The sequence below is a fragment of the Amborella trichopoda genome, chromosome 6, assembly GCF_054954075.1.
Source record: "Amborella trichopoda isolate Santa Cruz 75 chromosome 6, AtrichopodaSantaCruz75HAP2 v2.0, whole genome shotgun sequence".
Lineage (NCBI taxonomy): Eukaryota > Viridiplantae > Streptophyta > Magnoliopsida > Amborellales > Amborellaceae > Amborella > Amborella trichopoda.
Window position 1 is genome coordinate 8755665 of NC_142341.1, and position 72089 is coordinate 8827753.

The 72089-nt window shown below is 34.9% G+C and overlaps 4 protein-coding genes and 1 pseudogene across 37 annotated transcripts in view; 1 reads left to right on the forward strand and 4 right to left on the reverse strand.

Annotated features, from left to right (window-relative positions):
- Nucleotides 1–556: 556 nt before the first annotated feature.
- MEI1 (transcription coactivator) lies at nucleotides 557–23112 on the forward strand. Of its 33 annotated transcripts, none has more exons than XR_016057650.1 (19): nucleotides 559–736; nucleotides 2033–2757; nucleotides 2884–2926; nucleotides 3417–3538; nucleotides 5740–5847; nucleotides 7809–7953; nucleotides 8292–8383; nucleotides 9014–9107; nucleotides 9212–9653; nucleotides 9883–10025; nucleotides 10276–10628; nucleotides 11136–11303; nucleotides 20649–20939; nucleotides 21049–21247; nucleotides 21577–21818; nucleotides 21884–21957; nucleotides 22047–22135; nucleotides 22367–22463; nucleotides 22548–23112. XR_016057650.1 is itself a non-coding variant. In XM_088869606.1 (19 exons), exons 2-19 carry the CDS (start codon nucleotides 2590–2592, stop codon nucleotides 22701–22703), a joined length of 2997 nt encoding a protein of 998 aa, XP_088725732.1. In that variant the 5' UTR covers nucleotides 559–736; nucleotides 2033–2589; the 3' UTR covers nucleotides 22704–23112. The 33 variants fall into 33 exon arrangements, 19 of the variants coding, with proteins under 19 accessions (XP_088725746.1, XP_088725748.1, XP_088725747.1 ...); XR_016057649.1 differs by having other exon boundaries at nucleotides 22053–22135; XR_016057652.1 differs by having other exon boundaries at nucleotides 21049–21241.
- Nucleotides 23113–30671: 7559 nt separating this feature from the next.
- LOC18438030 (protein NUCLEAR FUSION DEFECTIVE 4) lies at nucleotides 30672–34518 on the reverse strand. The gene is made up of 3 exons (XM_006848199.4): nucleotides 33990–34518; nucleotides 31992–32920; nucleotides 30672–31514 (listed from the first exon to the last, which is right to left on the reverse strand). Exons 1-3 carry the CDS (start codon nucleotides 34323–34325, stop codon nucleotides 30998–31000), a joined length of 1782 nt encoding a protein of 593 aa, XP_006848262.1. The 5' UTR covers nucleotides 34326–34518; the 3' UTR covers nucleotides 30672–30997.
- A 17439-nt stretch (nucleotides 34519–51957) lies between these two features.
- Nucleotides 51958–56955, reverse strand: LOC105420963 (uncharacterized). Its single transcript, XM_088870200.1, has 3 exons — nucleotides 56877–56955; nucleotides 53175–53435; nucleotides 51958–52841 (listed from the first exon to the last, which is right to left on the reverse strand). The coding sequence occupies exons 1-3, from the start codon at nucleotides 56953–56955 to the stop codon at nucleotides 52303–52305; spliced, it is 879 nt and encodes a 292-aa protein (XP_088726326.1). The 3' UTR covers nucleotides 51958–52302.
- Nucleotides 56956–58471: 1516 nt separating this feature from the next.
- LOC18438033 (protein NUCLEAR FUSION DEFECTIVE 4-like) lies at nucleotides 58472–63631 on the reverse strand. Its single transcript, XM_020669707.2, has 4 exons — nucleotides 63107–63631; nucleotides 60035–60960; nucleotides 58993–59470; nucleotides 58472–58754 (listed from the first exon to the last, which is right to left on the reverse strand). The coding sequence occupies exons 1-4, from the start codon at nucleotides 63440–63442 to the stop codon at nucleotides 58683–58685; spliced, it is 1812 nt and encodes a 603-aa protein (XP_020525366.2). The 5' UTR covers nucleotides 63443–63631; the 3' UTR covers nucleotides 58472–58682.
- Nucleotides 63632–71278: 7647 nt separating this feature from the next.
- The window catches only part of LOC105420964 (protein NUCLEAR FUSION DEFECTIVE 4-like), a 2211-nt pseudogene continuing 1400 nt past the window's right edge, over nucleotides 71279–72089 (reverse strand). Inside the window, exon 2 of the transcript XR_016057661.1 lies at nucleotides 71279–71987. The product of XR_016057661.1 is annotated as a protein NUCLEAR FUSION DEFECTIVE 4-like (transcript). The remainder of the gene's footprint in view (nucleotides 71988–72089) is intronic.

Here is a 72089-nt window from a genome sequence, read left to right on the forward strand (position 1 = left end):
TTTAAATAAAATTATTTAATTTTTTGTTTTTGTTTTTTTATGTCTATCCTAACATTTACATTTAAAATGAATCGAAAATTTCTTTTATCTTATGGAATATGTTTGTCATTCTTTCTCTTTCCTTGCTTAAGGAAAATATCTCAATTCAACAGCACAGCGTATGGTAGGAGAATCGTTTGGTGTGTCCAAGCTCGCGTGAGAGCGTATGGTAGGAGAATCGTTTGGTGTGTCCAAGCTCGCGTGAGAGCATATGGTAGGAGAATCGTTTGGTGCGTCCAAGCTCGCACATGTTATCATGCGGATTGAACATCTACACCATTTATCAAAACGAATACAAAAAAGTAAAATAAAAATTTCAAATATTTCCTAAAAAAATAATGTCATTTCTAACTTTTAAAACTTATTTATTTTTACATATTTATAATCTATATTTTAAAGATTATATATTTTTTAAAAATTAGGATAAAAGTCCATTTAAAAAATAAATTATTTAGGAGCCCGCATTTCTACATGTGCGTCCGTGGACTCATAGAAATCATGTCCTAAAGAGAAACAAGAGAGTTTGGGTTGGGTTGGGTTGGGTTGGGTTGGTTTGGGTTCAGCACAAGAGTTCCACTCTCTAGCTCTAGGTCTCTCTCTCAACCTTGCTCTCAACCAGTATCGCTGAGCTCACTGTAATTGCCGCTCGCTCAACCGCCCTATCACTCTAACGCTACTGCATCTCCAACAAAAACCAGTGAGTTTCTTAAGTTGTTTTACTGTTATTGAGGTTTTATTTCTCCCTGTGATGAAGGTATTTTCGTAAACCCCAAATCTATGGAAACCCTAGCTTCACCATCTTTTGAGAAACCTTAGTTTCTTTGCTGTTTGTCCTCATTAAAACTGTCAATGTAATGCCGTTTGTTATTTGCCGGGCATCAATTCCAGACTAGTTAATCCCTTGTTGTTTCATTTGATGTTTGTAATGCATATTCCTTGTATACCATTTCAACTAATTCTAGTCTAGCAGTGCCTTGTGTCTCTGTCTGTTATGCATATGTTTTCCCCGACTTTGTTTAAGAACTTCGAAAAACCAATCAATCAGAATATCACATTGGTTCAAAGTTGTGGGAGCAAAATTATAGTAACAAATATTGGAAAACAATTATGAGAAAAGAATAATTGGCTGGAAAATAAGGGGCAGTCTCACTTGGTGTGATGGTAAAAGTCTTGGATAGCCAGCGCAGGAGCGCGGGTTTGAGTCCTGAGAGCGGCCACTTTATGCATAAAAAGCCAAATTAGGACCGTTTCCATCTCATCCTCTCCCGGGACCCTGCGCAAACGAGCACCGGGTTACAGCCCTAATAATTGGCAGGAAAATGAAAATAAAAAGAGATAGTATATGGTGCATATTAGTTATTACAGATCATCTTTATAAAATTTGATATCTTTAGGTTCATTGAAACATAACTTGGAACATTCTGGTTGGTTATTTATAAAATGCAAAATAAATGTGATCTGTACAAAACTTTAACCAAAAAGAATTTGAGAAGTGAAGGATACTGAGATATATTGGTTAGCAACCCATGCTGAGGATACTTTTATGGAGGACATAAAATATCCAAACAAGATGTTGAGTTACTTGTCATTTGAAAGTTGAAACTATAACTCTCTGAGTAAAATTGTCAAGAAAATCTCCAGCCAACATTATGAGGACATGTCTATGATTTTCTTTGCATCAAATAATTAACTTTTGGAGAGGTTGATCTTACTATGTGAAATTCACCATGTAATTTATGGCTATGACCTTGTTTGTGTATGCAGTCTTTATTTTACTCATTTCTCACAAGTAACCAAAAAAGTATTCCTTGAATCTATTGACATTTTTTGGGGTCATATTAGATGGATGGAAGGATACTTATTTAGTAAGAAATGCATTGGATGGGTTGTAGTAAGAGAATATTATTCAAGATATATATTTCGTACATCAGATCAATGAACTACATAATGAACAGTTTACCAGGCAATCTCTAGCTTTCCTAATGCCAAACAGGTGAAAATACCAGCACCACAGTTTATCGAATAGGATTTCCAGCTTTCAGGTCGAAATCCTGGAAAGTCAGCAGCATGGATTTTTGCAAGGAAATTGTAGTGGAAGTTATCAAAAGCCACCTTAAGGGCTTCAACCTCCCTTAGCAGGGTTTTTATTTGACCATCATCCACCAGCGGTGACAATCAGCTTCAATGGGACAAGTCGCTTCCTAATTCATATACTGGTTTGTTGTTGGGACTTCCAAACTAGATATAACGTGAAATTAGGGATGTCCGCAAAGCGGAGAGAGCAAAATACTACACCCGCTCTTCCTGTTAAAAAGGATCTCGGATGATTTCTTGCTCCCGCTGGAGTAGACTATCCATTTGTATACTTCCTTCATCTCTCTATTATGAAAAGAGAGCGAGAGGCATGACTGGAATTGGGCGCTTTGCGTTTTGATTTTGATTTTTGAAAGAGAGGCTCTGCAACACAAAATGGAGATTGCTCTGTTTCGCGTCTCTCTCCTTGTTCATTGAGAGAGAGAGAGAGAGAGAGAGAGAGAGAGAGAGAGAGAGATGGCGTTCAAAGGGAAGACAGTGTTCCTTTCCCGAAGTCTGGTGGCTCCGGAGATTTTTGACACCATCCACGATGCCCTGAAACTCAACTCCGCTCAAATCTGCCTCTGCTGTGACCCTTCCAGATCCGCTCCCAACGAGTACCATGTCATCTCCTCTCCTGATCATGTATCTACCTATCTATTTCCTTTTTTCTTCTTTTGCCTTTCCCCCCTTACTTTCTCTCTCCGTGCTGCTTCAGATACCTAATGCTCTCTTTCTCTCTCCCTCTCTCTATTTTTCTGTGTTCTCCAGGAGAAATTCGAGCTTCTCAGGGCCAATGGTTGCAATTTACTTGGTATGCCCTAATTCTGTTTCGTGAGTCCCTTTCCTTGGTTTTGAATGGTGCTTTCATTTCCAATAGTTAGGATTGAGATTCCTTTAACTGTGATTTCTGGTAAATGTTTTGATCACAACTATTTCATTTTTTTTTTAAATGATAGTGATTAGTTAACTAAACACTGTCACTTTGAAAAAAAAAAAAAAAACCAAAAAATGTATGAACTGGCTATGCTAGTTGTACTGTGGCTTTGTAAAATCACATTGTACTTTAGATAAACAATTATAAAAGAAAGAACAATGAGTAAATTCTTATTATGCATTTAAATGTGCTGCTCTCTTTAAGTGTTTCTTTCTATGTTACTTGAATATGAGTTTGTTATTTTTAGGCTTTCCTAATTCATGTTCTTCAATTCTTCCTTTAATTAGTTGTACAATTTGTGGGAGTTGCTTGTTTATGGACCTTTCTATAAAGAATGGTGGGTTGTTTGATACAAATGATTTGGCAGGCCCCGAATGCATTATTTCCTGTGCAAAGGATCAAAGAAGTTTGCCCAAACAGGGCTATACCTGTTGCCTTGCGATGGATGGTGTGAAAGTGCTCGCATCTGGATTTGATATGGAAGAGAAGGTATGGCACCTTTGTTTTTTTTTGAGGTCGTAAGCGCACCAAACATGTCTTAGTACTCTGTCGTTGTCCTATATTGTATTTGATACAGTGTTTGGAAAATCGAACCAGAACGGTTTACCGGACATGGGGCTGGGAGCGGTTTGAACCGGAACCGGACTAACCGGGGCGGTTAACCGGACTAACCGGTCAAGTAGATTTTCTTTTTAAAAAAATGGATCAAAAACTCCCAAAAAAAAAAAAAAAAAAAAAAAAAAAAGAAAAAAAAGAAAAGAAATACTTAGATTAAGTGTTTAATATTAGATTAAGTGTTTAATATCTTATTACATATATTTATCTTACAAAAAAAAAATTGAAACAGCTTTTTATAAATTAATATTTGAATACTATGGTCCTGTACATGAAAATAACTTAGGATATTTTTTGAACATATTTTGTCATGTAACATCTTCTTCCAAGAATTAACATATTGATTCCAAAACTTACATTGTAAAACTTTCTAGTTTCTTTTGAACAAAAATCGCTCACATTAGGAATGAAAGTTTATGTATTTTTTTGATTATAAAAAAAGTAGCTTGATGCTATTAAATCAAATAAAAGCACTAACTAATTAAGACAAGAAATAGAAAGGACCTCCTGCATATAGTTAGATAGAGCATAATTCGTACAATACTTTTTCGATGAAGGTAAATAAGGCATACTTCACAAAAAGTACATCTCATGACATGCCACAAAACGAAAAATCAATGCACAACTGTTTTTATTTGTTCTTATATGTATCTACCATATCCATATCAGTGTGTTGTGCATTGATTTTATCAAAAAATAAGAACAGTAGAACTAATAATTTGATCAAAAAATAATTTTATTAAGCAAAATAGAAAAACATTTCCCTTATTTATCATAAAACATAATTTTATTAAACAATCATAATTTTATCAAAAAAATAATTTTACCAAGCAAAATGGAAAACCACTTCCCATATTCATCATAAAACATAATTTTGTTAAAAACCAAAATTTTATCAAAAATAATAATTTTGTTAACCAAAATAGAAAAATAGTTCCCATATTCATCAAAAAATATAATTTTTTATTAAAAAACATAATTTTATTTAACAAATAATTTTATTAAGCAATATAGAAAAAAAACCTTCCCATATTGATAACAAAACATAATTTTACTAAGAAAAATGATTTTTTTTACAAAAAATCAATTTTTCAAAATGTGAGGGATGATTTGAAATTAAGATCACATTTGTAAAACTCTCTCTCTCTCTCTCTGTGAAATCGGGCTAGATTGAGATTAGCCAGTGACCGATCTCGAGTTAGTCGGCCGATTTTTTAAAAATCAGCTGATCTTTAAAGACCATTTCTATAACATTCCAAAGACATTGATAGAAATGGGGAAAAAAGAAAAAAAAAAAAAGGACAAAGAGAAGAACCAAGCACATACAAGACGATGGTGTAGTGTTTCATTGAACATAAGGCAATCAAAATTTTTACATGCACTTAAAAAAACAAAATGTCTCATTTCCATCATTACAAATATAACTATATCATGCACTTAAAACAATATAACTAAAAAAAATTGAGCGACATCATCATGCACTTATCAAAAAGAAGAATCAATTTCATCAAAAAATAATTTTATCAAAAAGAATAATTTTATTAAGCAAAATAGAAAAACACTTCCCATATTCATCAAAAAACGTAATTTTATTAAAAAACCATAATTCTATTAAAAATAATTTTATTCAGCAAAATAAAAAAACACTTCCCATTTTCATCAAAAAACATAACTTTATCAAACAAAATAATTTTTTTTAGAAAAATCGATTTTCCATAAACCCCAAAAATCAAGCAAAATTTCGAGCAAAAAACGACTCTCAATGTTTAAAAAATCGAACAAATAAACATACATGCAATGTAAAGGCTTCGATCATCTTTCAAACGCACCAAATTTCATCAAAAAACATTTGGTATTTTTAATTTAATTGAAAAAAAGCCTGAATATCAGATCTTAGAAATTTTCGTGACCCGCCGGTAGCGATCTTACCTGCTGGTTTGGAAACACTGATTTGATATTTCAAGATTGCTATTTGATTTGTTAACTGTATTCAGAATCTATTCAGGTGGCATTAATTTAGTTTTATTTTATTAAAATGTTTATTTAGTTAATTATTTTGCTTCATTGCTTTACAGGTTAAATTTGAGAAGCTGGTGATTGCAATGGGTGGAGTATTTCATACCAAGACCTCCCTTGATATTAGCTTCACGATTGTGAAGAATGTATTGGCTGCAAAATATAAGGTTTATCCTTTACCTTTTGGTGATTAATTAAGCTTCATGGTTTTCCATATTTATTTCTGGTTACTGAGGTCTTATCTTTAAATTAGGTCTATCATAACATTTTCTTGTAGCCACTATATAAATTATCATATAAGTTCTGAATAAAGCAATGGACATTTTGCATTCAGTTTTCTAAGGTTTAATAGATTCAGTGGGATGCTGGGAAATTTTCGGCAGGAATTTCGTGGTATCTTCTTAATCTCTTTTTCTTTTTTTGTGTGTGGGGGGATGGGTATGTTAGTGGTAAGATGGAACCTTGGATGCAGCTGCAAACATCAACTGCTGACCAATTAAGCCCAGACCCTAACCAATATATTTTCTATTGTTGATGTCCATAATTTTGAGAACCATTCCTCATGGAAAGAGATGAGATGCCGTTGAGTTGGGGAAAATATTGAAGTTGGGGTTTTGAGAAATATCCATGTGGGAGAATTTCTTGGGTATTTTGGTTTTATATTTGGATAAAGAGAGAAAATGGTTAGTTTGAGGGTTTCTAGGAGATAAATGTTATTAGGATGAATAATATAGAGTTAGTGGCGCTTGGGATAGTTAGATTATAGGGTCTTTGATGTGGCTTCTAATCCAACCCGAATTCTAAGTCCCAATCAATCCAAATCCCATAAGAAATCCCATTGGAAATAGATCGTTTGGTGCAATCAGGAGTACTAAAACTTTCTCGCATGGTTGGAATTTTTTTTTGGTTGATAAGACTTGGCTACGACACGTCAACTGACTTGGGTAAGTTAGCATGATTGGAAATTTGGGGGTAAGCTTTGGGTTGTTTAGGTTTGAAGGAGTTTGAAGATCTTAATTGGAGGGTTATAATTCTGTACTGCAGCCTCTGTTACTATTTGGGGTTTTCACAAGTGGGATACATATTTCTTTCCTATTTCAAATGTAGAGGCATTATCGTGTTTGTGTGCAGATGTGTGTTGAGAGACTACTTTCTTACCTGTATGCTCTTAGTTCATGAGTCATGAGCATAACTTTTGTAAGTTATTTATAGAGTTGGAAACTTGATATTAAATTATGTCATCAGTCTTGGATCTTTTCTAAAGTTAATGATAATAAGGAATTTGGATTGAACGATATCATATTACCAGTATAAATGGACTGAGACATATATATATATATATATATATATATATATATATATATATATATATATATATATATATATATATGTATAGATATTTGAATATTTTGAGTTTTTGACAGATACTTTATATATTTATATTAATCTTAATATATTATCCATATTAGATTTTCGATATTTCATTTTTCACTCTCATCATTTATTTGAATAGAAACTCAGGTGCCTGGTGGGTTTCTCCAGGTCTTGTTGATGCCTAACTGCTTCGGCCCATTGGCTCTTTAGACTAAATTTTTTACCATATTGTATTAAGTTGGTGATGTTATATTTATGTTTAGCACACTTGAACTTGTATTCAGACTCTTAATTGTCTGTTTCTTAATGTGTTTCTTGAAGTCCTTTGGGTGTTCTAGATCATGCAGCTTCTATTTGTTTGATGTCTTATTTCGGTTGTGCTGGATTAAAGGTCCTTTGTAACCAAGGAAGTAATGGCCAAGGAAGGAGCACAAAGGGGTGACATAGGGTTTTTTGTGATAGATAAATGATGCTGGTTTCCACAAATCCTGCAAATTTCATGTATTTTGTTTTTTATTCTCTTATGAATTTTATATTATTTTTTCTCTTGTCCCCCCTCTCTGTACATGTCTGAGTTTGTTTGCATTTTTTGTACAACATGATGTATAATATTACTTCAGCAATAAATGAGAGTTAACTGCCATAAAAAGAAAGCAACTATGTTTCCTAATTTATGTGTCTATTCTAGCTTGTCTTGGACTAGTTGATCAAACATCCTCTATTTTAAGTTGAAGTTTTATTTTGCTGGTTGTAGTGGGCTTTGAGCACATTGAAGAAACCCATTGTAACCATAAACTGGCTATATCAATGCTGGAAGGAGCATCGCATTGTCCCGCATGAAACATATAGAATTCCGCCTTTTACTGGTTTGATCGTTTGTGCAACCAAAATCTCAGCAGGTTGGGCGAATTATATCATCAGTCATTCTTTCTTTCTATATTTCCGATTATACCATTGGCCATTGGTCATTCTTCTAGTATTTTTCTTTTTTTTCATTTAGCTTTATTAGCGTGATGCTCGAACCAACTGAGCTAATAAGCCAGCTTTAAAAAATTCCACTATTGGGCGGTCCCACTGCAATTGCTCAATAGTGAATTTTTTTACAATTGATTTTATTATCTCCGTTAGGGCTTTGTGATAGTAAAACAGCAAAAAATAGTCCTCTTCACCTGCTTTCTGGTAAAATTAGAGCACCGAAGAGGGATAAAGCTCTCTCTCTCTCTCTCTCTTCCCCCAGATGAACGTAAGGAGATGGAAAAGCTTATTGCTCAGAATGGTGGACAGTATTCTCCTGACCTGACCAAGAAGTGTACGCATTTAATATCTAATATATCCTTTTGGGCGATCTTTCTATGAACTTTTTAATTCGGTTTGCCTTTTTGGTATGTTTGTAACTGTCCAAAGATTAAAAAACAGTCGATGTGGATATAACAAGCATTATATATCTAATGAGCCGACCTGTTATGATATATAAGGGAAGAGTAAGGGGGATTAAAATGCTAAAATGGCCCCTTTTTTTTTTGTTGTATGGATTTTATAAAATGGTCTCCAACCTGCGATATGAGGTCTTTGATTTTTCATAAAATAATAATGGAAAATGGAAATTAACAGTAATAATATTTGTTATTTAAAAAAATTGCAAGTAATGGCCATTATTTTTGAAAAGTTCTTGCTCTAAAAAAGTTCTGTTTTTTAAAATTTTTCTCCATGTTTTCTCTATTTTCTCATTATTTTCAATTTGTTTGTTAGTCTCCTTTCTATTTGTATTTACAGTTTTTACCCCCTTTTTTCTGTATTTTTTGGTTGAGTGCCATTTGCCTGATATAACAGTCAATACCATTATAAAATGAAAACATATGATTCTTGCTTCTTTGGTTCCTTTTGCTATGTTTCCTGAGTACCCTTTTGCGATGTGCTTTTATTCCTTAGTAGAAGTGGTTACCTTGACTGGCCGTATACATACCAGAAGGTGATAAATATCGGGTTGCCAAAACTTGGGGCCATATACGAATTGTTAATAAAAAATGGCTCCAGCAATCTATTGCTGCAAGAGGTGGTCTCTATCATTTTTTTGCATGTGCATTATTACCTTGACTTTCTGATGGAATTTTGTCAATATAAAGTTTTACTCACCAATATTCAGTTCGCTATGCGTAGCCTGCCTAGATGAAGACTTTTATCCTGTACAAGGAGCGAGAGTTTCTTCTAGTAATACTTCAAAAGGTGGTCAAAAACAAAAAGATAGCACAGAGAAGGTTACTTCTCTATCCCTACCTTCAACAGTGCCTCTTAGTCTACAGAGTAACCTGTCCCAGAGCATATCCAATGCAGTTTCAGATTCTTATGTTAGTGTGACAGAAGAAATAGAGAAACCAACCTTACAAGCTGCAGACGAATCCAAGTCTCACAATGTTGTTGCTGAGGACAGTCAAGCTGAGGATGATGACCTCTATTTAGCAGAATGCAGAATTTTACTTGTAGGTTTTCAGTTTGCTGAAATGCGGAATCTAGTAAATATGGTGCATAAAGGTGGAGGTTCTCGGTACATGTCATTCAATGAAAAGCTGACACACATAATAGTAGGAATGCCTTCTGATGTGTAAGATCCTTTCATTTGGACTTGGTTCCTTTCATTTGGACTTTGTTTACAGTTGGCTTGGAATTTCATATGTAAGTCATATTATTATAAAAAAAATTAAAATTCATATGTAAGTCAGATTGATAAGGTTTTCCTTATTTGTCTATTCTTTCAACTTGTTTGATAAGGACAACATGAGGTCAATCTGTCAGTTCTTGCAGCTATCCTAAATCGACTGTTCTTTCACCAGTGAAAGGAAGGAGATTCGACGGCTTGCATCATGGGGTGTAATCAATGTTGTAAGCTCCATCTGGTTGGAGGATTGCACTCGTGAAAAGAAAGAAGTCGACGTGACCTTGAGACATAAAGTAACTGATTCATCTCTTTCGCAGGGTCAGTGGGATTCCTATCTTATGCAATCTTATTAACTACTTGTAGCATAAAGAATGGGTACTAGCGTAGTAATTTCTGCTCTTGCTCCCTCATACTAAGTGTTTTTTTTTTTCACATGTTCATGGTTGAATTACGTTTCTCATGGTTAAACAATTACATCTTGTCTTATTTGTTTCTGCAAGTCAATATCTTCTCATGTTATCATGATTGTTCCCTTATAGAAGTGATACAAAATATTTTGTATTATTAGATGAATTGAACATGTCAAGAGTTGCTGATATAAAGCATAAACAAAGCTGCCGAACTGCAATGGGCCTTGAATTCGAAAAGGCACCTAGTGAGCAAGGAGATTCATTGCAGGGCAATGCTAATATGTCCAGAGAAGAAGGGGGACTGTTAAAGACAAGCTTGAAGCCCAGCAAAACAACAAATGAAAATGCCAGAACTAAGCAGAATAATGGGTTGAATGCTGTAAATAATGATCCTGTAAGTAGGCACAAATCAAAACGTGAATTGGAACCAGTGTTTGACAAGGATAGAAAGCCATCAAACATTTTTGGAGGCCGAAAGTTCTGTTTTTCTGAATCTTTTCCCCAAGACCGGGTGAGTGGGATATACATTCTCCTTTTTGTGTTCTATATTCCTTTCCTATTACTGTATTTATTTCTATTCTAACTGGTTCTAGCTCATGTTTGAAAAATTGTTTCTGGATAATATCTTATACAACTCACAGCACTTCAGATTACTTGCTTGCTGACATATGAGTTGGATTGTGCTATCTCAATGTGATCAGAATGCGCTGAATCATGATAAGGGTGTTCCTGGTCATGTTTTAAAAATGTTAAAAGAAAAAGGAACTGTTTGTCGAAATTGATCAATGATATGATCTGGCTGTTCCTGTTAGGTTCTTCATTATAATAAATTTGTAAATATAAAACTCTGTAACCTCATGGCTGGCACTGGTCCCTTCCAGCCGAACTGATTGGAAAGCAAACCATGTGGGGCCTTCATAGGAAGTTTACAGTACTGATCTCCAGATCATTGATATCTTTTTGTCTATATGTGTTCCTTTCTTATGTTAAAGGTAAGTGTTCTTTCTCCTGTTTTCAGAGAGCAGAAATTGTTGGCTGGGTCATCCATGGAGGAGGATTGATAGTGGATGATCAAGGATCGGAAAATGTTGACTTTGTCATAGAATGTCATGGTGTGGTCGACGGCCAGTCTGATCGTTGCCATTCTATTCTTGTTTCCAGTCATTGGATTCGATCTTGCTTAGAGGTATATCTGACTATGAGGCGTGCACTATCTTGTGGTTCATTAATATCCCCCATGTGCAAGCAATATTCTTATGGATACCATCTATGCTTTTCTTTAATAATCACAATTATCAACTATGTCCTTTTATCTGAAGTTTCTTATGTCGTAGATGTTAACATAGAAGTCTCTTAAGCACATCTTTTTTCAAATTGATTTGTCCATTTAATGCTTTATTTTGTTCTAAATCTCATCCATTCCGTGCTCTCAGATAGAAAGAAAAGATGGAAAACCTACATGATTTGAATTTAAGTCGAAACATGGATTTCTATTCGTTCTACCAACTATTGTTTGTGCATATAAATTGCAACACTGTTTCCATTTACTGTGAATTTAACTAGTCTTATGGAATGCTATCAAAGTACAATGAATGCTTAGCTAAATGATATCATAGTATGGTAAATCTACTTTGTTAATGGGTTTGGCATGCTTTCACATAGTAACTTTACATGAATTGCATTCATGATTTGATACACAAAGCATATGAAAAACAAATTAAATAATTAATACATGAAGTTCAAACTCATCACCAGGACACCAATCTTTTTTTTTCTCCTTTTTTTTTTTTTTGGGGTGAAGATCGCATCACCATGACAACAATCAATACATCAAGTTCAAGCTTCATCTATCCACTAGACAAGAACCTCTCCTTATTTGACTGCTGCTGCACTATTAATATGCTCTGGAATGCATGCAGTCAAAAAGGAAATACTGTAATACATGTGTCTAATATAAGAAAAAACTTTACATAGCCTTTCAATTTATATCCATGATTCCTTAACGTCAAAATCTGTCATGTAGTCTCTGTTTAGAGGCGGAATGGCAGGATTTTGCTGCAACTGTGATGCCTAGGAACTGGACTTTGGTTCCTCGGGATTCACCACGGCTGAGGACAGCCATTTCTCTTGGGTTTAGGCCATTGTTGTCATTTATCTCAGTGGGGATAAAGGGTTTGGTTGCACCATGGGGAGGCGGAGAAGGGAAGGGTACCATAAGATTTGTAACAGTAAGTTATGTATCATCCCTATATGCATGTAGCTTAGGTTATGGATGTACGAATTAGATACATTTGGGGAGAATTTTTCTCTAAATGTATTGAGGAATAATAAATGGGCAAGTTCTATTAGGGCTCAGCATATGACAACTGCTAGGGAGATTATGTGATAAACCTTACTGACTGTTTCTTTCATTAAAAGGAATTAAAGGTTATCCTTCATGTGATTGATGGCCCAAAAATGAAGAAACAAAGCGGTATTAAATGTACAAATAGGACTTACCAGACCTGCAAGTTCCAAACATTACAAGTTTTGAGCCTGTAATCAGCCTGACAGCTGCTTTATCAATCTGTCTAGCAATGGGAATTGGTACTTTACACTACCTCCTTGGATGTAGATGTCTCGATTATGACAGTTGCTCATATATATCCTTAACCCGTTCCAATTCCTAGCAATAATGATGTCTTTCATCTGTTCTGATGGATTAAATAAATTTTACTCGATTGTCATTGCCTTTCCGCCTTGCAAACTAAAAAACTAGTTCATCGCGACATTGCACAAAGATGCCCCATGTGGCATGGGTGATGACAAGAGTATTATTGCTTCATCAAACAGTTGATCGCATACTCAATGAAATTCGGTGGCAGAAGCATGGTTTATGAGACTTCTAGCTATCAGCACTTGCTTATCCTGTACTTGAGGCTTTGAAGCATGGTTTCTTACTACAGTTTCAACTATCTACACTTGCTTATCCTCTACTTGAGACATTAACTCGTTAACGGGCATATTGCCTTTATTAACAGCATGTAGTCTATTTCCTGCCTTTCATAACTCCGCAGTTGGTTGAGGCATTGAAGCATGGTTTCTTACTACAGTTTCAACTATCTACACTTGCTTATTCTCTACTTGAGACATTAACTCGTTAACGGGCATATTGCCTTTATTAACAGCATGTAGTCTATTTCCTGCCTTTCATACCTCCGCAGTTGGTGCATTGTTCATACATTCTTTCTAAATGCAACTGAGTCTCTTGTTGTTAAGCACTTCATCAAGTTGCAAACAATTTTAGCTCTTGGTAGTGTTCAAAATCCTCGACATAATCACGGGGTGATTTATATTTCACGCACCCATCTCTTGAGGTTCATCTAAAGTTTGGTATGTATTGCATTAAAAAAATTGCTAAATATTCTTTCCTACCAAGTAATGCTTTACCTAACATTCTTGCTATGAATAATTGTTTACATCAGCGTGCTGAGACTTGCCTTGGCCAGGGAATTCGCCCCTTGGCTGAGGCGATTTTCTCTGCCGAGACTTGGGACTCAGCTGAGTCCTACACAGGGCTGAAAATCCCTCAATAAATTTGAAAAAAAACGAAGAAAAATTTTAAAAAGAAAAATTGTATTAAAAGCAAAATGAAACAAAAAACAACCTTAAGGAGTCCACGTAAGCTTAAAAAGTGTTGAAAAAATGGATTTAGAAAAAAATAGATTTATAGCTGGGGGCATTTTAAAAAATTCAAAGAAAGGAAAAATTATAAAAATAGGGATTATGGCAAAAATACTCACCAATCTTTGCCAAAAACATATAAATCATAGTTGCGGGAACCTTGGGGGTAAGGACTGTCCCACCTTAGGAACTCGATCCCCGAGGTTCCTCTAAGGGATCTTAGAGGGAGTTGGTTTTGGGAAATAGGAATCTCGTGCACTATAAAACGGGATATCGGTCTACACGCTTGTAGGATCCCTCCAAGGAGAGGAGCTACACTATTAATTGAACTACTACTCCTCTCCTTAGTATTATAGATTTATTTATTTGAAATATGTTAAATAATGGTGCATATCACATCGTGGTATACTATAATTATGGTACTGAAAAACTATAGTTCAATATCATAGTAAGCCAATTTATGATATTATTAAATTGTATTATTGTAGCGAATTGAAGTACTATAACTATGGCATTGTTGAAACTAAAGTTGTATGATAATGGATCAAGCGGGTATGGTCTTGATCCTTATTTTATCATATATTATGAATTGATCTTGTTTATGTATAGTTGAACTTAGATCCCTCCAAGTCAAAACCTTGATTCCAATGTCCTGGGATCTCACACCCAAGTATCTTAGGATCTAGCTTCTTAACTTGTTAACTTTACGGAAGTCAATCCTAACCCAAGAGAGCTTGCACCCTAGGGTGGTTCGGTATTCCCCGAACAGACCCCACCCCCACCTCCAGCAACTATGATGAAATCATGCAATCATCCCACATTTTTTACAGTTTTTTTGAATTTATTATTATTATTGTTATTTTAATATCCTCGACTTGTACACGCAACTCAGGGAAATTTGAGTGAGTCCGATTGGACTTGGCCGACGCACTGGTTTACATTTAATTGTGAAGTCATTTACACTACCTGTTGGCATCGTAAGAATTCGGAAGAAACATTTTTGTCATTGTTGAATCTTCAAGTATTGAAATTTTATCTTAACCTTGGGGCGTGAGACACTGGTCAGGCTGTACTTTGGTGTATAGATTCATAAATTTTAACAATTCTTCTAAGGACCCGGTTTCTATGTGGCCAAGCTCGCATATTTTTGAGATGGATTTTAAGACTTAATTTTTAAGGACATGTAATCTCTAACTTGGAGATCATGAATATGAATAAATAAATAAATTTTAAAAACTAAAAATAATAATTCTAGTGAGAAAACATGTGGACCGTTAGTCTCCATTGTTTTTAGATGGAGCACCTACTTGCATCCATCTTAAAGATGGATGCTTTACACTTTCTGGACTGCATATGTAGAAATGCAGTCCAGCCCGCATGAAACAATTTTCCTTCTTCCAAATGCGTTTCAAGAGAATAGTGTTTTGGCTTTCGACTGATGACAAAATATGTTTCTTTCATTGGTCATTTCAAGTAAAAAGATACAAGACCTCCGTGAAACGATAATAACATTTTTCCAAGGAAAATGTTTATATGACCATCCAACTAAGTTGGGCGGTGGTAGCTCATGGGGGCATGTGGGAATGCCCACATAGTACTCGCGTCCTTTTTTCCCAACATTATCACTATATCCTCCTTCTATTAGCTATACGTTGAGACTGGTAGGGACCTTTTCTCTTTATGAATCTCGCATGCATTCTTAACAAATTAGATTGTCAATTTAAAGATTGATGAGCACTCTTGCTCTATGGCTTTGTTATGCATGTTCTTTCAACAACTTTATTATTCCGTTTTCAGCACTTACAGACTACCGTTGACTGACGAGAACTCTTTGGCAAATTCTGCACCTTGGTAGATCTGATGAACACTTGAAACCCTAGGGGCCTTATCTGGTTCATCTTAAAACCTGGGTCCTGTCCCAAAATGTATAGAGTTTCAAATTGTACTTGTTGCATCACTGTCCTTTATGCAAGCACAATTGTTAATGGGTCGTTCGGGAGCCTAGGATATACAATTTATTCTCTTACATATCCAGGTTTCAATGGCCTAAGGTTGTTTAGGCATATTTTTGGAGATCATATACCAAATATTCACATCCTCAAAACTGTTCATATCCAGCATTTGCTCATTCAAAAAAAAAAACTTGGAATGAGCAAATGCAAGCTTTTGCATTAGGGCGTATGCCTCTTCCACTGTTTCTTTCTCACTCCTCGTAATAATGATATCATTCTATAGTTATAATAGTTATAATATACATATTCAATGTTTATTATTATTTTAAATATTTATTATGATATATCATCAACATAATTAATGTTAGTTTTATTATATTATAATATGCTGTTGGGTGGTCAAGAAACAACACACCCATAAAATGAATGTAGCTGAGATGAGGATGTTGAGATGAATGAATGGCAAGACAAGAAGGGATAGAATTCGAAATGAATACATTCGGAAGAATTTAGGTGAGGCACTAATAGGTGATAAGATGAGAGAAAATATACTTAGATGGGCTGACCATGTGTGGCACAGACCCAATACAACACCTATTAGGAGATACGAGTTAGTTGAAGTGGAAGGGTTCAAAAAAGGCAAGGGGTAGGCCCAAAAAGATATGGTGGAAGTAGTGAGAAAATATATGGGACTTATGGCACTAGGATTCGTGTAGCTGACTCCAATTAGTTGGGAAAATGCTTTTGTTGATGATGATGATGATGATGATGATTGTGATATTAAAATATGCTATTATAATATAATAATGTTATAATATAATAGTAATATATAATATAAATGTATTTTTTTAAGGTAATAATAGAAATGTATTATAATAATAATCTTATTATCTTAATATATTAATAATATTATATTAATTTTATATTATTTTGCATTTTTGTTATAATATTTATTAATATTATAACAAAAATTCAAAATAATATAGTATTAATATGTGTTATTGTTATTTTCATTATTATTTGAAATATTTATATTGGAATAGTGATCATTTAAATATTTGAATAAACAAATGTATATTATAAATGATAATATTATGAGTGGAATATATTGTGTTGGTCATGTTACTCATAATTATTTATTATTATTTAAGAATTACATGTTTTGTATATGATTTGTTCGAATAAGCAATATGTTCTTCAACCTTCTAGTGCATGCACGAGAGAGAGAGAGATAGAGAGAAGGGATGTAAATCAAAATTTGATGTAAAATGTTGTACAAAATAAGATATAAACCGGCTAACTTGTTTCTCATATTATAAATAGCTTATTTCCAGGAAATCATTATAATTGGAGAAATACTAATATGTAATCATCAAATTATGAAATGAATGGTTAAATTGGTTTAATAACAAATTACCAAAACCTGGTTTTACATTTAGATGAGCCGAATTGTGGATTTATTATATATTGGGTTCATATATGAAAGTTGGACTATGTGATCAAGCACAGTGTATATGAATTAAAGTTTTTTTTATTCTTACACCGGCAAGACCATTTACAATGTCCAATTACAAATAAATAACTCTTGAAACAAATAAATAAAACAAAAGAAACATGGTTCTCACTTGCTATCACTATTGCATAGAATTCCTTAATCAAAACCTTGATTCATTGCTTTATGGGAATATAAGAGCTCAACAAAAATAAAATTTAAAGAAGTAAAATTGCCGGAGTTACCTTAACCGGGCTTGGTACACCTCACGTCGAGTCTCTTCCTTCCAATGGTGCTTGAGATCATTAATCGATCCCTTGATTCTCCTACTTGTGGCAAAACCCTCTCAAAGGCGTATGGATCTTGATCTAGAACCAACTAACTAAGGCGTCAATGCCCTAGTCTTACTCAAGCCTCTGTCTGCTCTTTAGAGAGATGAGAGATAAAAATCAAAGAGAGGGGGAGAGATCTACTAGCTAGGGGATGCTCCCCTTTGCTCCCCACAAACAGACGACAAACCCTAGCTTTTGCGTGCCCCTTAGAAAAAACAAGAGAGCGATGAGATAGCTTGGGCGTACCCCCTTTTGAAGACTTAAGGAGAGAGAGAAACCCTAAGTTGGGGTGTGTGCCTCTCTTGAGAGATCTTGAGAGAGATAATTCTTAGAGAGAGAAGAGAGAAGAGGTGTAGAGATTTGGTAAGGGGGAAGAATCCTTGTTTATAGATTTTTTATGCCTTAGGGTTTGCAATCTTTAGTGAGATCAAATCTTGACCGTCAATCTAAAGAGACTTGTGGGTGAGAGATTTGAGCTATCCATTCATTTGATTCACCGTCAAGATTCAAATGAAGGTGCTAGAACCTTATCCTCCACTTCTTAAACCTGTTCCCATCACATATTTAGATAAGGAAAATATTTATCATACTTTCTTATTTAATAGATATCCATTCCTTATGTCTTGAATCAAGCAATCTTGGTACACAAGACTTTCTAAAATTTCAAAATTTGATTTCATTGTGCAAGTTGGATTCATCTAAAATTAGAAAGCCAACTAACTTGAGATAACTATCACCTTATTTGGTGATATAGTAATCCCCGATGGGTGGGGAATGCCACCCTTTGGTGGCCTCTTATGGGCCCCACCCTATAAGCCACATGTGTTAAATGGGCCCCCATATTTTATGGAGGGTCCTACATAATTTTAGAAAATATAAAACTTGATTTTTAGAATTTAAATCTCCTAGTTTATTTAAAACATTGGAAAATGGCTTTCTTTTAATTTATAAATTCAAATGAAAAAATTAAAATATCAAAAAATTCATAAAAATTCAAATAAATATTTTAAAAGTCTTATAATATATAATTAATTAAAACTAATTAATTTTGATGGGAATCGGATCCGGCTAGGTCTAGGAATTTATCAATGCACTGAAGCACTCCACCTTCAACTGCGGACCATAATCCACCTAACTTTCTCAAACTGACCTAGCAGTTCTCTTGACCCACAATCCATTGCAGTGGCTCATGATTGGACTTCCAAAGTTAGCCAATAGGCTAGGGGACGCAATCCCAGTATGTGGATTTCAGGTTCTCCCCGAGAGACAAAACCATGGTCCTCCAGACCATGATGCAACCACAACTCTATGTTGCATAGGGGTAATCTTTTATACATCTACATGCTTCACCCTCAATGGTGAATCACTATCTCAATACGGCTACTTATGTACATGCCGTGTGATGATACAGTGATGAGGTTTTAGCCTTGTCTCTAAAGGCTATTCATCACACACAAGGGTCACACAGTCCTTTGGCTTTCATCCGGGCATACTGCGACCTCATCAAGGGCAAACCCACTAAACCCTTCTCGGTTTCATCTCTATGCTCAGGTAACTTGGGTACTCGACTCGTCTAGCACATCGAGCCTAGTCCGAGTATCGGCAAATCACATTTGCTTAGTATGGTCCACACGAGGACCACACTCCCACTGAGTTTTTGTTTCACTATATAAAATGCTTATACAAGCTCTCATAAGGCCTTTAAAGGCCACATAAACCCAACATTCTAGAAGCTCTACCCAAATGGCATTCTTCCTAAACCATGTTTTACTAATACCAAAATTTGTAAACCTCGGATTTGATGCGTAACCAAGTTTTGCAACTATTAGGTCCCAAACGACTCTTAGCGACTAAAATTCCCATGAGTTGTTTTGAAGTTGGCAATGCATGACCACAGTACTCCTGTTACTTGTACGTGATATGGAAAGAATTGATGGATATTTGGGGAATCCGAGGGCAGAAATTTAAGAGAGAGGGAGAGTGTTCCATCAAGGTAGAAGGGAAGCATAAGACTCGCCATTTGGATTTTAAAAGCTGAAAGGTTATCTCACTCATTGTTCCAAAAGGCGGACCGCCTATTGCCTAGGCGGCTAGGGGGTGTGGACAGCTTGCCCGGGCCAAGGTGGTAAAAATAGACCTGGGCACCCAGTGCAGAGGTGCGAAAATACCCCTCATTGAGGGGCATTTTTGGGTCGTTTAATAAAAATAAAATTGTAAAAAGTGGGGTTTAGGTTCATTTCAAACTTAAACCCCATTGGAGCCAGTTTTAGAGAGATAGAAAGCTCAAAAAATTTGATGTTTGTGATTTCTATAGGATCGAAGGGTTTCTCAAAGTTACAAGAAATCGATTGAAACATCATCTATTGAGGTTAGATTTAGATTTGGAGATTTTATAGGTCTATTAAAGGTTTTTTAGAAGATTTTGAGATTAGAAAACATCTCAAAGGTGGAAGTTTGGAGATCGAGCAATCAAAGTTCTTTTTAGTTTTCACTGTATATGGACTGTGGAGTGCATAGAGTTTGGATTATGATATGGACTATGGATATGGACTAATACTCTTATGCCTAATAGTGTGAAGTTTAAACTTCAAAGTTTGATTTTTGAATTTGAAATGCATTTGAATATGTCTCACTATGTGTTTTTTAATTTTTTACACAAAATCTAACCTTAAACAATTTTTTATTCTACTGGGCCGCCTAGGATCTGCGCTCCTGCCTAGGCGCTGGGCAGCCTAGACCCCCCGGCTGCCTAGGCACCACCCGGCATTTTTTGGAACACTGACCTCACTTGTCATTTATAGCAGTGTTGTTAGAAAAGGTGTGTACATATAAAATATCTGTTATTGAATACAAAAGGGCTTCCATGTCATTTTTCGGTTGTTAATTCTCAATGAAATTATTTTTTTCATTCTATTTCTTTGTATGAGTGGTATTCATCCCTTCTTTGTTCTTGAAGATTTTGGTTTAGTCAGCAGTTGTGGAATTATTTTTGGAGCCTCCCAAAAAGATACAGAATTTATTGGTGTTTTTTACGGATAGCTATTCTTGAAATATTTAAATCCTGTGGGAATCTTTTGATTTTGGTGTTGAAGGAGGGCGTGATGCCAGATGTTGGAAGTCACATTCTATACTCGCCATTACCATGCCGGGTACCTCTACCTGGCTTTGAGGGAATTCGATTTTGCATCTCCCAATATGAGGTCAAAGAGAGACTGTTATTAAGGAATTTGTGCTTCATTCTTGGAGCCAAATTTTCAGAAAAACTGAGCAGAAAGACAACACATCTAATATGCAAGTTTGCTAGTGGGGTAAAATATGAGGCTTCCTCCATGTGGGGTATAGAACCAGTAACCGCGGAATGGATCACAGAATGCATCAGGCAGGTACTTCCCATGTATATAGTTATGTTTGCGTGCTTGGCATACCAATTTACCAAAAGGATTTCATCTAAGTATTCAGTGAGAAGCTGTCGATATGTTCTACGATACGCAGGACAAAATGGTTCCTCTCAATGCATTTCGACCAAAAGTGGTTACTTCCCAGGACAAAGATGCAGGTTTATGCACAACAACTCAGTATTCTACACAAGCAGCTCCTTTGATACCTGGAGAGCTTCCATCCCAGTGGATTAGTGATGCTCAGGGTCCACTGAAGCCATTGAAACCAAATGAAGCTAATAGATCAGGTTTTTGTACGTTAATTATCTGCTTGATTATCGTAAATGTGAAGTATACTATAATTTCATGATCAATGGAAACACTGTAGTCCATTGGGTCATCATTGTCAAATCATTGGATGAGTGCAGATGGAGCCTGGGACCCAGCAATCCACCATTGGGGTCATATCATCTTCTGGTGGGTCGCATATTCTCTCTCTCTCACCCTCAATCTGTTGATTGAACAGTTGTGATCCAATGGACCATGGACCATGGTTGTGGATTTTCCATTGTCTATGAGACTATGACATTATAGTGTACTTGGTAAATTTGTTGTACCAATGGAATGTTCTCGCCCTATACAGGGATTCAAAGTGATAGCCACATGGCAGAAGCTGAACAGTCAAACTCTTTTTTCAAAAAGCCGAGGCAGGCAGAGCATGCTGTGGATAGGGAACCACTTACTTCAGACACATCGTCTCACTACAAATTTCCTTCTGAGAAGCTGCAAACTTCTAGTAGTGTTCTGGAAGATGACATTAAAGATTCTGATGCCTTTACTGATGTCGCAGCTACTATTGAGGGCTGGTTAGAGAAATCAAGCAAGGTAATAAGCTTTTGATATTCCTAAGACTGGATTATGTAATTTAATTTTTCCAATGTTCTTTCCAGACTTACCACATGAACATTTATTTTGCAAGAATCGAAGTATGAAGTCCCCAGAGGGAACAGGTTGTGACCAAAATGTATCCTTGTGCTAACTTAAATCTGGTTAATTGTACCATTTGCCTCTTTATCTTTCATTGTGGCTTGTATAAGTACTTAACTTGTATAGATGCAGCTCTTTTCACCCGAACGTTTGATGATACGTGAAAGTCCAGCAGATGCTCCCTCTTCTTTTGGTATATCCAAGCCTTGGTTGAGGTTAGTTTTACAAAACTGATAAAATCACAAAGAGATTACTGTGGGTGTGGTTGACCAAAAAGAGGAGCAGGTTGTGGGAGTAGGGCTGCTGGCCACGAAGACTTGCTACCTATGTGTGTGTCTTTATTTTTGTGTTTTGTGTTTTGCGTTTTTGTGTTTTGCGTTTTAAGTGACTAAATGACTTACCATGCATTTCCTATTTTTTTCTAAATGTGTTGCCCTTCCCTCTAGCAATTCTGAGAAACATGGTCCTCACAATCAATTTGGTCGTGATGAAAGAAAGCAAGGGTTATGTGATGGTTTTAGTGAATCACAAATGGAATCTCAGGTTCTCACACGGCCTCTTTCTCTTGCATTTGTTACTCAGTTGACAGTCATCCTTTGTCTTACTTTTGCTTCACCTGTATTGCAGGTTGTGGGGTATGAAGAAGATCTGACCGGAAGGCAGATGATAATAGACAGAGTGAGGACACGGAGCATGTCACTAAATACACAAAGAGAGCAAGGACAGGAACGGATGAATAGTAGCCTCGGGCGCCTCCTTAAAGTTGCCGAAGAGAACAAATAGTCTCTCTCTCTCTCTCTCTCTCTCTCTCTCTCCAACACACACAGCAGAGATGCATGCAGCAGAGAGAGGGGTCTTTTGATCGCAGCACTGAATTGTCCGCCTATACTCGACGGCTCTTAGATTGCCGTCAAACCAATTGAGTTGCTAGTTCAGGTATGCTCAGCCGTACATTTTACATCTGGAGTTTGGTAAGGTGGATCTCCTTTTGTTTCTCATACTTCCATCATATTTTTTGTATGAGAAGTAGCATGGAATCTGTTGTAAAATGAAATTCTCTTACATGTCTGTGTGTCTAAATCTAGCTTTGCCTAGTCAATTTCCCCTGTAAATATGTAGTTGCCACTGTAATATCAGATTTGAATAGCATGTGAGCTCATTAAGGATGAGTATTTGGGCCTTTTGAGGGCAATTGGCTTGGCCCCATAGAACTCCTGACATTCTTGAAAAACAAAGGTTTTTGGCCGAGTAGGGGAACTCAGCTGAAAAGTCCTCTTCTAGACATTTCTGTTAGGGGTCGCGGATGGGTACCAGTGAAGCATTAAGAGAGTGAAGATATCTCGAAAAATCTATACAAGCCCGTGCTAGTTTAGCAAAAAAAGAACATCCTCAAGCTGCTACAAGATGAAAGGCAAGACAGTTTTGGTGAATCCTTTTCCATTAGCATACTTACAGAGCTCTTAGAGCTAAAAAGGGCCTTGGAGCCAATGGCATGATGCATTATATGCCAATATCAATGTTTAAAAATTCAGTGATCTGGATCATGAATCATTGATTTGGATTGGAAATCGGTCCAAATTGACCTAGTTCCTTGCCTAAGGAATCGGAACTGGTGAGTCTGTTAGGGAATCGGGTGATCTGGATTGGCCTAATTGCGTCATTTCCACACTACATTTTTTTTCTATTATCTTTATTATTATTATTATTATTATTATTATTATTATTATTATTTAAAATTTTAATTGTTTTGGACTGCTTCCTAGAGAATGGATCCGATTTGCTGATCCCAATCGGCAATTGCTGATCGTGATCGTGACTGGTTTTATGGATGACCGGTCTGCTTGGCCAATCCATGTTTTAAAACACTGGGCAAGGCGATTGAATGGCCATTGATATCCTCAAGTTCCACTGAGCCCACTGTCTAGAAAAAGTTCTCGGGGCAGTTATAGTTTTAAATACCATAGACGGATTTTAATTATCACTGTATTTTAAATGTCATCAACGTTTCTAATGTCGGCTGCCAATCGGTAACATGAAAGGAGTGATCTCGAATATTTGGAGAGAGAGAGAGATCCGATGTTTGGCTTACATATCCGGATTTCACTGTAAAAGTTGAGCGTGTAATTCTGAAAATACTCATATTGGGATATGAACTTTTTCCCTTCTCATAATAGGACCCACTTAAGTTGATAATACTAGGGCGGTAAGGAGTCGTTTGTATTTCGCAATTAAAGGAGTTTTTGCAAAGGGGTAACTGGCGCCACCCAGAAGGAAAATGTTTTGAATAGGGTTGTACCCCTAACAAAATAAGTGCGAAAATGGTAGTTTTGGTGTTAGAAAATATTTAAATTGATCATTTTGGCCTTGACTATTATGGTTGCGAAAAAAAATTAGGATTTCAAGCTTTACAAATAATATGTATTATAATATATTATCTAGATCAGTCTAGTTCACCCAAAAAATAAGTGTTTATAGTTATGTAAGATTTTTACATTTTTTGAGCTTCAAATTTTATAGTTGGTGTTGGAAATGGATTTTACAACCATCATGGAGATTTCTGATTCCCCAAGTGCTTTCCGGACGAGGATTGAGGTGAGCGTTTATTTTGTTTTCATAAAGCCTAAGCCTTATAGAAATTGCATCTTTGAATGTAACTTCATAGCTTCATATTTTAATAGATGTCATAGCTTCAGTCTTAATGCCACACCTAAAGCTATTTTATTTTTTAAGTTTTTATATAAAATCATTTGGACATGGATAAAATAAAATCCTAAAGCTATTTTATATTTTAAATTTTTATATAAAATCATTCGGATATTGATAAAATAAAATGATCAAAATACTCTTTAAGTTTTAAAAGGATTTTGGTCAAACTTTTGATTCCTTTATTGCATTAGGTCTGCTCCATGGGCATGGCCCGGATTTCATGCCAAAATAATTGGTAAGATGGAAATTAAAGTAAAATACTATGAGCCATCCAGTTGAGATGGGATACTCAAAGATTACTTTATTATATTATGACTAAAGCTATCGTACCCATCTAACAATCATATATGAGCATGTATATTATGTTCCCTTCGAGGATAGTTTACTTCTCCTTTCGTCAGAAGATTTAGGAGGATTTTTTCAATATGAAATTTTGGGAACTACTTAAGAATTAGTAGCTGATTATTTATTTATTTTTATTTATTTTTTGAGTTTTCTAACATTTAGATCTCACCATCTAAATTGCAAAATTTATATTTAATCTCGAGATATTATTTTTTTCAAAATACATAAAAGGTCCAATTAGGAAAATTTGTTCATTGCATATGTGGGTTGAAGCGGCTACATCCCCAAAAATTTGGTGTCTTCAAGTTAATTGTAAGTGGGGTTTTCCTTAGTGGAGTAAACGTACATTCTACTCCCGGGTAAGTGGACTATCTTTTGGCATCATATATATGGGGAATGATATCATGCTATGGTTGTATAGTAGTATAATGCAACCGTCTTCAAAATTTATGTTAGAGACATTTGTTTGACACAAATTTTTAAATGTACGTTCTTTTAACTCTAAGGAACAATCACAAAAAAGAAAATTTTGAAAAAATGTCTTAGAAAGTGTTTTTTTAGCCCAATTAATATAAGCCGTCCATTTTTAGTGAGATGGTTAGATATAGGCTTCATAAGGATTTTTTTATTTCCAAAATTTTTATATAGCGTTATTATCATAAGATTAACAATGCTAGAAAAGAAAAAAGTGATTTTGAATTTGTCAAGACCTAGATCTTGAAATTCACCAAATGGACTGTCAAGATTTATTGTTGGAGGGTATTAATTTTGACAATATCTAGGTTACAAACTGATTTTTTTTTGTTTTTTTTTGTAAGATTGATTATGAGGATGAAAAGAATGTGAGCAAAATTTGGGGTCATACAAATGCCAAAAACATGGTTTTCTAGAGGTGTTGTTGCATTATACTATTATACAACGTTTTCATGAAATCATTCCTTTATATATATTTATTTATTTGAAAAATAACATAATTTATTATTAATAAGAAAAGCTACCCAAACGGGATTATATCATTTGAAATTGAAAGGGAAGATAAAGTTGCACCCCATTTGGCTAGGGAGTCAGCTAGGCAGTTTGCTTCCCTAAAAACATGCTGAAAATTCGCAGAAATGCCTATCCGGAGATGGAGGATTTGAAGCTAGAGAGATTTGAGCTCCTTATCACTTTTTTACACCACTTAATATATATTGAATCTTGAACTTCATTTGTTTCGACCTACTTAGTTTGACAACCCAAAAGTACTGCCATGTTAAAAGAGGAACAAACCCAATCAGGAGTGAGAAACAATGCAGCTTGATCTACTGGTAATCCACGGGTTCTCTCCTACCCTGATTAATGATAGGATGCCTGCTAAAACATCTCCAACTCTGCAGGATAGGAAAACGTGTTTTTACTCCCTCGGGAGTATAGTTTATTTTTACTCCCTTGGTCTAATGACCAACTTGAGAGGTTTCTTTCAATCTGAAATTATGGTAACTATATTAGAATCATCTAATGATCACTCTCAAAAAAATAAAATAAAAATTGAAGTTCAAATTTTATAATACTTAGATCACACACTCTAAAAATTGGACGGTTTCTATTCAATCTTGAGACAGTATTTTGTTCAAGTGCTTAGAAGGTGCAATTAGAAAAACCTTTTTTTATTAAGGTTAACATATGTTTTAAATAGGATCTATGTTTTGGGGTCTTAAAACTAATTATACGTGGGGTTTTATCCAAAGGAGTAAATAGACAATGTACTCCCAAGGGAGTAAAATATCTTTTGGCTTTATATATTGCTATGTAGCTCCCTTTCTCGACTTGTTGATCCCAACAAGCCCAAAGCTACAATCTTTGCATTTTCATATTCGAGCACGTATATTATGCTCCCTCTTAGCATAGTTTATTTCTACTCCTTGGGTCAGATGACCTGTTTGGGAGGATTTGTTCAATTTGAAATTTTGGTAACCGCCATAAAATCATTATATGATTATTATAAATAAAACAAGAAAAAAAAAAAAAAAAAATTGAAACCTGAGTTTTCTAACACGTAGATCTCACCCTTTAAAAATTGGACGGTTTTTATTCAACCTTGAGAAATTATTTTTTTCAAGCGCTTAACGGTTAGAATTATAAACTTTTTCAAATGAAGTTAATCAACGTGTTAAAGAGGTTATATTTCCAAAATTTGGGGGCCTAAAACTAATCCTAGTTGGGGTTGGATAAAAGTTTTATCCAAGGGAGTAAATGGATAGTATACTCCAGATGGAGTAGAATATCTTTTGGCTTTAGAGTAATAAATTCATTTTGAGCAACCAGAAAGACCCTTAAAAGTTAGTGAAGTGGGCGTGCTTGCTTCGTGGCAGAAAGGGTTGTCAAATATGCAAGACCTGTTTTTGCATACACTTTTGGAAGCTGCCACTTCCACTGTGACGTAGAATAATAACTCCAATAAAATAGTTTCAATTTGATATTTTTTTTTGGAAGTCATTGGAAACGACGACTTCTAAAACAATGTCAAATTCTCCACAACAAACACTGAAAGTGTTACAGTTGAACACTGAAAGTGTTACAGTTGTAGAAGCCACGGCTTTCACGAAACTTTTATAGAGTTTCGTGAGCAGTTTGTCCCATTGAGGAGTGGTATCATTGCTTAAAAGCCAAAATTTAAAAGGGCAAATATAGGACAAGGAAAAGATAATAGGGGTTTTTAATAATAAAAGAGGTTTTGGTTTTTTTTGTGTGGGTTGGTGGATGAAAATAGTAAAAAAAAAAAATTATACAGAGCCGAGGCGCTAAACAATCAAATTAGAGCCCACCTCAAAAATTTCACTATAAGAGGTTGTTTTGACGCTCAAATATCCTGAAATTGGTCATCTCGAAATCAAGATGCATGGACATGAGAAAAAATGGATTTCAAGTTTTGATAATAGTTCAGCTTGTAATGCATTTTTGGATTGTCAATTTTAAAGATTTTCAAGTTTTCATATATCTGCTCGATCTACAATATTTTAGAAGCTTGATGCATCCTCGGCATTCTCCGACAAGGTTTTTAAAGAATGTGTTCGTTAGTGTTCTGAAAATGGGTAGAATACTGGGAAATTGGTCTTACATGAGTAGCACTGTATTTTTCTATTTTCTTGTTCCTAAATTACCAAGTTAAATTTGAGAAGAAGTATTGTAAATTTTTTATTGTTAAGTGGATTTCAACAATGGTGTTCCGTGGTTTTCCATCCCTTCAAGGTTTTTGGGTGAGTCGGTGGGGAGAGGGCCCCTACTTTTAGTAGGAATTGAGCCATTGCAAATCGTCAATTGCTAACCAATTAAGCCTGAGCTCTTTTGCTATCTTGTGAGATTTAAATCTTAATCTTTTAAGAGATGTTTATGTATGTGGTCTTTGTGTGCCCTAATTAAATTACTAGTATATGGGAAATGTGAGCCAAGAGAAACAAACCCTTGAAAGAAAAAGGCGAGAGAAATAAAAACTCTTGAAGCACAAAATCAAGAGAGAGAAAGTTGATGAGAAGGAAAACGAAGAGAGAGGGAGCTTTTTGGAGAAGGAAGGCAAGAGAGAAAAATATATTTGTAAAGAAAAAGCAGATAGAGAGGCCCAAACAAGCAAGACGACTTCTTGGTGTTACTCTTCGGTGTAAGGAGGAAGAGAATACGCACTCGAACGGCTTCGGAACACACAGTTGAATGGCTTCGGCCGACTCAATAACTGGTAAATAGCCTACTAGAGCTCATGCATTTAAGTTTAAGAAGTAGAGAACTTAAGCCAACAGAAACGAAGGAGGTAGTGCGGTGAAGGAGTGAGCCTTAATGGTTACTTCGGTATTGTATCAAATATTATAATTTTCATTGTTTGGTGAAGTTGTTTGTATGTAGAAACTGCTCTTGGAGCGAACCATGTAAATCTTTATGTTCTTATGATATGTGTTTTATGTTTATTTCTCATCCATGTACTATAGTTTGTACCCACATATTTCTTTTTCAACCTATTAAGCACACGATTCTAGGGGTATTCCAACACGAAAAAGTTTATATAGAGCGGAGGCTCTAAATAATCAAATTAGAGCCCACCTCAAAAATTTCACTAGATTAGGTTGTTTTGATGTCCAAATATTTTCAAATTGATCATCTCGACATCAAGATAAATGGACATGAGAAAAAAAAAAAGATTTAAAGTTTTGAAAATAGTGCATCTTATAATGCATTTTTGGACCATCGATTTTCAAGATTTTCAAGTTTGCATAGATATGCTTGATCTACATTATTTTTGAAACTTTAAATTTTATAACTAAAGATGAAAGTCATACTTCGTAACACTATTTGAAGGTGGGCTCTAATTTGATTGTTTAAAGCCGAGGGAAGTGAAGTATAAATCTTTCTTGGCTTTAAAAAGGCTTCGAAAAAAAAAATGGTATCAACCTTTAAGTTAGGTACGAGGTATAGTTCTTAAAGTGTGAAGGAAGAGAAACAAATAGTAGATATTCCGAACGTTTCAGTAATGGAGAGTTTGATGTATGACATGATATGTATACACAGTTGGTGTAGTGACTGTCAACTAAGATATACAATTGGACAATATGTTAATTATCATTGAATACAAGATGTCTTGGAGAATAAAGTGATGCAAATAGAGAAAATTAATATTCATTGCAATCCATCGATATGATGATCAAGACCCTAAGCAAGAGCATTGTAGGGACATGGCCGGTACGGGTGCTATTTGAGCACACCAACATCAGGCATGAGATCCATTAAGCAGGGGAGAACCTTCCTCATGAGTCTAGATGGGAAATCTGGCCCCATGCAGAGTGGGACCACCTTTAGAAAAACAAAATAAAAACAGTAAATATGGAAAAAGGAAAAATATGAAAAGCAAAAAAAAAAAAAAAAAAAAAAAAAATTAATTAAAGAGAGCAGTTGAGGTATTTTTTTTCTTTCTCTAGGATTTTTGAGGCACTAAAAAATTATAGAGGTCTTCTCTTCCACTACCCTTTGACGCTTCCCCCGTGTTCTTCAACAAGGCGAGGAAAGAAAGTGTTCGCAAGGAGAGAAGAGAGGAAAATTGATCTCACAGATGTAACCCTGTATTATTTTTTTCTATTTTTCTGTTCCCAAATCAACAAGTATCATTCTTTTATTGCTTCTCTTTCCTCTCTCTTTCATCTTTACTTGTAGCTGTTTCTTTGTCATGTTCATGGATAATCTCTCATTCACTGTTGATTTCTCTACCTTAAAGTTGTCCTCTCTCTCTCTCGTGCTGGCTTCTTTCTCTGAATTTCAGTAATAAGCAACTGAAATCAACCTTGATCCATTTTAGCACAAATATTTTGTGCAAAAATCTCATACTAAATGACTTTATATGGAAACACACCAGCAGCTACAGATCTAATGCATTAGGAACCCTGATCGAGAACTTCAAATTTTGGTCCATCCTTTTTGATTGGCCTTGCTTAATCCCTACCCTTTGTAAGTAGCTTAGTTTGCAGGCATTACTGTTAAATTGTATAAGATTAAACCAGAATGCATTTTTTCGCATTGAAAATGCATGGCCCTTGGAATATTTTTTGGGGTTGATTGATTGTGTATGGGATCTGACTGAAACCTCAAGAAATGGAGAAAGGAATTCCTTCATAAAACTTTGCCCCTGTTGCTGTTGCATATCCGGATAAACTTGATCTTGTACCTCCTTCCTCCAAAACAACATTTGTGATGGTTTTAAAATTTATTTAAAATCTAATCACTTCCCCAACAACAAATTGGGTGACAAATAAAACAATACTCCAATTCCTTTCAAATACTAATAACAACAATAATGAAAAAATAATCACATACAGGCATACATACACATGACACAACTCCTCCGAAACGTGGAACAAACAGCCCATAATCTAGAACCCAACAATGAGACAAGTTTACTACAAGAGCTGAGCATATGATCTGATTCAATTATTCCGCTACCGTCATCTCTTCTGCATAATCCTAAAATACCAACATGCAAAAGCCATCCTTAAGCTTCTCCTCGAGTACATTCATGAGCGGGATTTCCCATAGAGATGAGCATACACAACCTTGGTCCTATACACCACAATCATGCTCAAAATTGCTGCAACGATACACAACCCCGACATGATCATAAGGGTAAGGAAAAAGCACACTGCACCATCACATACTAGGCTCTTCTCCGTACTTAGAGAGCTAGAAAACATATGCCATATCACCCTTACCGAACTGGTTTTGGGGTGGTACACCTGAGCTTGCTTCTCTGCTTCATGGTCATAAAGAGTACTAGCTATCAAGCCCGAAAATAGAAGGGAACCAGCTGGGTTTGCCATGGTGATGAAATTGTACAAGGCACCAAAGTTCTTCAATCCAAATAGTTCAGAGGCAGTGGCCGGGACGATAGCCCAGTGAGCCCCATATCCAAGCCCTATTAATACGGTGCCAACATACATGATCCCAGGCCATGCCATGGCTAAGAGGAAGTGACCGAAGGCCATGACCAATTGCGCGATAGCTATAGCTACCGGCCTAGGATATGCGTAATTGCTGTTTGGAAAAAGCAAAGATGATTAGAAACCAGTTTGAGAACTAGTGAGAATATATAATTTCAAGAAAAATCTGATGAGATATTGGAAAAAAAATGACCATAAAAGAAAGAAGAGGGTATTGATTATTGAAGATTGCAATATATTTATATTTATTCCATGAATAATGTCTCAGCTGGATCAACATAATTGAGAATTATGCATTTAGAGGGCCAGATTGCCAATATCTTTGGGTGTTGGTTGGGATTTACGAGCTGAGGATGATCATTTGTTGTTAGGTGTTTCCTAAACTATAAATTCTTAAGTCGCACGTTTCAATCTGTGACTCTCTCTCTCTCTCTCTCTCTCTCTCTCTCTCTCTCTTATTTAAGCAATTGGAAAACGACCACCAATTTCTAAAGAAGCATCCAGCAATTCATCTGAGTGGCTAGCAGTGTATGAGCAAATCTAGTGCCTAAAGATTATTGCTTTCAATTACCTGACAACCATCTCGGAAAAGTAACCCCCACCAACTCGGCCGAGAAAGTTCCAAATGCTGATCATGGAAACAAAAATATGAGTGTTGTCATACCCCAAGGATTGGCTCATCTGACCCAAGTTATCAATCACTGAGACGCCCGACCCCGAACCCAATAGGAGCGAGAAAAAGATTAGCCAAAAATCAGCCTTGATCAATGCTTGCATCAATGTGAAGTCTTCCCCTCTATGTGGCCCACTCCTCTTTACTCTTACAGCTCCCTTAGCTGCTGCATTCAGCAAACGAGCCTGCAGTTCTGCAATTCTCTTTCTCCTCTCAGAAGCGGGGAGCAAATCTACCTCCCTTGGCTTCTCATCCTCTACTTCACTTAATATTAATTCAGGTGTGTGGATGGGTTTCTCATCTGCTTCTTCGTTTAAAGGTTCTTTCAATCGTCTGTCATCTACTAGAGATTTGGAGTCCTCAGAAAAGTGCAATTTCAGAGGTATGACAATGGGGAGTAAAACAAGGATGAATAAGATAACCGTGAATACTATAGTCACATCATGACTAATATTTGTTAGATCTTCAAGTAATAAAACACCCATCAAATAAGCAGCCAAAAGAAGGCACACGCTAAACACAAATGTGAAGCTTGAAGCATCGGAAGCCCGAATTTGTCGGTGACCTCCAACGGGTCTAACAAAGAACATAAGAGCAATGACCACCATAGCTGGTCCTACGGCTATCATGAAGATGAGTGCAGCTTGATCGGGTATGTTGATCATGGCGTATATTTGGGTCAAAATTGCACCGCTAAGGCCTGCAAATCCCTTCAGTATTCCCACAATTGGACCCCTGTGCTTGGGAAAATTTTGAACACATGAGACTAAGGAGGCCGTGTTGTAGTAAGTCTCTCCATTAGTTCCAATAAATATAAGTACACACATCTGAACCAATAATCAAATAACATGAGATCAATAAAACAGGCGAACTCATAGTATCTGAGGTAAATAAGCATCTGCAAATCAGTTTCTTGAGGAAAGACTCCCATATGAAATAATTAGTCCATCAAATCGATAAAATCACTAGACAAAAAAAATTAAGCACTGAAAATCATGGAATTCCTTTAGGACCTGAAGCAAATACAGTCCAAAAATTCATTTCAAACCATTTTAAGATTTTATACACAGAGAACTGACATGCCATGAAGACATTTCCAAATTATCTTAAAATCTATAGACTTAAATCTTATGAAAATACAAGATTCATCTATCAAGCTCATTAATCTGTACCAATCTAACTATGCAAGATATTGACCAGATATCAGTCAGAGAAGTGCTTCATCTAAACAACCAACAATTTGATGAATCAATAAATGAATGTCAACAAAAAAAAATACGGAATTGAGCTTACACCGCAAGATACATAAAACAACAGTATATAAAAAGATCTTAAGCTATAAGGAATGCAATTTCATGAATCTGACCTTCAGAAGGCAACAAGGAAAACCCCCTAACAATGGGAGTTCATGCTAATCTTACCCAAAAACCAGCTGGAAGCCTTTGAAAAGAATATGACAAATAAAAACAAAGAAAAAATAAAAAACTGCCTTAACAGAACGATCTAAAAAACTATTCCAGTGATTTTCCAATCACAACCTGCTACAAATGAGAAACATGCCAATACTAGACAACCCCCACAAAAGAAAAAAACGAAAAAAAAAAAAAGAAAAAGAAAAAAAACAAGCGCTCTAACTCAATTCAACAATTCCCCTTCCAATGTTGACTATGTAAGGCAAGAGCAATAACCAAATATCAAGATCAGATTTCTATTAGTAAAACGAAAATTAATTTTAAAAAAAGTCCAAATCTTCATATAACTAAGAAATAAAACACAAGATTTTTCACAGGTTAAACCAATTTACTAAACATTTTTGTGCACATCAGCCCCTTGAAGAAGAAACATCAAACCTCTTAGGAAAAAAATTGAGATCGAAAAGAAAATCAAAAAACTTACAGCAAACAAGGGAAGATGGGGTAATCTGCCTGTGACTATGAGCCAGACCCAACCATACCCAATAAAATTCTGAACAGCTCCAACCAAAAGAGCACCCCATGTTGGCAAAATTGCAGAGAGACTCCCTGTAACAAACCCAACACTATCACCAAAGTTTTTCGCCACACTGAGCATAGCAAGTTGTCTCTGGTTATAATTGAGAGAGCTCTTTATAACAGGGGAAATGCCCCCAAATAAATAACCAATCCCTGCAACAGATTGAACCCACATTGCAGCTACGAACACCAGCCATCTGTTGCTGAAAAAAGCCTTAATTCTCCCTTGTTGCCTACTCATTTTGCCTCGGATAAAAGCGGGTTTTCTCTTAAAATACTTTACGGATTAGGGTTTTCCCTTAAAAGCGTTTTTCAATTGGATTCTTCTTGGTTTTTTGAGTTGTGTCTCTGTTTTTTCTCATGGGTTTTCTAATGGATTGGCTCCTCTCACCAACTTGATTTTGTTAAGGGGCTTGGGACCCTTGTCTTCATTTTCTCTCTCAAAGAAAGAGAGAGAAGGAAAGAGAGGATTTATAATTGGGCAGCTAGAATTGACATAACCAGGGAGAGGAAAGGGATTGATCATTTAGAGAGAGAGAGAGTGATGACAGATGAGTCGCTGTAAGTTTATGTGGCTTCTCAAGGAGTAGCCACCATGAGCGCGTAATTAATGACTATAATACCCTCGAGCTTCTTTACCAATTCCAGTTGGCTGATTTAAAACTGCAAAAATTATCTGGGAAACTCACTGTCTGATTATAACTTTATTATTTTGATTTCTTTTTTATCCCCTGTCCGCATATTACGGGGTGGGTCAGATTCAAGATATGTCACATCAAGAATCTTTAAATTATTAAAATTAAATGAAATAAAAATTAAAATAAAAGTTTATAGCATAAAAAGGTAACCTACAAAAAAAATATTATATATATATATATATATATATATATATATATATATATATATGATGTAACTCATATTTATCAAAAAAAAATAACGATGTTGCCGATTTTCTTACTAAACTTAAATATTTATTTACCTTATTTGTGTGTTCCTACTCTTTTTGATGTTTTTAAAGCATTCTATCAATAAAGCATATTGACATTGTCAATATATACACTCTTTTTGATGTTTTTAAAGCATTCTATCAATAAAGCATATTGACATTGTCAATATATATATATATATATATATATATATATATATATATATATATATATATATATATATATATATATATATATATATATGGAGTCAGAGCTGTACGCCCATTCGCGAATGATCTAGATTGAATTTAGATTATTCTATGGCCGATCTGACGTACATGAATGTTCGATAGTGTTTGAATTTAAAGTTTTTTTTTCTATAAATCCAAATCACTTGAAATTTTAAATTGTGTGTTTTTACCATTAAAGAGCACCTAATAAAAATATATAAAAAATAATTAAAAAAAGAGATCAAAATCCCCTTGAAACTTTTCAGGGGTATTTTGACTATTTTATTTTATGTAAATTTTTTAGTTTTATTTTTCGTAGATTCGTCTATTTTTGAAGAACACACACCTAAAATTTGAAGTGATTTGGATTTGTAAAAAAAACATTAAAATTCAAATATTATCAGACATCCATACTCATAAAATCGATCTAGATTCAATCTGAGTCACGGGTGTTTACTGTAGCAGTATGCACCTAGACGCACATCATCTTTTCCCATATATATATATATATATATTGTGTTGGGGGAATTGGTGAGGAGGAACTCATTGCATCTTGAAACCGATTAAGTTCCGATTGATTTTTATCAAGATCAACAATCCAGCTCATAGATAACTGGGTTTAAAATACTTCAACGGTGTCTTTCCTCTCGCTATAATCTATATCCCAACTCTCCCTAACCATCTCTCAATTTAAAAAGAAAGCACAACTTGAAAACGATAGTTTCGATTTGTAGCCTCCATTTTAATCGGATGAGTCTTTACTATGTTTTGAAGATCAAATTGTTTCTGTCCATTTAAGCATAATGCAACTCCTTTAAATTGGATGGCTTAGGGTGAGTCCTAAAGTCCGAGAATTTTTTTTTTGAACTTTGTGTTTAATCAATGACATTCTTACCACTACTCTGTTTGAAATTTAAGGGACAAGAATAATTGTAACTTCTTTTTGCAAAAAATAAATGATCTCTTTAGAGCTAATCCCATTTATTTAATTTAAATTATAATACCTATTAATGATGGTAATAAGCTCATCCTAAATAATTAATATAAGGCTCAGATAACAACCTTTAATGGCAAAAGTAGGGATATTAAACTCAAATGAGAAGCATTGCACCAAACTAGAAAAGCTCTTTAACAAACCCAAGCACTTTGTTTCCAAAAGTAAAGCTTCTTAATCCTCAACAGGGGAGTCTGGTTAGAGAGGGTTGAGAGGGAAAGAGACGGTGGAGTGTTAATTATCATTTTGATAGAAAGAGAGAGGTTTTATTACTGCATAGAGAGAGACTGCGAACTTGGTCTGCACAGTGATGTTTGAGAGAAAGCTTGTAGAAAGATAAAGAGACACAAGGAGCCAATGAACCCAGAGGGAGCGGTTAAGATCATCTTCCGAATTTTATCTCAACTATTTGAGATCGGCTATACCGGGTTTTCTACTTTAAACCAAGATGGGTTTCATAAATTACATAAAGATGCCATGGATTTTTTTCATGTGCTAAAAAAACGTTGAAAGGATTTCTAGAGAGTTGGTAAAAAGTGGTCAAAGGGGTCATGGGCCATTGGGTTATTTAGATCCTGTGGGTTATGTATTATTTAGATCCCGAGGGTCTACAAAACCCACAAAATTGGGATGCAAGGCCAAGGTCTTTTTTTCCCCTACGGTAGGATTGGTTCCTTTGTACAGTATCTTTAATTTGAGAAGTAAAATATTGACAAAAATCGCGACGGCCTAGATCTGTCCTAATCTCATGCTTACATTTAGTTTTTGTACTTGTTTTATATATTTTTTAAAAGGCATGTATACTATGCTCCTTGGGGAGCATGATTCACATATTCCTTCTTTTAGAAGACCCACTTGGAAGTATTTTTTCAATATGAAATTTTGGGAACTGTTTAAGAATTATCAGATGATTATTTAAAAAAAAAAAAAATTGAAACATCATTAGATGATTATTTTTAAAAAGAAAAATTTGAAACATCTGACTATCGTAATTGGATTTTTTCTATTTAATCTCGAGACATTAATTTTTTTAGTGCATAAAAGATACAATTGTGATTTTTTTTTTTTAATCTATTTGAGGTCAGTGGTCCTACAATTAATTATAGGTGGGTTTTTACCCGAGTGAATATGTTCGACACCGTACTCCTGAGGGAGTAAAATATCTTTTTGCTTTTTTCTTTGTTTTTTAATCATCCAAAGTAAATCCACATATCTCGAAAGTCCAAACTTTGAAGGCCAACAAAACCCTACTTTTCAAGGTGGTTTATGATATCGTACAAGCAAGTTTGCTTCTATAATGGTCTCCCATATCAGGGCCTGTTTGGTAGGAGGAAATAAATAATCTTAAATTAAAACGTCAAGATTTGATGGGTTCAAAGAAAATCTTGGATTTTGAAAATCCACTGGCAGGATTCCTCCTTCCCAAAGGCCTAAACATGTTTCCAAAGTTCCGTTTTCCTTCACTACCATATATATCTAAAAAAGTTCCACTTCTTGATGGAGGGCAATTTTTTTTTAATAGATCGGTCGTAGGAATGGAACTCAAGATGTAGTGTTGCTATATGCTAGCTTCTAATCAGTCAAGCCCGATCCCAATTTCGAAAGGCAACACTTATTCGTTAGAGTAGGTATTGATAGGGGTGGCAATGGACCTGATCCTGACCCAAGACCTGACCTGAGTCGAGGTATGGGTCTAAATTGGACCCAACAGATCGGATCCAAGTCCAAATATTGGACCCAAACAGTATTCGGGTCCGGGTCTATGTGGGATCCGGACCCAGACCAAACCCAAATAGTGTTAATATGGTGGTAACAGGTTAGGTCGGGGACCCAAAAAAAAATTATGGGACCGGACCGGACCGGACCCAAAGTTATTGGATCCGGTCCCAGACTTGACCTAAACATAAAAAAATATATATTTAAAGATACTAAATATTATGCTAGATATATACATCTGTTATTTAAATATAATAACTAAAATATATAGTTATATTTATTTAAATATTATATATTAAATATTCTTTAAATAATAAGGGCTATGCAGCCACCAGCATTGATTCAAAATCTTTTGGCTGAAAAAGAAAAGAGTGGGAGAAACATTGAATATTCCCAAGGACCCGGTTTCTATGTGGCCAAGCCCGCATATGTAGAAATGCGGACCTCTTAATAAATATATTTTTGAGATGAATTTTAAGGATATCTAATCTCTACCATGGATATCATGAATATGAAAAAATAAATCAATTTTAAAAACTAAAAGTAATAATTCTAGTAAGAAAACATTTAGATTATTAATTTCTATTGTTTTTAGATAGAATACTATTCATCTTTAAGATAGATGCTTTACACTTTCTGAATTGCATATGTAAAAATGGGATCGAGCCTGCATGAAACGATTTTCCTATTTCAAAATTAAAACCTTGATATTAGTTGAAAGGCCAAACTATAGTAGAGTATTCCAAATTAAGAATGATAATAGTGAACACGAGGAAAGCATGAACATGATTTTGGTTGGTGATGAATAAACGTCTATCTTTCCTTTTCATGCGAACTCAGCCTCTCAATTTTTTTTGTTCTGTGATGTGATGTGCATAAACCTCTCTCTTTTTTCTTGCTTTTTCATTATGTGGGATTTCAGTCTTAAATAAATAAAGGACCAGTTTCTATAAAGCCTATGCTTTATCAAAACAAAATAAAGTCTCACATCTAATCTTCGTGCGCAAAGCATTTTCGGCAACATAAATCTCTACGATGGCTATAAAATCAATTTCCATCATTGACAATAAAATTTGAAACTTAAATATTGGTACAGATTTTACGGATCCATGAACATTTATTTTTAAGATAAAATGGACGGTCTAGATAACTTTACAACGCATACTATTTTTAGAGCTTGAAAAACTAATTTTTTTGCAACTATAATGTTCAAGCCAAGATGATCGATGTAAAAGTTTTTCATCGTTTGAATTACAATTTTTGATGATCTACAAAATGAGGCTTTACTTATTTTGATAGGACTGCAGCCCTATCAAACCATTTTCTATCATTAAAAGGCATGTTGGTATTGTTAAGAGTAGGTATACGTGCTTATGGAAGCAATATTTTACAATATTTTATACTTTGGCACGGTATTTTGAATTTTGGAATGATGGGGGATCGTCTGGATTGGTGGATTGCCGACCTATATTGGTTTGGATTGATCTGAATCAACAATATGGAAAATATATTAAAAAAAGAAATAAAAGAAATTTAAAATATATGGGGGGATTTAGGATGGGACCTATAAAAACATTAGATAAGCTAATTAAACAAATGAAACCGGGTGTTTTAGGAGGGGGATCAAGCCAGTACTGATACCTTCCCAGAACTTGATTGGTTTCGATTGGTTCATAGGCAGCATCGGGAATTTACCGGGTTTCCAAAAATTGCTTTGAATGGCAGGATTATTTTGGTGCTTTTTTTTCTAAAAAAAAGAGAAAATTGGATTTGGATTTTCTTGTGAAATTGGTTGTTAGGTTTGGAGGAAGTTATATCATTCGCGAATAAAGAATTCTAAAAATGCTTTTAGTTTTAAATTTTAGTAGAAGGAGTGACCATGAATGAAATGCTCATGTCATAACCTAATCTTCTTTTTTCATTTTAGAAAAGTATATAGAGATATCATTTATTTTTAATATAATAATGTCACAATTATTTATGTCCATCACATTTTAAATTGGGTAGTTGTGAGTGTGTCATTAGTTAGACTCCAAATTCAAAAAAAATTTCTTAAACTTTGTCGCATACTCCAAACCCTCAAGTCTAACATCTAATGGCTAATAACAAATGTGACCTCGTTATAACAAATATAAATAGTTTCAAAGTATATAAATTTTTTTTACTTTTATATACAGTGATACACACGTAGACGCACTTATCCACAAAGCGCATATGCATGAGATGAACATATATACACTTCAGTCCAATGCATGTTGCGGAGACCATTTTGTTTTTTTCTTCTTTTTAAGAGCGTGTATACTATGCTCCCTCGAGATTATATTACAGATTTACTCTCTTAGATAAAACTCTTATTTGAGAGATTTTTTTATTTGAAATTGATTATTTTTCAAAGAAAAAAAAAATCTGGATTTTGAGTTCTTGATCATCTATATCATTCCTTCAAAATATTAGATGGATCTAATGCAATCTTGGGATGCCCTTTTTCACAGGCACATAGAGATGGAGGGAGTTAGTTGTTTTTTTTTGGAAAAAGTTTATGTAAGGTTGCAACCTTGAAATGTGGAATTAAGGACGCACCTCAAAAATTAATCGGAAAAGGTTGTTTTAATGTTGAAAAACCCTCTAATTGATCATCTTGACATCCAGAAGTATGAGTATAAAAAAAAGAAAAGAAGATGATCTTGAGTCCCAAAAATAATACCTCTTGTAACACATTATCTAGACCGTCAATTTTTAAGATTTTTATATATTTATAGATCTCCTTGATTTTAACTATTTTTAAAATTTAAACTTTATAATTAGATATGAAAATAGATTTTGAGATAATCCAAATAATTTTTACACCAAAATTCATGTTGTGATAAAATTTGGAGGGGCGCCTTAAAAAACTACACCCTTGTTTCTTGTCTTTCTTTGGGGTCGGTTGCCGTTCTATAGATCACATCCCTAAATTTGGTATCTAAAGCATATTACTGGTGTAAGTTTTGCCCAAAGGAGCCCACGGGAATAAAGAATCTTTTGGCTTTTTTAATGTCTAAATCATATAAAAAAGAAAAAGCTTAAAATAAAGCCTACAGGGAAAAAGTAAATATGCATCTCAAATTTCACATAAAATTACAGTTTTAATTTGAAAACATTTGAATTGATCCTTAAAACATTATGGATGTGAAAAAATATAAAGATTTCAAGCCATAAAAAAACATATATTAATATATTATCTCGAGTGTTTGTTTTTAAGTGTTCACAGATCCGCAATTCTATACTAGGACATAGATTTGATAGACATAAGGGTTTCCCATGCCCATAGTGATTCCCAGGTGGGAGGCTTTACCTTTTCATAGGGCCCGGGCATTGTAGAAACCATATTCTGTATATAAAAAAAATAAAAAAAAATAAAAAAAAAAAAAGGAAAAAAAAAGCTGGGGGCTTCTTATGAGGTTTAGATTGACCAATTATGAATTATTATATATATGGCACATCATATGAAAGAGATGGACTGAAATCTGATAAATTTTAAATTTAAACAAAAAGTCAGGAGATAGAAGCTTTTATTTCTCAAAAAATCAAGAGCTCCTTACACAGTTTATTTTACACCTTGGCTTTCAACAAATGGTGCATATTGGCATCTTTCAAAATCACCTGGGGCATACAGCTGTCCTATTGAATATAAGCTAGTATGTCTTTCACTAGTGCTCCAGGGGACCACAAAGAACCATGTGATTACAATCTATGTTACCAGGCACCAATGTGAGTATTGTGATGCATAAAAAATGTTTTGTACTAGGGCTTCAAAAATAAATATAGTGAGATATATTTGTATAATTAATATTTTTTAATAAAATAATAATTTAATAAATAAGTTCTATTTAAATAAGGTGGCCACTGTCAACTTGGCCAAGATGTCTTTATTCCCAACTTGGCCTAGTGGACCTAATAAACTTTTTTTTATTAGAGCACATATACTATGCTCGTGCTGGAGCAGTCTGTACACTTACTCCTTTGGGCAAAAGAGTAATTGTGGGAAGATCTTTTTTATCTGAAATTTTGGAAACCACTTAAAAGTCATGTCCCCCGTGTGTGGAAGTCATGACAGCAGTTTTGAAAATGGGGTGTATAACTAAAATTCATCATAAAAGGCCTTCACCATTGAATCTGTGGGTTGTGGGTTTTGATGCAATTGAAGGGATGTTAGCCTCCACATGATATGGATGCTTAAAGGATGCACAATCGCCCTTTAATGGTTCAGATTAAGCCTAGTATCATCCAACGGCACATTAAGAGTTTTTCTATTTTATAACATTGAAAAAAGAGTTTTTTTTTTTTTTTTAATCTTATTTTTAATGAAAAATTATATTTATCCTAAATTTGGGTTATAAATGGTTTTTTTATATAACGTATAAAAAAATAACAAAAAAGATTTAGAACAAAAAATTTGACCAAAATACTATTGAAATAATTGAAGGGTGTTTCGGTCAATTTTTGTTCAAAATATCTTTTATGAAATTTATTTTTCTCATCATATAAAAATACCCAAAATTAAGATAAATATTTAACTTAAATAAAAAATAAAAATAAAGCAGAGTTTTTTTGTGGCCATGTTTAATCAGAGCCATTAAAAACGTCACATAATGTGGACAGGAGAATTTTCATTTGGCCGGACCATTTATTAAGGAGTGGACTCTTAATATGTACCTTGGTCTGCTCCATTATTCAGGGGTGAGCACGTTTTGTTGCCATGCTCGTAAAGATAGCGCTGCCAAAATGTACCCAACTATAAAAAAATAAAATATTTTATGCCTATCTCTAAATAACTCCCTTCCTTGAGTTGTTCTCCAACCCAGGCCTCATGATTCTTAGTTTGAACTTTGAAGGATTTCTACTTGAGTTCGCAAACTTGGCCGGCCCAACTCGGAACCGGCGGTTCAAACCGGAACCGAGCACTGCATGATCGGTTTGGCGGCTTAGCTCGATATTTTAATTTATTTTTTAATATTTATATAAAATCTCAAAAAATAAGAGAATTATTTGTAATGTGTTTTTGATTTTTTTTTATATCTTTTTTGGCAATGATTAGAAAATGTTTTGGCCATGAATAGTTATTTTTATTTTCCAATCTTTTTTTAAAAATTCAAAGCTATCCCTTAGCATAAATTAATTTTTTAAAAATATATTTTTTTCACTAATTTTCAAGTTCATTTGGATGAGCTTTGTTTAATCATGTTTTAAATATAATTTTTATATTTTTTTAAAATTTTTTGTATTTTTTGTATTTTTTAATACTTTTTAGACCACCTAGAACCTGGCCGATTTCCTAAGTACTCAGAACCGGCCATTGGCTGGTTTGTGAGGTCAGTTCGATTTTTCAAACACTGGATCCGTCGATGTAACACCGAATTTACGACACAAACGATGAGACTTTTCAAACAACGTAGAAATACCGATGCTACCTCTTGTTTGTTTGAAATTCTTCGTATGTTACTTACTTTGGACTCCTAATGTATAGGCTGGCAATCGCCCAGGCCGCCGGGCAGCCCGACCCTAAATAATTAGGGGCTGGGCCACAAGGTTAGGGAGAGAAATGCGCATTATTTATTTGTGTGATACATCTGCTAGTTTGAGGAATTGTATCAGATGTTTTTAAATGAGTTTCACCTATGTGAAATGGCTTCTCATGCAGGTCAGGGATGAATTTCTTGTTTGTTAAACTATAGGGTGTGGTTTGTATAGGGCCGAGGCTCTAAACAATCAAAGTAAAGCATGCCATCAAATAGTGTTGAAAGATGATGTTTCAATATTGTGAATCTTTGTGATAGCCTGAAAATTTATTTTTATCACTAATTATAAAATTTAAAACTTCAAAAGTACTATAGATCATGCATACCTATGAATACTTGAAAATCTTAAAAATTGACTGTCTGAAAATGCATTATAAGATGCACTATTTCTAAGACTTGAAATCCATTTTTTTTCTCATATTTATACATTTTGAGGTCGAGATGATCAATTTGAGGATTCTTGACTTTCAAAACAACCTCTTTTAGTAGATTTTTTAGGTGCGCCCTAAGTTGATTGTTTAGAGCCTCGCCGTTATATAAACTTTTTTCTAAACTATATGGATGCCCCTTTACTCTCTTAAAAGAGGTGTATTTGGGGGAAGAGTAAGTTTGTGTTTCTTTTGATACATTAGAAATTGGAAAATTTATGGGAGTTTGTTTTCTTTTACCCAATCCTTGATGTTTTTTCTCCTCTCATGAGATCAATCAGTTGAGATCAATTGGAACTCTCATGCATTGCCCAATTTGTGAAAGCTTCCATAGAGACATATATTTAGGACATCCCAAATGCTTATGCACCATGGTGCTTGCATTATAAAAATGTCTCATATAATTGCCCACATGGGATCATACCAGTGTAACCGCACACTACATACACTATTGGGTACTCATGTGGGCCACCCACCATCCATAGTTGTGAGTGGTGGAGATGAGAAGGTGTTCCACTTACAAGCAAATTGCACCTAATCTTTGTTAGAAATGACACTGCAAACTCGGTAATTTTGAAATGTGGTCTCTCACTTGGACAAACACTAGAAAAAAATAAAATAAATCATTAATCACAATATTAGAAATATGGTTAATTTGTTTGGAATAATAATAATCCCCAAAAAATTTAAAATTTTCAGGAAAAACATATTCCAAACCATTCAAATAGTGAATTTGCATTTTCTTGGTATCTACCGGATGCAATCCAAATGACATACACCCATATTTTAAGAAATATTAATTCTAGTAAATAGCTATTTCAGGATACATTTTCCACGCGATTGAAAAATCCATGGAACCAAATGGGTCCTTAAAAGAATGTGGAAGTCACATTGATTTCCTTTTTTTGTTTTGTATAATCTTTTTTAGACCATATAATTTTGTAGATTTTGGCTGTAGACCCAATTGTGGACTGTGAAATTTTAGGACGTTACAAAACCTTAGATCTGGGACATACCCTACTTTACTTACCCTTAGTCTTCCCAACCGACGAATTACCCTATAAAAAAAAAAAAAAAAAAAAAAAGGGGGAGAAAAAGACTTTACCCTCAATAGTGCTTTCTTGAATACCGATTCAGTATCCTGAGAACCTTGAAAATAGCTTTTTACCCTTAACCCCTAGAACCATCTTGTAAGGGGCAACCCTCTAGAACCTTCTTGTACCCCTTACATTAAACTTAAATTGCTATAAGATTTCAAAATTAAAAAGTTTGAATCAATTCCCTATATTTCTTAGCAAAACATCTTAGTTGGAATTGGGGCAATCAAATATGTGCAATTTCAAAATATGGGAAGATTGGGATAAAAGAGTGACTTCAAAATTTCGATTACAATCAAGAGATAGGGTTGGGAAGATTTGGTTTGATTTTCAAATATTTCCTTTCTTATATCCATCAATTAGGGTTTGATTGAGATAATTATTTTTGGAGTAAACGAGTAGTCAAAGTCCAATTGGATGGCATTTATGCCAAAATTAAGACCGAGCAACGATGCATGGTGCGAACTACGTAAGTCATGCGGCCACAACAACAACAACAAGCTAATTTGATTGTAGGGATTGTTTACAAAGTGCCTATTTATCTTTTGTACATAGAAATCACAATCATTTTTGTTCTTTGAATTTTAAAATGGGTGGTCGTAAGAGTGTCATTGAATATCACAACGTTCCCAAAAAGTTTAATTCTCAGATTTCAACCCAAGCCAACCAATTTGACATCCAATGAGTGAGAATAATTGTAACATCCATGTACGAAAGATACATGATATGGCTTCTAGAAGTCCATGTAAAAATGAGCCACTTCTTAAAAATCTATTTTTGAGATGGATTTTTGGACTTAATTTTTAAGGACATGTAATCTCCAACATGGAGATCATGAATATGAAAAAATAAATAAAATTTGAAAAATTAAAAAGAATAGTTCTACTAAGAAACACTTGGACTGTTATTTTCAATTGTTTTTAGATGGACCACCTATTTGCATCCATCTTAAAGATGGATGCTTTATACATGGAAAAAGTTTATATAAAGTTACAACTTTAAAATGTAGAAATACAGATGCACCTCAAAAATCCATCGGAGAAAGTTGTTTTAATGTTGAAAAACCGTTTAGTTGATTATCTCGACATAGAGATGTATGAATATGACCAAAAAAAAAGATTTTGAGTCCCAAAAATAGTGCATCTTGCAACACATTATCTAGACCGTCTATTTTTAAGATTTTCATATATCTACATGATTTTAAACGTTTTTGGAGTTTAAAATTTTATAATTAGATATGAAAATAGATTTTTAGATAATCGTAGTAATTTCTTACACCAAAATTACATGTTATGATAAAATTTGGATGTGCACCTTAATTAGATTTGTTAAGGTTGCAACCTTATAGAAACCATAACCTTTATACATTGGGACGCATATTGTAGAAATGCAGTCCAGTCCTAAATGGTCTCTTTTGTAGATAATCCCATCGCATTACTTCCCTTTTTTTGAATTTCTTTTGTTGGCAATTTTACATGTAGGACGGTATAACTCGAGAATCCCTAGAATCGGATAGATTGACTCGGGATCGGTCCCCGTGGAGACTTAGGATCCGATTACAAGTTTTAAAACCCTGGACCAGCCATTGCAATAAATTTAGCAAATATATGGGGTCCATGCAGCATGCAGCTAAAAGTGCCCCTGTAAATTAAAAGGCAGTTAAAGTTTTTGGATGATATGTATCAGAACATATCAAAAGTTAAAAAAGAAGAGAATCATAGCCCACTAACAGTCAAAAGAGAACCAGTCATTACACTCTAAGGTCCATGATCGACATAGACCAGATATTTAAGCAGCTGATAATGTCTTGTCTGCACGGTTTTAAATGGTTGGGTACTGTCCATATCATGGGCTTTTTACAATCAATTTTAAATGGATCTCTCTCTTAGATGACAAGTATGGCCATGAGAGATAATGTATGTGGAACAAGGTTCTAAAACATTGATTGGTCACTCAGTCATGCATATGGATTTTCAATTTAGTTCGGCGGATTTGTGATCTAGATCAGGGATCTGGTTTATGGAGCCGGTCGTTAAAAATTTTAAAAGTTGGAAAAAATAAAAAAGTTGGGCTTAGTTATGTCAGAGAACCGGTGAGAACTGGTTGTGTAATGGGGGAATTGGCTTTTTTTTTTTTTTCACATTTATACACCTCAAGGTTGAGACGATTTCAGGGTTTTGTAACATCAAAATATCTTCTAATGAAATTTTGAGATGTGCCTTAATTTTATTGCTTAGTCCCTCAATCTTATATAAATTTTTTCCTAAAGAATTTTGAAAAGAAAAAGATGATAATTTTGAAAACCTAGATGGGATTGTCCATCAAATCGATGAAGGAAAAACAATGTGAGGGTGAGTATCCATTTTCAAGCACTTATGGGGCTCCAAGCAATTATATTATTCTAAAAGTTGATTTTAGAGATAAAGCAAGGTGACCTAAAAGTTTTGGGGCAAGCAAATCTCCTTACACATGGTGTTCTCTCCGGGGGAGCAAGTGTACAATTTGCTCTGGCGAAAATATTTTCCCATAACTTTTACATTCCTCTTTTGCTTGACACTCCTTTGTTTTCTTCCTTGGTGTGGTTGGTATCATGTGAGAGTTAAATGGTTGCAATTGCAAAGGGTAAGAATGATTAGACCACTAAAAAATAATCAAAAATAAAATTCGTGAGAGACGGTAAAAATTTGGGAAATCTTACTATAGAACTTATCCATATTAAATAAAAAGGAAATAGTTTGATAGGGCTGCAGCCCTATCAAAATAAGTAAACCCTCACATCCATATGCATTGAGAAGTATAATCCTCACACCAGAAATCTTTTACATTGATTGCAAAGGGTAAGAATGATTAGACCACTAAAAAATAATCAAAAATATAAATTCGTGAAAGAAAGTAAAAATTTGGAAAATCTTACTATAGAAGTTATCCATATTAAATAAAAAGGAAATAGTTTGATAGGGCTGCAGCCCTATCAAAATAAGTAAACCCTCACATCCACATTCATTGAGAAGTATAATTCTCACACCAGAAATCTTTTGCATTGATCATTTAGGCCTTGGCCGTAAAAAATATTTAAGATTTCAAAGTTTAAAATAGTGTATATTATAACATATTATCTATTTTGACCTAAAAATAAATGTTCACGGATCCATAAGATCCTTACTATTTTTTAATATTCGAATTTCATAGTCCATGTTGAAAATTAATTTTAAAGCCTTGATAGAAATTTTCGATTTTAAAGTGTTTTTCAAAGATTCAAACTAAGGCTTACCTTATTTTTATAAAGCCTAGGCCTTATAGAAGATACACCTTAAATAAAATTATATAACATAAATACAAAAAGAAAAGCTTTCTATGTTCCCCCTACGACATACAACTTCTATGGTCCCCCTTATCCAACCATCTATTTTTTAGTAGAGGGCTAATATTGCCTCAATCACAATGTCATGTCTCTACACTATTTTATTTTTAATTTTTTTTCTATAAACTATTTTGACACCAAATTTTGGACATCCATTCGTCTATTAAACTCGCATTAACTAAAAATATAAAAACAATATTTTCAATAAAATAAAATGATCAAAATACCCCTGAAAGCTTTAAGGGGTATTTTGGTCATTATTTTATCAAAAAATTATTGTTAATATTTTTTATAGGTGCGCCCCAATTAGAAGTTGGTACGTACTAAATTTTATATTAAAAAAATTTATTAAAAAAACTAAAAATAAAATACTTTAAGACGTCGGATCTAAGATTAAACGTTGAGTGACTCTCTTGATAAAAAATTGACGGTCAGATGGTAAGGAAAGGATAAAACTTCTACGTTGGAAGAAAAACGTATAAAGTTTTCTATATACAAAAAGACTGTATTAATTTATTTTAGTTATAAATTCTCTGTCAATGGCAAGAAGTCGGTGAGTCCTTTCTGTCTTAACTTTAGGGTTTAACTGTTTAAGAGTAGGGACTCTTACATCAACGTCCAAGGTTGCATTCATATCTATCCACCCATGAAAAAGGAAATTGTCAAGAAAGAGTTGGCGGCTTGCACATGAAACGCACATACGTGCACGGAACGTATGATTTGATGGTCCAAATTAGTATAGTACACGTTCTACAAGATATTATTGGGGTTATATTTTTACCTAAAATAGTTATATTTTTATTTAGAATTTTAAGGTTTTAAAATTAGGCAAGGCAAAATATAGAGTGTAAATTTAGTAATAATAGAAATAGCAATGAAGAATTTGTTACAATTGATGGTCAAGAAAAACATAAAAGAGGTTTCCTTCAATATAGTGGGTAAAAAATCCAATAAAATGGTAAGATTAATAAATATTTCGTATAAAAAAAATAGAGGTAGGTGGATGAAGTAGAGATGTCCTTTTGAATTCCTATGTGATCGCCGCAATCAATTGAAGTTGAAGCAAATACTTTATAGGGTAATTATAAGACCAGTCATACTTTATGGAATGGAACGTTGGGCGGTCAAGAAACAACTAAACACATAAAATAAGTGTAGCTGACATGAGGATATTAAGATAGATGAGTGGCAAGACAAGAAAATATAGAATTTAGAACAAATGCATCAGAGAGAACTTAAAGGTGGCACCAATAGGCGATAAGATGAGGAAAAGTAGACTTCGGTAGTTTAATCATGTGCACTGTTAACTTAGAACAATGCTGGTTAGGAAGGGCGATTTAGTTCAAGTAGAAGGTTCTAAAATGGTACGAAAAATGCCCAAAAAGATATTGATGAAAGTAATGAGAAGAAATATGGTGACCTATAGCCTAACTAAGATATGATCTTTGATAGAGTGGAATGACGGAAAAAAATTTGTGTAATCGACCCTAAATAGTTGGGATAAAGCTAAGAAGATGGTGACAATGGTTTTCACATCTTTTCATCCTTGAATCAACAAAAAACAAAGAAAATTATTTTGTAGGTCAAACTACCCGTGTTTTAAATAATCCACCAATTGTTTTTTATTCTGCCACCCAGAATACAAGTGGTATTACAATTTGGAGCTTTACTTTGGTCACCCAAAAGGTCGAATTATTCCAATTTGTTTTAATGGGGAAACCTCACTTCGGCCACCATATTTTCTTATAACTCTAAAGACGCCATTGTCATTTTATTTTTGGAAAACCTTTCATGTGTCTCTCCACACATATGTCTCTCCACACATAGATGCCCATAGTTGCTTGAAATCGTTGTCATGAGCCAACCGCATTTTTCAAGTGATAATTAATGGATGACATTGTTTTTTTTTGAAATAGTTTAGGAGCTAATTTTTTGAAAGTGCCAGTAAGTGGTGTGAGTAAGAATGAAAACCATAACCACCACAATCCCAACTTTTTTCCCGATTAATATATGATATTGTTGTTAGCTTATTTTAAATCATCCGATCTTCCAATTAAAATCGAAAAAATAAAAATGATTATACTTGAGTTTTAAATTGTCATATTTCCCCTCCAATGGTAGTAGTTGAAAGAGACATTGCAAAGGGACACAGAGCCTTGGCATCTCACCCAGTTGCTCAATTAGGTGAGGACTTAATGGGCAAGAAGGAAGCTATTATATAGGATGCAAATAGAGAAACCACATAGAGGCTGATTCGTTGCCTAAGGAAGGAGTATATTATGCAGGTAAAAGTGGTCAGAGAGCATGAAGAGGAGCAAATGTGCAACTAAAGAACTTTGGACCTAGCATGCATCATTTTAAGAAGTGAAGTTCATACTTGAAAAGTTATTGAAATGTCCACTTTAACATTAAGAAAAAAGGATTAGAAGCATTGAAATTTTGCTGAAAAAAGGGATTTATTTGTTGTGTTATCATATCCTTAAAAAGATCAGTGATGATTCATTAATGAAATTGAAAATCATTAGAAGTTCAAAAATATCAGACTAAAAATATTTTAAAAGTGATTGTTATATTTAATCTATAATTAGAAAGGAAATTGTACAAACACTAGAAATTGACAATAGAATGTCTAAATTTTAAAAATAATAAAATTTTGTAATTTCAAAATTCTAAAAAGTAGTCACAAACTATTTTGAAGCAAAAACATTTACATCTAAATTATAATTTTTTTAAATGATTCATTTGATATATTTAAAAATGAGAATAAAAATTAAAAGGGGCAAAGAGAGTTTCAGATAGTGTGTGCTTTGAGATGGAGGATATGAAAAAGCTCCATGAACTTCCAAAGCAAAAAGACTAAATCTCAGGCATTCAAGTTTTTTTTTCTCCTTCTTTGCCTTTGATTTTTCTATTTTGGGGTGTTCAGTTTTAGCCGATATTGAAGCCTTTCTTTGTTGTTCATTCTGGTTAGGGGTTTTTCAATTGAGGGAAAATTTAATAATTTTTCTTTCTCACATTAAGCAGTTTTGATGTACGGTAAGAAAAGATATAACGACTTATGGTCTTATTGAAAGTATGTCCCGTGAAAGAGCAGAAAGACGGACAAAGATTTGTATAACCAAACCCAAATAGTTGACAAAAAGCTCGATGAAGATAATGGTGTATCATGTATGATATTTATATTGATATTTAATGTCATGGTTCTAAATTGATAAATGGAGTTGCAAATGATTAGTACCGCTGCCAAATTTTCCTTGTACAGGCAAGTCCAAGGGGTTTTTATACCCATACAGATCTCGAGCCAACAACCTAAAACATTGTTTTACAAAGACTCTAAACAATGAAAATATAAAATGTGGATTTCATCCGGATGCTATATATTCAGCATATACCTGATGTTCAAATTTAAAACAACTGATGAAATAACAAACTGGGATTGGAGTCAAACCCAGATTTTATATTACCTTGAGCCAGACGGGCTCTAATGTTTTAAAAACATTCCCTTCTTGCATAGAAAACTTGCTTCTTGTATCTCCTTCCCCCAAAGAATAGTTGCAATGAAATTGAAGAAGCAATTCAGATTATAATTTCCCCAACATGGATTACAAATATAATAACATTTTGATTCTTATCAAGAAATAATAAATAATAATGAAATAATGCTCACAAATAAACATACGCATGACATGACTCAACCGGAGTGCCAATCAAATAAACCATAATCCTGAACCCAACTATTGTTGAAATGCGAGACACCAACCTACCAAACCCAATCCTTGTGCTTCTCACAAGTGCCTTCATGAGAGAGATTTCCCATAGAGATTAGCATACAAAACCTTGGTTCGATGCATGGCAATCATACTCAACACTGCCGCGAAGATGCACAACCCCTGACATGACCATAAGGGTCAGGAAAAAACACACTGCTCCAACACATTGTAGGGTATATCTTCAGTGCTTAGTGGCCTAGAAAGCATACTCCCTATCACCCCTAAAAAGCTTGTTTTGGGGTGACACATCTGAGCTTGTTTTTCAGCTTCATAATCATAAATAGTACTAGCTATCACCCCTGAAAATACAAGGGAACCAGCTGGGTTTGCCAAGGTGATGAAATTATACAAGGTGCCAAAGTTCTTCAAACCAAATAGTTCAGATGCAGTGGCTGGGACGACAGCCCAATGTGTGCCGTAACCGAGGCCTATGAGTAAGGTACCAACATACATGACCCCAGGCCATGCCATGGCTAAGAGGAAGTGACCAATGGCCATTACCAATTGTGCTATAGCGAGTGTAAATGGTCTTGGATATGCATAGTGGCTGTTAAGAAAAGAAAAAAGAAGCAAGATATCAGGGGATAACAACTGAAATGATATTGACGTCCTCTGGGTAAAAGAAACAACCATCAGACAAATCAGAGTGAGAGTGAGGCAATGAAATTGAAGATACAAGATGGTTATTTATAGGGATTTCTTTGTGCAATGCCTCAAGAGAGGACATTGTTCCCCAGATGGTCAAATTCTTTGTGTTTCATTTTCTTTTTTCTTTTTCTTGACGCGGTTGTAGCTCAGCAGTAGGAATTAAGCTTAAGCCATAGTACTGCAATTGTCGTCTGTTTTTATGATAGTGTTTGCTGGGGTTTTTGGGAAGAGGATGGTCATGGTTTGTGTTCTGTACTTACTGCTTTTGTATGCTACTGTACCAATTCATTCAGGTTGAGGGTTCCATTGAGTCATCTCTCTCTCTCGCTCTCTCTCTCTCTCTCACACACACACACAATCACCTTTGATCAATGCTTTCATCAACGTGAAATCTTCCCCTCTACGTGGCCCTCTCCTCCTCTTCACACTAACAGCTCCCTCTGCCTCTGCATTTAGCAATCGAGCCTGCAACTCTGCAATTCTCTTCTTCCTTTCAGAAGCTGGAAGCAAATCAACCTCCCTTGGCTTCTCATCCTCAACTTCACTTAGTATTACATCAGGTGTACTTGAGGGTTTCTCATCTGTTTCTTTTTTTAGAGGCTCTTGCAATTGGCTCCCATCTACTGGAGATTAGCAAATTCCTTGGAGGGGTGCGGTTTGTACGACAATCAAAAAAGTAAAGGGCACTTTCAAATAGCCTCGTGGTTTCAATATTGGAAATTTTTGTCATGATCTTAAGATGTATTTTTATTTTTAATTATAAAATTTTAAGCTTCATAAATAGTGTAGACATAGCATATGTATGAAAATCTTGAAAATTGGTGGTCCAAAAATTTATTACAAGATGAATTATTTTCAGAACTTAAAAATCCTTTTTTTTTTCTGTTATGCATTTTGAGGTTGAGATGATCAGTTTGAGAATATTTGAGCATCGAAACAGCCTTTTCTAGTAAAATTTTTGAAATGCACCATAATTTGATTGTTTAGAGCCTTGCACTTATATAAACTTTGTCCTTCTTGAAATGTTCAGCCTCTAAACTTTCATTTGTCTCGACGAAATAATGGATGTTATCGGCAAAGCCAAGCCCAACCTTAATCTTATTTGGGTCAAGCAGGACCATAAAACAAATGAAGAAAGAATATAAGAACTAATGAGAAAAAAAAGACGACCGGGCTGAATGAAAAAAAGACGGCCCGGCTGAGCCATATTGGGCGAGCCTTGACCCTAGCCATGTCCTCAAGTCACATTTAGGGCCAGGCAGTTAGGGCCAGACAGAATGGGCAATGGGCTAAGCTAGGCTGCCCAGCGCAATGCCAACCCTAATCATTAGGATTCGAGGTTCAGCCGAAATATGCTGATATGAGGTCAATATTTCCGCAAAATTCAGCCGAAATTTTGAGTTTATCAGGCTACATAAAGGGTGGGAGCGAATTACATAGAGGAGGTTAAGAAATCCTGTAAAATCTCGTTCAATTTTGGTTCGTTGAATAGAGGTACTTGAAGTCCCATAATAAACAACAACTATCAAGCACGACTATCCTTCTTGATGATTATAGATTTTGTCATTCTACAATAAGAAAATGGGGGCACTATGTAAATACACATTCGACAACAATCAATGCCATATTTAGGAGCAATGATTTTGACCTAAAACGTCATCTTAAGGGGCAATCATTGATGCTTGTAGGGGTGGCAATGGGCCCGACTAGATTCGGGACCTGACAGGTATACCCTACCTCAGGTCTGGGTATGGGTCCAAATTTTGAAACCGAATGCTATTTGGGTCTGGATCCCGATTCTTGACCTGTACTCATAGTCATAGATTATATGATGGCAATTATATGTCTTTAGGCACATGCTAGGTATTCATATTATCAATATTATTGGCAAAAAAAAAGAAGAAGCTCATAGTCATAGGGTATATGATGGTAAAAAAAAAGGCAAAAAATTAAATAAATAAGTGCATAGTCATAGTAAAGGATCCGATTAGACCCGAGACCCGAGACCACCATACTATTTGGGTTCGAGTCCGAGTCTAGATCCAACCTGACTCGATTTGTTGCACCCTCAAAATGTTTGGTACATCAGATAGCAAAGGTGGAAACTAGCTGTAGTTGGGAATTTTTTACTTTGAAGATGACATATATGTTTTGGACTCCTTGTATAGCTCATTGTTAATCTCATATTTTAGAAAATGGGTACATCTATATTTAGTGGGGTGATTTCAAAAGCTACGTTTGTTGTTGGATTTATTTATAATCACACCATAATCCTTGGTATCATGATGAGTTTTACAAAGAAAAGAGATACAGTGAGACCATATTCACTAGATTTGCTACATTAGTTATCACTCGTCAAAGTCTTTGCAAATAAAAAATGCCTTGAGGACAATATTTGCTTCAGAGCAATGGAGTAAAAGTACATGGTCAAAGCATTAGGATGGGAGAAAGACTGAAATAAATTATTCTCAATATATCTTTTTGGAACAAGATATATCATGCATTGGAGATGGCTAACCCCTTAGTGAGAGTGCTTCGATTGATTGATGGTGAAATGAAGCCCACCATGGGCTACATATGTAAGGCAATGACTAGGGTACGAAAAAGATAAAAAAATACTTTACTTGAAATTATTGATAGGAGATGGGATAACCAACTTCATAGGCACTTCCAATCTACCGACTACTTTCAAAATCCATCTCTTCACTACAATCAACCAACCATTGAATCTGATCGTGTAATAATAGGTGGATTCTTAGATGTGCTTGAGAGGTTGATCCTTAACAAAGACATCCGAGATGAGATCCAGATGCAAGAAGTGCTTAAGTTTGAGTTAGTATTGAGAAACTCTAGGACAAAAATTACTACTCAAAACAGGGATACTACATATCCAGGTAAAGGCCAAAAATACCGTTTCTAATTTCTATTTTGTTTACTTTACAGTTTTTTACTTGTATAAGGTATAGTTTCAGTTATATAAATAATTAAATATTTATCTAAAATTTAAATTATAAAATGTTATACAGCTGCATGGTGGGTATTATTTGGAAGTGAGACACCAATCTACAATATCTCGCTATTTGAGTGTTGAGTCTCATATGTAGCTCATTTGTTTGCGAACACAATTATAGTTCATTTGAGCATATAAGTCCTTAATCATTATTTCTTAGATTTCAAATTTAATTTTTCTAAAATCTAACTTATCTAAGAAGTTTAAAAGTAGAAACAAGAAAATAGCACCTATTACTTTTACTTGTTTCATTGTTTTCTACCACAGCTCCATGCCACAAAAAAAAGAAGAAGGTTGAAGCAGAAGATGTTGAATGCTATGGTTTATTGTAGTATAATGAACTGCTTAAGGAGAGGTACCAAAAGCGCATGGATCTCAACCCTATTAAATTGTGTAAACCTGATGGTAATCACACAAGTGAGTGGACCATGGATGCATAAGTAGAGCATGTGTTTGAGGGTGAGGATCTTACTTGGCTTGATGTCGAGCTAACTAATGAAGAAGAACATCTTAGCACTAGAGCACAAAATAGTAGAACTAGGTCCAGTCACACATCATCTCTAGAGGTCGAGGAGGAGGAGGAGTCTGACTCAGAGGAGGCCGAGAAAGAAGAATAAGATGCGGAGGCTGGCGAGGATGATAGTGATGATGATGATGCACATGGAAACTCTCTAGATAACTTGTCTAACAAGGATTTGAAATTTAGAATCTCAATACTTGAGAAATGATGAGGATTTGTCGCGACTTTTGGACTCTTTAATCTTCATAGACTCTTAGTTTGTATTTTGGAACTTTAAAGTTTGTGGTTGCAAATTTGTGATTATGGTTGTTGAATGATTTATGAAGTTGGTTTCAAGTTTCTAGTTTCCAATTTTTATTTTCTAATGTCTTCTATGATCTATCAGGGGACATGGGATAGTGGATACAAAATCCTTGACAGCTGATACTTTTGGAGTTAATGAATGAATTAAATACCTACTATCATATAAACCACCTCCATATTTTTTTTACATTAATTATTATTATTTTTTTAGATTTTTTAGAATGTTCTTACATTTATTGACCGCATCAGGGTGATGTACCCTCATATGAATCGCATTGCTGCATATCCACCCCAACCTATCGAGCTGCATCTTGCATTTTAAAACATTGTTTCGAAGTTCTATGTGATCGTCGCATACAAATAAAATTGAGGGGGAAACTCTATAGGGCAACTATAAGACCAACCATACTTTATGAGAAATAATTTTAGGCGGTTAAGAAACAACTAAACTCATAAAATGAGTGTAGCTAAGATGATGATGTTGAGATGGATGAATGTCAATATAAGAAAAAATTAAATCTAGAATAAATATATCAGAGAGATTTGGGGGTGGCACCTATAGATGATAAGATGAGAAAAAGTAGACTCCGAAGATTTGGCTATGTGCATTGTTGACCTAGAACAACATCAGTTACGAGGGGCGATTTAGTTTAAGTGCAATATTCTAAAAGAATAAAAAGAAGACTCAAAAGGGTATGGATAAAAGTAGTGAGAAGAAATGTAGTGACCTATAGCTTGACTGAGTTATGATCCCTGATAGAGTGAAATGACATAACAAGATTAGTGTAGTCAACCCCAAATAGTTAGGATGGCTTAAATGACGATGATTATTTTCACATGTTCTTATCCTTTTGTAGGTCAAACTACACGGGTTAAATAATCAACCAATTGTTTTCCATTCTACCACCCAAAACACATGTGGTATTACAATTTCCCACTTTGCTTTGGTCACCCAAAAGGTCGAATTATCCCAATTTATTTTATTGGGAAAACCTCAGTTCGGCCACCATATTTCTTGTATCTTCAAAGATGCCATGATCATTTTATTTTTGGAGAACCTTTCATGTGTCTCTCCACACATGCATGGCCATGGTTGCTTGAAATCAATTTCATATTAGGAGCCAAGTACATTTTGTTTTAAGTTATAATTAATGTACGACATTGTTGTTAGCTTTCTTCCAATTAAAATTAAATAAAAATAGGCGTGTTTGAGTATTTTTTAGCATAGGGGATCTTTAAATTCTTTGTCAATTGATAAAAAAGAAAAAAAGGATTTGAAAGATTAGAGCTAAGCATCCGTCCATTGCTACGGGATTTTAAATTGCTCCTTAATTCCCCTCCAATGGTTGTAGTTGGAAGCAAGGTCTTAAGAAATGGATCGGTGACCAGAATTGCCCCTCTTGAATTTTGATTCGGTTCTACAGATCGGCAATCCAAAAAAAAAAAAAAAGTAGGGCTGTTTCAATGGCTAAAAAATAAAATTTATTTCTAGAATCGCCAGTCTAGAATTTTGATTGGGGTGTTCGTTTTTAGCCGATATTTAAGCGTTGTTTGTTGTTTGCTTGATTAGGGGGTTTTCAATTGAGTGAAAATTTAATAGTTTTCCTTTCTGGGATTAACTGGTTTTGATGTATGGGGAAAAAAAATATAAGGACTTGTGGCCTTATTGAGGGCATATCCTTTGATAGAGTTGAATTGTGGACAAAAATTCGAATAACCAAACCCAAATATTTGAGAAAAGGCTATGATGATGATGATGGTGGTGTATGGTGTAGGACCTTTATTTGATATTTGATATCCTGGTTCTAGATAAGTGGAACGGCAAATGATTAATACTGCTGCGAACGCTTTTTGCCCATATAGATCTCGAGCCAACAAGGATGATTCTGAGCTGGCTCACCGGTTCCCATTACATTGTTTTACAAAGACTATATGGTGAAAATATAAAATGTGGATTTCATCCGGATGCAATCCAATGAGCATATACCTGATATCCAAATTTAAAACAACCGATGAAATAACAGACTGGGTTTTGAGTCAAACCGGCTCCAATGCCCTATAAACATTTTCCATCTTGCATTTCTCACATAGAAAACTTGCTTCTCGTATCTGCTGCCCCCAAAGAATAGTTGCAATGAAATTGAAGAAGCAATTCAGATTATAATTTTCCCAACAAAAATTGGTTGAAAAATACAATAACACTTTGATTCTTATCAATAAATAATAAATAATAAATAATAAATAATAAATAATAAATAATAAATAATAAATAATAAATAATAAATAATGAAATAATAAATAATAAATAATAAATAATAAATAATAACTAGAGATTAGCGTAAACAACCTTGGTCCGATACACCACAATCATACTCAACACTGCCGCGAGGATACACAACCCTGACATGATCATAAGGGTCAGGAAAAAACACACTGCTCCATCACATTGTAGCGTCTCTTCTGTACTTAGTGGCCTAGAAAGCATACTCCATATCACCCCTAAGAAGCTTGTTTTGGGGTGGTACACTTGAGCTTGTTTCTCAGCTTCATAATCATAAATAGTACTAGCTATCACCCCTGAAAATACAAGGGAACCAGCTGGGTTTGCCAAGGAGATGAAATTATATAAGATGCCAAAGTTCTTCAAACCAAATAGCTCAGATGCAGTGGCTGGGATGACAGCCCAATGTGCGCCGTAACCGAGGCCAATGAGTAAGGTGCCAACATAAATGACCCCAGGCCATGCCATGGCTAAGAGGAAGTGACCAATGGCCATTACCAGTTGTGCTATAGCAATTGTAAATGGTCTTGGATATGCATAGTGGCTGTTAAGAAAAGGAAAAGGAAGCAAGATATCACAACTGAAAAGATATCGACATCGTCTAGGTAAAAGAGAACCATCAGAAAAATAAGAGAGAGAGTGAGGCAATGAAATTGAAGACACAAGATGGTTATTTATATGTATTTCCATGTGCAATGCCTCAAGAGAAGGACATTGTTCCTTAGATGGTGAGGTTCTTCATGTTTCATTTTTGTTTTTCTTTTCCTTGAGGGGATTGTAGTTCAGCAGTAGGAGTTGAGCTCGAGACATAGTACTGCAATTGTCAAAAACTAACCTGTATGTTTTATGTTAGTGCTGGTTGGGGTCTTTGGAAATAGGATGGTAATGGTTTGTGTTCTGTATTACTGTTTTCGTATATTTTTGTACCAATTCATTTAGGTTGAGGGTTCCATCCTATCATTTCTCTCTTTCTCTCTCTCTCACACACATATATTGACAATATCAAAACCGTCATTTACTAAACAGCATCCCACAATTCAAGTGAGGAACCGGACCAATGACACTGCAAATCTAGTCCCTCAAAAGATTGTGGGAAAATCCAATTTACCTGATAACAACCTCAGAAATGTAACCCCCACCAACTCGACCAAGAAAGTTCCAAATGCTGATCATGGAAACAAATATATGGGTGTTCTCGTACCCCAAGGATTGGCTCAACTGACCCAAGTTATCAATCACTGTCAGGCCTGACCCCGAACCCAACAGGAGTGAGAAAAAGATTAGCCAAAAATCAGCTTTAATCAATGCTTGCATCAAAGTGAAGTCTTCCCCCCTACGCGGCCCTCTCCTCCTCTTCACAGCTCCCTCGGCAGCTGCATTTAGCAATCGAGCCTGCAACTCTGCAATTCTCTTCTTCCTGTCAGAAGCTGGGAGCAAATCAACCTCCCTTGGCTTCTCATCCTCAACTTCACTTAATATTACATCAGGTGTACTTATGGGTTTCTCATCTGTTTCTTGTCGTAGAGGCTCTTGCAATTGGCTCCTATCTACTCGAGATTTGGAGTCCTCAGAAAAATTCAATTTCAAAGGTATAACAATGGGAAGCAAAACAAGAATAAACAATATAGTAGTGAACACTATGGTCACATCAGTATTAACATCTGTTAAATCTTCGACTAACATAATTCCCATCAAATAAGCGGCCAAAAGGAGGCATACACTATACACAAATGTGAAGCTTGAAGTATCAGAAGTTCGAACTTGTCTGTGCCCTCCAACTGGTCTAACAAAGAACATAAGAGCAATGACCACCAAAGCTGGTCCTACAGCTATCATAAAGATGAGTGCAGCTTCATCAGGGGAATTGATCACAAAATATATTTGGGTCAAAATTGCACCACTGAGGCCTGCAAATCCCTTCAATATCCCCACAATTGGACCCCTGTGCGTGGGGAAGTTTTGAACACATGAGACCAATGCGACCGTGTTGTAATAGGTCTCTCCATTTGTACCAATAAATATAAGCACACACATCTGGACCAGTAAGATGGTAAGTATTACCAAATGATGTGGGATTAATGCATGGAAATTGCAATACAATGGGCTATGGAAAACCATAGGACCATCACCATCCAGTGAAATAATGAACATTGATGGAGAGGGTGGCACACACCAGTACAGGACATCTCCTCAAGGGTTGGTCCTAAATTCTCTCCATTACCTTCCATCTTTTAAATGGATAGTGCTGAATCCAGTGGACTACAGTATGGTCATTGGGATTATAGAATACTGTGCCATTAATAGAACAGGCACATTCATTTTATCCAAGGATGGATAAAGCTTTGGAAAATCAGTTTCCTAAGGAACAAATTAATTCTTTTACTCCCCTATGAATCAACTAGTGTATTACATCAAGCAGAAGCACTAAAAAATGAAGGAAATTCTTGCTCTCTTTTAAATGTGGTCCATAGATTGAATAGATATATATCAAGATATCTTAATACGGCAGTTTCAAGTTATATATGCAGATCTTACATACCATGAAGACAGGTAAAATTTCAAAAGTTTTGGACTTCTAAACGAAGATTCAATGCTGAAACGTATTTTGTATGAATTGAAATACCTAGATAGTGAATATCAGTAAGAGAACTGCTTTTTCTGTTCTTTATAAACAAAACAAGTTTAATAAATTGATAAATTATTTATCAATTGAGCTTAAATTGCAAGAGAAAACAAACTTCAGCCCATCTAAATGGGTCTTAAATCTTTCAAGGGAAAAGTTTATATAGAGCCTAGGCTCTAAATAATCAAATTAGCGCCTACATCAATACTTTCACTAAAAGAGGTTATTTTGATGCCCAAATATCATCAAATTGATCCTCTCGACATCAAGATACATGGACATGAGAAAAAAATAGATTTTAAGTTCTAGAAATAGCGCATCTTGTAATGCATTTTTGGACGGTCAATTTTTTAGATTTTCAAGTTTTCATAGATCTGCTGAATCTACACTACTTTTTAAGATTTAAATTTTATAACTACAGATGAAAATATAATTTATCAACTAAAGATGAAAATATAATTTAAGCTATCACAAAACTTTCCAGTATTGACACCCTATTTCTCGACACTATTTGAAGGTGGGCTCTAATTTGATTGTTTAGATCCTTGGCTCTATACAAAGCGCACCCATTTTTAAAGGGTATAATCTCATGAACTAGACCTTAAGAAGGTATAAATAAACCTCATAACCCTGGTATTTCTTGTCAAAAAAAGGGGGGCTGGGTCAGCTTGCTTGGGCTTCTTGGGATAAACTTCAGGGGGGTTCGAACCATTATCTCCTCTCACCCAGACCAATATGCTTACCCCTTAGCCGGCCTCTGAGGGGTAGAAGTTGTAGAATTAATAAGAAATAAGATTCAGAGAGCCAAATATGTAGACACAAATAGCTTTTAGTATATATAAAACAATGATTACAGAAAAACAAAGAAAAACAGAAACGACAATGAAAACTTTCAATGAGAATTAACAAGAAAGAAGATTCAAGTCCAAAACACATACAGCTTTTAGTATAGATAAGACAATGAATACAGAAAAAAAAGAAAAAAGATAGAAAATGAAGAAAGGAAACTGAAAACATTCAATGAGAATTAACAAGAAAGAAGATTCGAGTTCAAAACAGAAACAGCTTTTAATACACAAAAAATCCCATTTTGAATGATCACAAAAGCCTACCATTCATAAATTGTGCCATACCAACCACTTAGGCGCTCCAAGAAATCACTATATAATCCCATATGTGACAAATTCAAGATCACTAAGCCATGCAAGAACACAAATCCCAATCCCCAAGAACCCAATTCAATCCAAAAAGGCGTTAAAAAACCCTAACCCTAAGCAGCTAAACGACTCCTATGAAGGCCAGAGCATTGAGGATTAAAAGGAAAAATACTAAAAACCCCAATACGCCAATTCAGTTCAATAGCTTATAGTTATACTCAATGACTCAAATAAAGAAAGAGAAAAACCCAAAACTCAAATTAAATCAAACACTCTATTTATTTGAAAAAAGTTAAAATTCTTTTTACTTTGATCAAATATCTTACAAGCCACTACAAAGATCAAAATGAAAGCTTTTGATGAAAAAAAAGAGCATAAAAGGAGAAAGATAGAAGCTTACAGCCCATAAGGGAAGAGTGGCCACTCTTTTTGTGACTATGCGCCACACCCAGCCATACCCAACAAAATTTAAAACAGCTCCAACTAAAAGAGCTCCCCATGGTGGCAAAATTGCAGAGAGACTCCCTGTAACAAAACCAACACTACCACCAAGGTCTTTAGCAACACCAAGCCTTGCAAGCTGCCTCTGATTATAACCGAGGGAGCTCTTTATAACTGGGGAGATGCTCCCAAATATGTAACCAACCCCTGCAACAGATTGAACCCACATTGCAGCTACAAAGACCAGCCATCTGTTGTAGAAAAGAGCCTTAATTCTCCCTAGTTGCATGCTCATATTTTCCTCAAAGGCTTAAAACTGGGTTTTTCCTGAAAATTTATTTTCGACTGGTTTCTATGGATTTGATTTCTTTTAAGGGTTTTTTACATTGGAGTTTGTGTTTTTTCTTCCTGAATTTTGGATACACGGGCCAACCGCTATTTGGTTCAGGGGCTCGGACACTTCATGCATTTTCATTCGCAAAATGAGAAAAAGAGTGTAGATTGATAATTGAACAGGTGGACGTTGACTGAGAATGCGACAGGAGTGGATAGATGAGAGAGAGAGAGAAAGAGAGAGAAAAGAGAGAAAGAGAGAGAAAGGGACAGGGAGTTGAGAAGTGGCCGTCAATTTGCTTGGCACCTCGAGCTCTTAACCCTTATAGTCCCGCAGGAGCACAAGAACACACTTTTCATCCCACTACTCCCACTTAAATTTTTTCTTTCATGTTTTTCCTCAAAACAATTTTTTATGTAAATACCCTCAAAGAAAAAAATTTATTTTGTAGACGGAAATACCCTTTTTACACGCGAATCATTTTAGACAGGTTGACTTTTGGACCTACGACTACATTGTCGGGGCACACTATCACGTAAGCTCACAAGTGCCGGACCACCCTTTGCAACTGCCAAACTGTCCTTTGCAACAATCGAACCTCATTTTATACAGTATCGGGGCCATATTGCCAAACCGTATTTTACATAGTATCGGAGCCTTACTACCCGACCAAACTTTAGACAGTGCTAGACTGCTGCCAAACCGTATTTTACACAGTGCCGGAGCCTTACCGCCTGACCAAACTTTAGCCTAGACCGCTACTACCAGATCACATTTAAACAGTATCGGAACCTCTATTTTAGTGGGATAGAGGAGAGAGGCGTGAGTAAGGTAAAAGTAATGGAGGGTAGTTTAGGTATTTTTTTATTTTTTATTTCGTTCGGGGTTTTTGCATTAGAAAGTATATTTTGGAAAAAAAGTGAAAAAAAATTAGGTTCGTAATTTTGGTTTTTTTTTTTTTTTTGTAAATTTCTCTAAAATAAATGAAAAAAGAAATATCAGTAAAAATCAATAAATAAATAAATAAAGATAAAAGAAATACTAAAGAAAAAAAAAAAAAGAGAGCCGGGGTGGACTAAACTTGGCCGGCTTTAGTCCTAGCCAAGTCCTCAAGCCACATTTTTTTGTAGCCCAAGCCCTACTTTTTTAGGGCCAGGCCAAGCAAGCTAGGCCGGGCCCAACCCTATTATCAGAATTCGAGGTTCAACTTAAATATGCTCAAATAAGGTTAATATTTCGGAAAAAATTGGGCCAAAATGTTGAGTTTATCGCGCTGCATTAAGGGTGGAGAGCGAATAACGTAGAGAAGGTTAAAAGCTTATTAATTTGTCAAAAAAAAAGAAAGGTTAAAAGCTTATTTTAATCTTGGAAATTCTTGTTGAATTTTGGTTCGTTGAATAGTGGTAATTGAAGTCCTGTGATAAATAACGGCTGTCGATCACGACTGTCCTCCTTGTTTTTGTGATTCTATAACAAAAAAAGGGACCATTATGTTAAGGACCCGGTTTGTATGTAGCTAACCCCGCATATGTAGAAATGCGGGCTTGTTAATAAATCTATTTTTGAGATGGATTTTAAGACTTAATTTTTAAAGACATGTAAGCTGGAGATCATGAATATGAAAAAATAAACAAATTTTAAAAACTAGAAATAATAATTCTAGTAAGAAAACATTTGGACCGTTAGTTTTCATTGTTTTTAGATGGAACACCTACTTGCATCCATGTTTACCATGCATGATTTGCGCTTTCTAAATCGCATATGTAGAAATGTCGTCCAGCCCGCATGAAACAATTTTCCTTATGTTAATACACACTCAACAACAATCAATACCATGTTCAGGAGCAATGATTTTGATCTAAGACATAATTTAAGGGGTCAACCATTAATGTTTGGTACATCATTATAACAAAGGCAGAAACTGGCCGAACTAATCACCACGTTGTAGTTTTCATTACCACTTATACCACCCTACTAACACCTCCAAAAACCTAACTCTATAACTATTTGAAAAAACAGGTAGGGGCTTGTCTTCCACATTGAATTACCCAACAAAAAAAAAAAAAAAAACAGAAACAAGCTGAGCTTGACTGCCTAAGCCTGGCCTTTGTTCCCTTAGGGCTGGCCAAACTCAGCCTTGGCCTGGGCCCTACTTTTTAAAATCTGGGTTGCCGACCCTATTTATAACACTAACAAGAGTTGTCTTTATGGAACACAGTTGTCTCCCTTATACAAGGCTTAGTGTATCTCCGATTGGAGGCCTTTTTTAGACTAAGTTACATGTATTATGATGGAATATTTTATGGAGGGGAGTTACCACCCCTGTTTTACTAGTGGTTGTGGTTTCTATAAAGTTGCAACTTTAAACAATTCAATTAAGGCACACCTCCAAATTTTTTCATAAATGTAATTTTGATGAAAAGCATTTTTAAGATTATCTCAAAATCTATTTTCATGGAATTTTAAGAATATTTTACATCAAAATTATATGTTATGATAAAATTTGAAAGTGTGCCCTAAATGGATTGCTTAAAGTTGCAACCTTATGGAAACCACACCCTAATCTAAATCTATTTTTATACCTAATTATGAAATTTAAAGCTCTAAAATAATGTAGATCAACTGGATTTATAAATTCTTAGAAATTTTGAAAATGGGCAGTGTAGATAACATATTACAATATACATTATCTTTAGGAGTTGATTTTTTTATTTATTTAAGACATCTTGAAGTTAAGATAATCAAATATAAGGTTTATCGATGTCAAAACAACTTATTGGGTGGATTTTTGAGGTCAACTTTACTTCGATAGTACAAGGTTGAAAATTGACACAAAAAAGAAGAGAGGAAGAAGGTATGTAAGTACATTGTAAAGTGGTTTTACATGGCCGACATTCCTTTTAATACTATAACCCTTGATAGTTTTGTATGTATGGTTCAAACAATTGGGCAATTTGGCTCAGGACTTAATTCTCACACACTACATGAGATTTGGGAGCCATTATTGAAGGATTTTGTATCCGATGTTAACAAAATTTTAACCACTCAAAGAGAAGGGTGGGAGAAGTATGTGGCAATTGTTATGTGATGGATGGTTCGATAGAAAGTCAAGGGCATTTATTAATTTTTGGTTAACAGTCCAACATGTACTTTTTTGTTAAGCCTGTTGATGCATCAAACATGTCACATGATGCTACATACTTATGTGACTTGATGGATGAGATAATAGAATTTGTTGGAGAGAAATATGTGGTACATATTGTAATAGGTAATAGTGCTAATTAGGCTACTGCTGGACATTTTTTTACTTTGAAGATGATGTATATGTTTTAGACTCCTTGCACAACTCATTGTGTTAATTTCATGCTTTAGAAAATGGGTACAATATCTATATTTAGTGGGGTGATTTCAAAAGCTATGTTTGTTGTTGGATTTATTTATAATCACACTATAGTCTTTAGCATTATGATGAGTTTTAAAAAGAAAAGAGATATAGTGAGAACTGGTGTCACTGGATTTGCCACATCATTTATCACTATTCAAAGCCTTTGCGAGATAAAAATAATTCCTTGAGGATTATATTTTCTTCAAAGCAATGTAGTAAAAGTAAGTGGTCAAAGTATCGGGATGAGAGAAAGGTTGAACCAATTATTCCCAATACATATTTTTGGAATTAGATATATCAAGCATTAGTGGTGGCAAGCCCTTTTGTGAGAGTGCTTCAATTTTTTGATGGTGAAGTAAAACCCGCTATGGGCTACATATATAAGGCAATGCCTAAGGTAAGAGGAGAAGTAAAAAATTGCTTTCAAGGATGATGAAAATAAATACAAGGCTACAGTTGGAATTATTGAAAAGATATGGGATAACTAGCTTCACAGGCAACTCCATTCAGCTGACGACTTTCTAAGTCTACCTTTTCACTACAAGTACCCAGCCATTGAGTTTGATGGTGTAATAAATGATGGCTTCTTAGATGTGCTTAAGAGGTTGGTTCCTAACAAAGATATCTAAGATGAGATCCAGAGCCAAGAATTAATTAAGTTCAAGTTAGTATTGGGAGACTTTGGGAGAGAGATTGCGACTCGAAACATGGACACTACAGATCCAGGTAAAGGCCAAAAGTACCCTTTATAATTTCTATTTTATTTTCTTTATAGTTTTATACTTGTCTAATATATAGTTCCATTTATATAAATAATTAAATATTTATCTAAAATCTAAATTATAGAATATTAGACAGCTGCATGATGAGCATTATATGGAAGCGATACACCAAATCTACAACGTCTCACTATTCGAGTATTGAGTCTCATTTGTAGCTCATCTTGTTGTGAATACAATTGGAGTACATTTGAGTATGCAAGTCCTTAATCCTTATTTCTTAGATTTCAAATTTCAATTTTCTAAAATCTAACTTATCTAAGAAGTTTAAAAGTAGAAACAAGAAAATAACGTATGTTACTTTTGCTCGTTTCCTGTTTTCTATCACAACTCCATAACAAAAAAACAAAAGGGAAAGGTTTCTATACTTCCCTTAATACAGAGAAGATCTATGCCTCCTCTAACATCCAGCCGTCCAATTTTGATCAAGAGAGCCGCTCACCGTTAGATCTTAAATTTGACGTCTCAAAATTTTTTATTTTTTGTTTTTTTATACAAATTTTATGAATATGAAATTTGATACGTACTATCTTATCATTGGGATGCACCTATAAAAAATATTAAAAATAAGTTTTCGATAAAATATAATGACCAAAATACCCTTTAAAAATTTCAGGGGTATTTTGATCATTTTATTTTATTGGAAATATTTTTTTTTATATTTTTAGCTTGTACAAGTTTAATAGAGGATTGGACGAAAAAAATTTGATGTTAAAATAATTTTTTTAAAAAAAATTAAAAATAAAATGGTGTAAAGATGTGACATTGTGATTGGGGCAATCTTAGCCCTCCATTCAAAATGGACGGTTGAATAAGGGGAAGTATATAAGTTTTATGTTGTAGGGGAAGCATATAAATCTTGCCCAAAAAAAAAAAAGGTTGGACCAGAAGTTGTTGAATGATTTGGTTTATTGCCGTATCATAAGTGGCATAGAGAGAGGTACAAAAAGCGCATGGATCTCAACTCTATTCAATTGTATGAACTTGTTGGTGAATGCACAAGTGAGTGGACTATGGATCCATGCGTAGACAATTTGTTTGAGGGTGAGGGACTTACTTGGCTTGATGTCACACAAACTTATGAAGAACTACGACCTAACACTAGAGCACAAAAGAGTTGAATTGGGTCCACTTACATATCAACTCAAGAGGTCGAGGAGGAGACCGAGGAAGAAGAATAATATGCACAGGTTGCCGAGGATAATTGTGATGATGATGATACACATGGAACCTCTCTAGATAACTTGTTTGATTAGGATTTGAAATTTAGAATCTCAAAGCTTGAGAAATGATGATGATTTGCTTTGACTTTTAACCTCTTTAAGTTTCTTGGACTTTTAGCTTGTATTTGGTACTTTAGAGTTTGTAGTTACAAATTTGTGATTATGGGGTGAAGGAAATATGAAGCTAGTTTTAAGTTTCTACTTTCTAATGTCTTCTATGATCTAGCAGGGGGTTAATGGATGCAAAATCCTCGTGAGCAAATACTTTTGGAGTCAACGAACAAATTAAATATCTGCAATCACATAAATCACCTCTATATATTTTTTCTATACATTAACCTTTTTCTTTAGATTTTTTTGAATTTTGTATATTTATTGATCTCATCGGGGTGATGTACCTGCATTAGGACTGCATTGCTGCATTCCCCCCCCCCCCCCCCCCCTAACACGCATGGGGCCTCATCCCGCATTTTTAAACACTGTTTCAGAGTCCCATGTGAACGTCTCATACAAATAAAATTGAACGGAAAACTTTATACTGCAACTATAAGACCAGCCATATTTTATAAGACAGAATATTGGACGGTTAAGAAACAACAAAACTCATAGAATGAGTGTAGCTAAGAAGAAGATCTTGAGATGGATGGGTGACAAGATAAGAAAGACTAGAACGTAAAATAAATACATTAGAGGGAATTAAAGGGTGGCACTAATAGGCAATAAGATGAGAAGAAGTAGAATCCGACGGTTGACAATGTGCGTTGTTGACCTATAACAACACTGGTTATGAGGAGCTATTTAGTTCAAGTACAAGGTTCTAGAAAAGTAAGGGGAGGGCCCAAAAGGTATGGATAGAAGTGGTGAGAAGGAATATAGTGACCTATGGCCAGACTGAGGTATGGTCATTGATAGCGTGGAATGGTGGAACAAGATTTGTGTAGTCGGCCTCAAATAGTTGGAATAAAGCGTAGATTATGATAATGATTTTCACATGTTCTCATCCTTGAATAACAAAAAAGAAAAAACATAATTTTATGTGTCAAATTATACATGTTTTATATAATCAACCAACTGTTTTCCATTCTGCAACCCAAAACACATGTGATATTACAATTAGCTGCTTTGCTTTGGTCAACCAAAAGGTGGAACTATCCAAATTTGTTTTATTTGGGAAACCTCACTTCAGCCACCATATTTTCTTATATCTTCAACGATGCCATTCTCATTTTGTTTTTGGAGAACGTTTCCTGTGTCTTTCCCCACATGGGTTACTTGAAATCATTTTCATATTAGAAGCTAACTATATTTTTTTTAAGTGATAATTAATGTATGATATTGTTGTTAGTTTATTTTCAACAATTCGATCTTCTATATAAAATTGAATGGATAAAAATGGGTGCATTTGAGAAGGTTTTAGCATCGGGGATCATTGAATGCTTTGGTAATTGATAAAAAAGTAAATAGAATTTCAAGATTAAGAGCTAAGCAACCGTGCATTGCTAAGGGGTTTTAAATTACTCCTTAATTTCCCTCCAATGGTTGTAGTTGGAAGCAAGGTCTTACAGAATGGATCGGTGACCAGATTCGTCCCTCTAGATTTTTTATCCGGTTCGGCGATTTAGAAAAAAAAATTTAAAAAATAAGTGAGGCTGTTTCAATGACTAAAAAAAAAAAAAAATATAGAGTTGTTTCATACCTAGTCTCTAATAAAACTGATTGGTTCTGTCATAGGACAAGTACAAATTAGCCAGAATCGGCGATAGAATGAGTTGAAGGAGACTACTCCAAAGGGACACGCCAAGAGCCTAAGTATCTCACCCAACGATCCAATGAATGTGCAACAAAAGAAATTTGGACCTAACATCATTTTAAGGGACCTAGTGTCACTATTTTGTGAAGTTAATGCTTAAAAAGTTTTTGACATGTCAATGTTAACATTCAGAAAAAAATAAATAGAGCTAAGCAAATAGTGCTGCTCTTTTACCATGCCTAATTGGATAAAAAGGGCAAACAATTTCGGACAATGTGTGCTTTGAGATGGGAGTCTATGAACTTCCAAAGCACATAGACTAAATCTCAGGTCTTTTAAGTTTTTCTTTCTCTGTCTTTGCCTATTGATTTTCTATTTTGGGTGTTTGTTTTCAGCTAATATTAAAGCCTTGTTTGTTGTTTGTTCTGATTTGGGGTTTTCAATTGAGTGAAAATTTGATAGTTTTCCTTTTTGGGATTAAGCGGTCTTGATGTATGGTGAGAAAAAATATAAGGACTTATAGCCTTAATAAGGGTATGACCCTTAATAGAATAGAATGACGGACCAGAATTCGTGTAGCCGAACCTAAATAATTGACAAAAAGCTTTGATGATGGTGTACGGTGTATGATCTTTACATTGATATTTGATGTTATGGTTCTAAATAGATAAGTGGAGCCGTATGATCTTCATATTGATATTTGTGATTAATACTCACAAATAAACATACACATGACACAACTCGACTGAAAAGCCAAAGAAATAAACCATAATCCTGAACCCAACTATTGTTGAAATGCCCAATCTGATTGCGATACACCAACCTGCCAAACCCAATCCTTATGCTTCTCCCAAGTGCCTTCATCAAAGAGATTTCCCATAGAGATTAGCGTACAAAACCTTGGTCCGATACACCTCAATCATACTCAACACTGCCGCAAGGATACACAACCCTGACATGATCATAAGGGTCAGGAAAAAACACAGTAATCCATAACATTGTAGGGTCCCATCCATGCTTAGTGGCCTAGAAAGCATACTCCATATCACCCCTAAGAAGCTTGTTTTGGGGTGGTAAACCTGAGCTTGTTTCTGAGCTTCATAATCATAAATAGTACTAGCTATCACCCCTGAAAATACAAGGGAACCAGCTGGGTTTGCCAAGGTGATGAAATTATACAAGGTGCCAAAGTTCTTCAAACCAAATAGCTCAGATGCAGTGGCTGGGATGACAGCCCAATGTGCGCAGGCCCATGAGTAAGGTGCCAACATTAATGACCCCAGGCCATGCCATGGCTAAGAGGAAGTGACCAATGGCCATTACCAATTGTGCTATAGCAATTGTAAATGGTCTTGGATATGCATAGTGGCTGTTAAGAAAAGAAAAAGGAAGCAAGATATCACAACTGAAAAGATATTGACATCCTCTAGGTAAAAGAAACAACCATCAGAAAAATGACAAGAGAGAGTTA

Excerpts from the sequence above, each read along its gene's own strand:
- MEI1 (XM_088869606.1), top strand. The coding sequence starts at position 2,590 with ATGGCGTTCAAAGGGAAGACAGTGTTCCTTTCCCGAAGTCTGGTGGCT. Across the intron at positions 7,954-8,291 it reads TGCAACCAAAATCTCAGCAG|ATGAACGTAAGGAGATGGAA; the intron begins GTTGGGCGAATT and ends CTCTTCCCCCAG. Across the intron at positions 10,629-11,135 it reads AATCTTTTCCCCAAGACCGG|AGAGCAGAAATTGTTGGCTG; the intron begins GTGAGTGGGATA and ends TCCTGTTTTCAG.
- LOC18438030 (XM_006848199.4), bottom strand. The coding sequence starts at position 34,325 with ATGAGTAGGCAACAAGGGAGAATTAAGGCTTTTTTCAGCAACAGATGG. Across the intron at positions 32,921-33,989 it reads CCCATCTTCCCTTGTTTGCT|ATGTGTGTACTTATATTTAT; the intron begins GTAAGTTTTTTG and ends TTATTGGTTCAG. Across the intron at positions 31,515-31,991 it reads TTTTCCGAGATGGTTGTCAG|CAATTACGCATATCCTAGGC; the intron begins GTAATTGAAAGC and ends TTTTCCAAACAG.
- LOC105420963 (XM_088870200.1), bottom strand. The coding sequence starts at position 56,955 with ATGCAGCTCGATAGGTTGGGGTGGATATGCAGCAATGCGATTCATATG. Across the intron at positions 53,436-56,876 it reads CCCTGATGCGGTCAATAAAT|TAGATGGGAGCCAATTGCAA; the intron begins GTAAGAACATTC and ends GCTAATCTCCAG. Across the intron at positions 52,842-53,174 it reads GATGAAAGCATTGATCAAAG|TGTATCTTCAATTTCATTGC; the intron begins GTGATTGTGTGT and ends AAATAACCATCT.
- LOC18438033 (XM_020669707.2), bottom strand. The coding sequence starts at position 63,442 with ATGAGCATGCAACTAGGGAGAATTAAGGCTCTTTTCTACAACAGATGG. Across the intron at positions 59,471-60,034 it reads ATTTCTGAGGTTGTTATCAG|CCACTATGCATATCCAAGAC; the intron begins GTAAATTGGATT and ends TTTTCTTAACAG. Across the intron at positions 58,755-58,992 it reads TTGTGGTGTATCGGACCAAG|ATACGAGAAGCAAGTTTTCT; the intron begins GTTGTTTACGCT and ends TGGGGGCAGCAG.